The 72,089-nt window shown below is 34.4% G+C and overlaps 3 protein-coding genes and 1 non-coding gene across 7 annotated transcripts in view; 2 read left to right on the plus strand and 2 right to left on the minus strand.

Moving 5' to 3' along the window:
• The window catches only part of LOC115955744 (myosin-2), a 24,323-nt gene extending 14,794 nt beyond the window's left edge, over positions 1-9,529 (minus strand). Inside the window, exons 1-16 of one of the 4 annotated variants that reach the window (XM_031074053.1) lie at positions 9,468-9,529; positions 9,239-9,361; positions 8,173-8,764; positions 7,479-7,580; positions 7,153-7,296; positions 6,907-7,057; positions 6,764-6,791; positions 6,413-6,581; positions 6,143-6,206; positions 5,992-6,005; positions 5,823-5,907; positions 4,982-5,085; positions 4,742-4,880; positions 3,682-3,800; positions 3,373-3,525; positions 3,197-3,286 (exon numbers count right to left, since the gene is read on the minus strand). In XM_031074053.1, the coding sequence (XP_030929913.1) occupies positions 3,197-3,286; positions 3,373-3,525; positions 3,682-3,800; positions 4,742-4,880; positions 4,982-5,085; positions 5,823-5,907; positions 5,992-6,005; positions 6,143-6,206; positions 6,413-6,581; positions 6,764-6,791; positions 6,907-7,057; positions 7,153-7,296; positions 7,479-7,580; positions 8,173-8,646 (1,836 nt within the window). In that variant the 5' untranslated portion in view covers positions 8,647-8,764; positions 9,239-9,361; positions 9,468-9,529. Of the gene's footprint in view, positions 1-3,196; positions 3,287-3,372; positions 3,526-3,681; positions 3,801-4,741; positions 4,881-4,981; positions 5,086-5,822; positions 5,908-5,991; positions 6,006-6,142; positions 6,207-6,412; positions 6,582-6,763; positions 6,792-6,906; positions 7,058-7,152; positions 7,297-7,478; positions 7,581-8,172; positions 8,765-9,075; positions 9,176-9,238; positions 9,397-9,467 lie in introns of those variants that run through there. The other 3 variants (XM_031074055.1, XM_031074052.1, XM_031074054.1) reach the window with 3 other exon arrangements.
• Positions 3,011-3,119, minus strand: LOC115958706. Its single transcript, XR_004084629.1, has one exon. It is a non-coding gene; the product is annotated as a small nucleolar RNA snoR100 (small nucleolar RNA).
• Positions 9,530-14,554: 5,025 nt separating the features above from the next.
• LOC115956526 lies at positions 14,555-15,186 on the plus strand. Its single transcript, XM_031074875.1, has 2 exons — positions 14,555-14,845; positions 14,917-15,186. Exons 1-2 carry the CDS (start codon positions 14,555-14,557, stop codon positions 15,184-15,186), a joined length of 561 nt encoding a protein of 186 aa, XP_030930735.1.
• A 21,217-nt stretch (positions 15,187-36,403) lies between these two features.
• LOC115955026 lies at positions 36,404-39,657 on the plus strand. Its single transcript, XM_031073052.1, has 3 exons — positions 36,404-36,530; positions 36,642-36,696; positions 39,342-39,657. Exons 1-3 carry the CDS (start codon positions 36,446-36,448, stop codon positions 39,496-39,498), a joined length of 297 nt encoding a protein of 98 aa, XP_030928912.1. The 5' UTR covers positions 36,404-36,445; the 3' UTR covers positions 39,499-39,657.
• Positions 39,658-72,089: the final 32,432 nt, after the last annotated feature.

Genomic DNA, 72,089 nt, shown 5'->3' on the forward strand with positions numbered 1-72,089 from the left:
AAAATTTATTATTTCACCCTACTATATAATTTCTCCTTATTATTATTTATGCCTACACCATTGTTTTTTTTTTGGGTATGTATGAAGATATCATTGCAACATTATTGCAAGCTTGAGTTTGGACGAACTTATTTCATTGGCTTATTTTGTTTTTAAAATAAGTTGGGTAAAGTACAATTACCCCTAGGAAAAGTGAGGCTCTAAAACGCTGAGCTTAAGTTGGTAGTGAAAATAAGCTAGATTTTAAGCTAAAACAAATGGAAAGAAATTTTTCTTTATAAATAAATTATTAATTAATAATAATAAACAAACATATCTCATTGTACATATATTATAACAGTCCCTGATGAATTTGAGGCATGCTTTTTGAAATTCATTTATTGATGCAATCTACCTTCTTCTTTTTTTGATAAGTAAGATGCAATCTACTGTTGCTGTATTGCATCATTAATGTTATGGACAAAGCTTTCCTCTGAAATGGGTTGCAGGAATCCCCTCCAATCCATTATGTAGTAGTTCCAAAGACCATCCACAAGTATTATATAACATGATCATTTAAATAAGCCGCATACTCATTACGTAAGTCATGTGACTAAAAGTACATGATAATCTTTTGAGTTCCTACGTAATGGGTTGGAGGAACTTTCTTTGGAGGAAAATCCTGTCCAAATGTTATTGAAATAAACCTTCAAGAACTATAAAAATAATGGGAAAAAAAATTTTCTCATGTGATAAGGCATAACAATAACTTAATACAAATTACAATGCATTTCCCTTCCTTCCATTCTTCTTCTCAACCATACAAAGGAAATTTATTTTTATTTTCAATCTTTCAACTTTTCCATCCATTCTATCAACACGCATCATGGATAACTAATATTTCTCCATCCTTCCTACTTTTCTCTCCTCCCTACTTTTTCTATCCTCCTACTTTTATTTCCCACAGAACCTTCCATCTACAAAAAGGGGTTCAATATACTAAGTGCACAGCTGGATATTCTTCTAGGGAGTAATTATACCAAGAGAAAAACAGTGAGATTGTTAAATTTTGAGAAGTAAAAGTCACATCATAGTCTGATCGTGACGTTACATCAATGTCAACTTCATTTCAAATGTCTATATCGTGAAAACATCCTAATCCTAATGCACACATGGAATGTCAGAATTGCTGGGTGATTAAACAAAAAAATCTTCATTCGTGTTTTAGGGTGTGCAATAATTTATCGTGGACTTCTCTAGAGATCATATTTTTTTTAACCTTTATTAAAGGGGAGGGGAGGATAGGGATAATGGAATTCCTCCTTTTGAGGTGAATCTTAAAGGAAAGAAACGGGTAGAATGGAATGTTGGATTCCATCCCATGCTCACTTTTGTACTCCGCCCAAAAGTAGGTGGAATGCTTCACTTCCCTTATTACTTGGTATGAAATCCCACTTTTACCCCTCAACTAAAAAAAGACATTATATAGGAGAAGGGTATGGTAGTCAAATTACATATCTTCCCCCTTTCCCTTCCCTTATACTCATTGTCTCCTTTCCATCCTTGTCATTCACAAAGTCTAATTATGCGAGAGCCACTCAGAGAATGGACGCAAGACAAAACCAAAACGATGCAACAATAGAAAAAATAGAAACTGAAGGACAGAAAATAAAAGATGGATAACCTAGTAATCAACACCAAACAAGAGAAAACCACTAGGAGTCAGCGCCAAACCATTTGAAGAATTTCAAGAGAAATTTTATTCATCTTCAAAAAAATCCATCTTCATAGGAGTACAACACTACGCTTAAATACACTACTAAACTCTAATTCTAACTGGCATAGAAAACAGTGTTGTTAAAAGTGCGCTTAAGCTCAAAGCTCGAAGCCCTAAGGCTCCAGCGCTTTTTGCCTCAAAAGCTAGGCTCATTCAAAGAAGTGCGCTTTTTCAAAAAGCTCAAAGCTGAATTAAAACTATAGGATCTTGACATTATTGATATAAACCATTGATTTTGCATATTTTTAGTGTAACTTACTTATAAAAAAAAAAGAATATAACTTGTCCTAAAACCAACCCACAACCTCCCAGTTCTTCTCTATTTTTATTTTCTCTCCTTGAGACAGTAATCCACCTAGCTCCTTGGTACCAATTACCATGTTGCAATGTCCTCATATTCTTAGCTCATTCATGAAAAAAAAAAAAAAAAAAAAAAAAAAAAAAAAAAAAAACGTATGATATAATATATGTGGTAATTGTTTAGTTGCTTTAGTGGTTGATGTTGAACATAGCAGACTAATTCTTATAGAGTTAGTCATTAAGTGATTAAATTATTAACTAATATTACTAATTAGTCATAGGTCATTATGGATATAGGAGATTTAACAAAGGATATTAAATGGAAGTACTCATATCTAGCTTATCCAAAAAAAAAAAAAAATTTGTGTTAAAATTGCAAAAGTAGGGCATATCTAAATGTTATATGAATTATATATAAAAAAATTTATTTTAATTTATATGATCGTTTGATTGTTGCATTTCTCATTAATACTAATTTTTCAATTTTTTTAAATTATTTTTTTAAAATGTGCACTTCACTTCAATCAGGCGCGCGCTTGCGCTTTGCACCTAGGCTCCAAGAGGCCTTTGCGCTTAATTGTGCCCCTCGCTTTTACCAACACTGACGGGAAAACCCTAATTCTAATTAACTAGGGAAACTTAATTCTAAATGATGTCAGAACTGATCTGTTCCCACACATTGAATTACAAAAATAACCTTGACTCTAGGAAATATAATGCTAATAGCCTAATTAACTACAAAGACCTAAAATAAGTTTGCAAGTGAATTCCTAAATTAAATAAAACTAATTTAAAATAAATATCTCTTTGTGCTTCCAGATAGATCTGTAGTTAAGCAAACACCACTAAGAGAACAAGGTTGACTATATATGACAAGAAACATTTGTGATTCTTTAAGCATCATGTTATTAAAGAATAACTTTTTTTTTATAAGTTATTATTTATTTATTGAAAAGATGTGGGTCTTAAACCAGGCCCTCAAATCAAGAAAAAGCATCAGAGAGAGCAGACATGTTGACCCATGAATTCAATTTCCATGTACACTACCATGCTTCCTTCATTCTTTTGTATTAAAGAAGAATTCTTAAAATATGCATTGTTTTTTAATGAAAAATAGTCACAATAATTTGATATGCTCACCTCCTGCTCAAGTTTAAATAGATGCCTGTTGAAATGCTGTTGCAGCCTCTCATTTGCATAATTTATGCAAAATTGTTCAAAGCTATTCCTCTGAAAATGAGGAGATGATATCATCAATACAAATGGGAATATACTGCACTAAAAACATCAATTATAGATGAACATAAACCATATACCTTGAATGACTCAAACCCATATATATCAAGGATACTTATGGATCTCCCAGTACATTGTTTGCGCACTTCAAGTGACTTATTGATTTGTTCTACAAGCCACTCAAACATGCTTGCATATATAAGTTTTGCCAATGCATCTCTTGCATCAATCGCCTGAATTTGAGGTAATAAATGGGCACATGTCACACAACAGGTGATTTGTGTTATAATAATAGAATGGAGATAAAAAAAGAATGCAACCCCAAAAGAGTGCATTTCAGATCTGCTTGGAATAGAGGGATAGTCTTGTTAAGTGAGAGCTAAACAGACCTGCTGCAATGTCAATCTTTTAGCAATACTATCCTTGCCTGCTTGGATTTTACGGGTAGATAAAGCTACCATCAGTTCCTGGGAACTGCAACCCAACAACCCAGCAGCATTGGTTATAGCTGCCAAAAGGAAAAGTGAGTAAAAGTCACTTCAAAGTAAGTTTATATAAGAAATTCTTTAAAGAATTCATGTATAGTTTGCCAGCACACAGAAAAAGCAGACAGCTTAAACCAAGTTTTAGATCGAATAAAATGAAACTAAACAATGTCCATAGGTAAATACAAAAAATACAACAGGAGTTTCCAATTTAGAGGGGATAACATAGACTTTTGGACACAGATATCTCATATCTTAATAAAGAGGACACAAAGAAAGAAAGGGGAAGAAAAACACTACCATGCAGCATTACTTTTGCTCTATCAAAGTTTCTTCTAGCGCTTTCCAAAGTTTGAGTTCAACTCACACTATGACACATCTATCTCCAGAAAATTAAGGTCCAAGCCAAGGAATCTAAACAGTAATCATTCTGTTCATATTAACTGGCATAAGAACATAATTTTTTCTAAGCTTCCAATCATAATAGATATTCTCTTTTTTTTATAAGTTTTGGCTCCAGAGGGAGGGGAAGGAGAGATTCAAACTAGTAACCTCCACTTCATGAGACTTGGTCCCTAGCTGATTGAACCACCTCTTAGGGTTTCAACCACAGATTCTAGATCTCTCAACATTTCTAGCAGCCAACCAAAGAAATTTACATGTCTAGCAACAAACATACTCTGCTGAGGACTGATGAACTGCTATTGACACATTAATCTTATGCCCTCCATTTATATGTAATCTTATGCCCTCCATTTATATGTACCAAGCACCTTATCACGGCTCAAATATCACCATGTGATTCCTAAACCTCAAAAGGTCCAATTCAAAAATACCAGTTTAGGACTAAGAGAAATAATTTTTGATGGATACAACTAACATTACTATTGACACTGCCAATATAGAAACAGCGTTACATGCAAGACATTCATCAAGGTCACGAAGCCAAACACATAAATCTTACCTTCATCTGCCAACACCTCTACATGGTTTTCATTGTCAATCACTTGGAATGATATGTTCCCCAGCCACAATACTGCAGCAAGCATTCTAAATGTGTGCTCTTGATCTTCTTGGCTAATTTGAATAATGTCTAGGGCTTCCTGGAGAAATAAGAAAACAACAATAAGGATGCTAGGAGACAAAATGAAATGGAATAGGGAATGTGAACCAGAATGACGAAAACAACTACATGTAAACTTACCATGAGCATATGAAATTTCCGAGCATCATCAACACCATGAATTGCCAAGCAATCACTGTGATTAAGATACCTGTACTCACTAGCCATTCTTAGGTTCAGTTTCTCTGCAAAGAAAAACATAAATTAATTCCAAGTATGAGAGAAAAACTTCTCTACAAAGTCGTTCAAATGAATAATGAGCATATTAGAAAATTGAGGGAACACAATGGCTGGTTCTAGCTTTATTTTTTGATAATGCTTGTCATAAGACTTAATACATGAATATGAACAACATTTTAGGGTTAAAGCAGAGATTATTGCTAACCATCACTAAATTAACAGATGAGGCTAGTTGGGAGAAACAATTAGGAAAGCTGGGACACTATTCTCAATGTTTTTACTAAGCTGGCCCACTCACAACACACAAGGAGGGCACAATGAACATTTGAGAGGTCCCACAAAAAGGATCCATAGGTTGGAAGGTCTAGCTATTTAGAGAATTGGCCATTTTCTAAGTATAATCTGCAATATTTAGAAAATCTTTTGTATACAATACCAGGTAGGCAGTTCGAAATAGGCTGAATACCAACTGTCATATGGCAAGAGTACATGTAGAAGCAGACACAGGCTAAAGGCTATGATACGATGACTTCATAGAGACCTGAAACCCTAAATTTCCCATAAACAAACCAATACATAAAAGCAGGAAAAGGTTCGGGGCCTTTACCAGAACGATACAATGTATATAGCCATATTTGTCAGAGTGGATAAAAATTAGCACGCTGAAAGAATGTGAATCAGCCAAACTAGAAATTAAACTTTAAGAACCTTGAGTGGAATGATTAAAAATGAAAAGTCCTACCTTTAAGAACTGATGAAGCACCAGCACAAAGTTGGTAAAAGACATGGTATGACCTCTCGCCATTGACCAGTTGCACTACTCTTGACTGCTCAAAGGAGAGTGATAAGTTCAGAAGTGAAACATGAATATATATAAAAGTTCCAGGAACTCAGATGGAGCAACAGGTTACCTTTTCTAACAGAACTGTCCATAATTATTGTCGGTAAGTTGACATTTGTAAGCATGAGGTTATAACAGAAATTAAGTCAGTAAACTCGATTGATATGCATCACAAAAATAGCATAACATGACAACAATTATTCAATATCAAACATGCTTACAAGTTTGGATTTTAGCACCACATATCTTCCCCAGTGAACTAAAATGAATCTCAATCAACTTCCCCTGCACAAATCAGAACATAATCAACATATTTATACCATTAAACCAATTTGCATAGCTCTTCTCCTATTTAAAAATTGTGAAAACTGAGGGTAGTCATTAATTATCAATGCAAAACCTTAACAATCATCTCCCAACAGGAATTTTCAGCTATAAACCGTGATAAACCTGAGAGAACCTCCCGCAATGAAGAAAAGAAAGAAACTCACAAATCGGCTAGAGTTGTCATTTCTTGAAGTTTTTGCATTCCCAAATGCTTCCAGTATATAATTTGTCTGAAGTATTTCAGACTCTATCCCACAACTGCCACCCCCAAGAGCAGTCAAGTATTGCATTGCAATTTTAGCCGTCTCAGTTTTCCCAGCTCCACTTTCCCCACTGCAAGAAACACAATTAAAAGATTATTCTGTATGCTGACTACCAAATGAAATATTTGAAATGAGATCGAGACCAAAATAGATGAACAAAACATATAATTAAAAAAAAAACAAAAAACAGTAAGGAAGATGTCCATAACCAAGCCCCTAGTAAATAGAAAACTTAATTGAAGACATTCTAACCTTATGATTATGGATTGATTTACTTCATCTGCAAAATAAAATTATAACAAGAAGAAAAGGCTTCAGATAGAATTTACACATGCACAATTCAGAAACCATTTTTTTTTTGTACAAATTAAAGAAAAAAAGATGGATTCTTCCACCTCTCATCATCTCATTATAAGCAGAGTCTGCTATGGCGTAAACATGAGGGGCGTCTGTAAGTTTCTGTCGATAAGCTGTGACAAAATCGTTTCCATAAATTTGTACAACTTTGAAGGGATTAACTGCAATTAAAACTGGACCGGCTTTACTCTACAGAAAGAAAACCACAAAAACTGTCAAAGGAGAGTGAGAAAAGAGATGACTCTGACTGGCAAGCATGAGCAAAAGGACCATATCATACTTACATAAATCATATCCCGAGAATATCTGTATCGAAGATTGTATAGAACTGATGGCTCATTCAAATAACTAAGCTGTATAAGATCCTCTACACCATCCAATATATCTGGGTTTGCAGGTATGAGTTCTCCTGTGAGCACTTTTATCACCTATGGTAATAAGTAATGACACAGCATAAGTGCAATTACAACATAATGACTAAAGTACAGAAGATGGTTAAAACAGATTTCCAGAAACGGCAAAAATTTATGAAACTATTTTTTTTTTATCTGTAAGAGTTTAAGAAACTTACACTTCCATCATTCAATCAACCAATAAAAAAGAAACTTACATTTCCATTAAAGAGTGAAACAAGTGCTTCATCCCCTAAAGTTGATTGTATTGTTCCTGACTCCCATTGCCCACTTGGGAGCTGACACCAAACATGAAGTTTCTGCAAAGAAAATTTACTTTCAACATAAATGCACATATTCAGAAATCCTACAGATTAAACCACAACAAGAATTCAAGGATATCATTGCTAAATTTTCAACCTATTGAAGGAACAGACTCAACGCTGGTCCAGAATATCAAATGGGTTATACCCTTAGAAAGAAAGTGTCCTTTGCATAAGGTGCACTAACCAATCCATCAAAACAAAATGACAAAACGAAAATGTATTTTCCATCAAGGCCCAACCAACCCACCATAAATCACAACAAAACCCCACATTTTTTTCTGACTTTTACCATTAATAAAAGACCCAGTAACAAAAAGCAGCCTTATTCTTGAAATTAATTGTACAGCCAAAAAACTCTTAACCTCGTTTAGTACTAGATCAACTTCTTGATGAAATAACAAAATCCCACTAATCAAAAACCAAAAAAATAAATAAATAAATTAAATTAAATCACTTTTTATTGATCACTCCTACTCTTACCACTTCATTTACCACAGCTACCAAACTAAATTAACAGAACTAAAACATTTTACAATATCACCCCAAATCATTCTCACTTTTTTTTTTTTTTTCCATTGTCAATTACCTTTTTGATGAAATAACCAATGTTATCGTTCCAATCCAATTCCTTCGACTTCATCGTTGGCGGCGGCGAGACACACGTCACGGCGGAGCCACGATCCGAACCCGAAACCTCCTTTCGGGCATTCCTACCACCCTCTCCCTCCTCCGCCACGGTCTCCAAAGCGTACGGCGAATCCGCATTCTGATCTTTCTTCATCTTCTTGCTCCCAAAGCTCCCTCTCTTAGTCCCGAAATCGCTCTCTTTCCTCTTCCCTTCCTCCTTCACATTCAACGCCCTCGGCGAATACTCTCCCATGCCGCCGCCGCCGCCGCCGTCGCCGACCTTGAAGTTGTTCGGCAGAGAGCGGCGAGCCGACGGAAGCCGAGCTCTCGACAGCGGCCGAGACGGCAATGCCGGTGGCATGTCCTTCGGCTTATCGGACTCGTCTCTCCGCCGCAGCGAGTCCAGCATCTCCTCCAACGAGCTCCTCGCCATCTTCGTCGTCGCCGAATTCTCCAATTTTCACAAATTTTTTTTTTTCACGAATCCGAATTTCGCTCTCTCACAAGCTCAAATTCAACACCAATCCCTGCATTCGTCGGAGGAAAAAACCCTAATCCCAAACGATACGTTAGAAATTATAACCTGAGAGCTCGAATTTCAACGTAAAAATAAAAAAATAAAAATTGCTACGAAAAGCAAATTTTTAAAAACTGTTTTTCTTGTTTTCTGAAAACACTTCTTTAAAAAAAATTTCAGAAAACAAATAAAAAAAAGGCACCGCATTTGGCTAACAAAATCCAGAGGAGCGTAGTGAAAATGAAAAAATAAAAATAAAAATAAAAAGCGTGAGTTACGAGGTAAAGAGAGAGTGATTTTGAGAGGTTAAGGTTGTTTGCTGTTGAGAGAGAGAGAGAAACAAACCTTGTGAAGAGAGGAAAAGGAAAACAGAAATGAAAGCCAAACAAAGCTGTTGCGGTTGTTTTTGTAAACAACACCACAAACACAAACACAAAACACAAAGAAAGGCCACTGTTTTGTTTTTTATGTTTTTTGAAATCAATTTTTTTTTTTGTGGGGGACTTACTTTGAGGAGGGATTCGTTGCCGTTGCTCTGTTTTTGTTGTTGCGTGAAGAAATTCAAATTTTTTTTGTTTCAGGTAGGTGGGGTTGAACATGAGCATACGTTTCTTGAGAAAACCGTTTGGATCTGACAGGGGTTAGAATTTTATATATATATATATATATATATATAAATTGTAATAAAATAAAATAAAAATTTTAAAAAGTTGGAAGCAAGTAAGAGGAGTTTAGACCTGAGAGGCTGGGCTGGATGGAAGAAGTAACACAGAGACACTTGGGGGTTGGGACCTGAAAAGCTGAGAGTTGTTGCAAATTTGGAAATTGGGTCGTTTTGATTACCCATGGATTTTGCAGATATTTACTAATTTGGTATGTTCTTTACTAAATCTTGTCTAATTTCCCTTTGTACCCTTCTCTTCTTCTTTTTTTTGATAAACTACTCCTTTTCTTTTTTGGGCAATCAGTTTGTTTTTGTTATTAATACGTGTTTTGATGAGGTGTAGGATGAAATTAAAGATGTTTTTGTTCATCTTATAGCTTATGTATATTTTTAAAATGGCAAAACTTAAGTATAGGTACAATGTCTTAGGTTCTGAAATTTAAGAAACAACACTTAAAATACTGTGTTTTATCATTTTTAAATTATATAAAACTGTACTTTTGTTGAATTTCTTTTTTTTAAGGTTAATAACACAATCCATGACCATTAGTACTAAGCTATAAACCTATGAGATAAGGTGTTTGGTTTGTGTTTTTAAACAACAATTTTCAGTTTTTAAACAATATTACATGTATTTTCACACACTTTTTCACCCATACGTATTTCCACAAATGTTTTCAAATAACAACTTTCAATTTTTAAACACATGTACCAAACGAACTTCAGATTTTTACGGTTTCTTTTTTAAAATTCAAATTTTTCATTTGAACATTAAAATCGGACAAGCCAAATAGCAGTTACATCAAAAATGATCAAAAGCTACCTCTGGAGGATGGGTTGTATGAAACTATAAATAACAAAATCTTCTACCTGTTGCCTCTTTTGGCAAGTGCGTGAGCTGCTTTATTGCTTTGCATTATTCAAGAAAATAGTGTGATACATACAGCAGTTTTCTATTTTCCATAATTTCACATGTTAATAATATTTTACATAAATGTTTCATGTTTGAAGAAGCATTAAAATCGTTATGTTATTTCTTACCGCAAGAAAAGGATTAGAATAGGATAAATTAATTGAATAACTCGAAATTAAACTCTATATCTGTCTTTATTTTTCCTCTCAAGAAAAGTATTTATCTGTCTTGCAAAGTTGGAAATGTAGCATTAAACATCAATGCAGCAGTACTATATTAATCTTTGAAGAAAGGAATGAGAGCTTAAGGCAATGAAGGTAGCAAGGATATTATGAGAAATGAGGAGTATAAACTATTCTTGAAATTAGGTGATTAAATTAATTAATGTAATGATGACCTTTAGCTTAGTAGTTATTATGACATGTTGATTTTTGTGTTTATCACTTATTACCATTGCTTCACTACTCAAAAAGTTCATTTTCAATTTGTATTTTTGGAGATGGAATCAATTTATTCTTCTAACAAATTGAAGGATTAATGTAGTTTTATAATGAATAAGTTATTAACCATCACTTCAATTATATTATGGTTTTATTTTTTCTTATAACAAAATAGAAGAGGGGGAATTCAAACCCAAGTCCCCACATGAGAGAAATTTGAAAAATGTTATTGAACCATAAGTCTCTTAACAATTAGATTATGGTAATTATGAATCAAACCTACTCATTTACTATAAATTTAAAATGACGTTATGTTTCTTTTCCTTATTATAATTAGTGTGTAGCCTTGTACATATGTACGAATACAATTAAAAACAATCACAATTATACATAATATGAGCTTACTATGGAGATTTGATTAACGATATTTGACCCCATAGGTCGAAGGCTGGACATTTGGAGCCACCATTTATTTTAATTGAAAGAAATATAATAAGAAAACTATAATGTAAAAAATAAATCACATTATTAATTAAAAATATATATTTACATTTCATTGAATATAAAAAAAAATATAGAAGTAAAATATCATGGACTTGAACTTAGGTAAAATTTAAGAAAAATACATGGCTAAATATCCTTGTTGCATTATTAAAATAAATGAAAATTATATGATAAAGTCTAATCTAAGAACCATTGATCTAAGATTAAGGACTAATTTATGAAGTAGAAAGGTGTTAGCCACCTACTCCAACAAATGTAATCAACCTTCTAAAGTATGGTAACAATCACCGTGACATGCCACCCAATCGTCCAACATGTATTACTAATAATAACAAACAAATAATCAACGTGTCATTCATTAAACTTGGACTGACATCTAGGTTCTTGAAAAGAAAAAGAAAAAAAAAAAAAAAAGTGTTTTGAACATGTAAACGTTTGAAATTTAGAATTAGAATTTAGCATGCTTGATCCTAATTTAGTCCATATTATCAGAGACCAGCAAAATTTTAACCGTTTGGAAGCAAGAATAAAGATTAAACAACCAAAAGTTTGAAAAATTCTACCTATTGACTTAGGGTTAGATAGATGATTCTAACACTAAATGTTTGTGTTTAGGATAAATCCGGTAGTTATTTAGTATGATTTTAAGCCTTGGAGAGCGGGGAATTCAAGCAATTGAGGGTTCCTGAAAGATTTCTTTGGTTTTCCAATAATTTGTGTGCTTTGAACGGTAAACCCCCCCTATTTATAGAGGAGGAGGAAAGGTTTTGGTTGATGAGTTTGAGTGAGACTCAAAGTCCCCAATACTTAAATATATAGAATATCAAGTCAAAAAGCTTCACAAGATGAATTGAGAAAAAAAAATTCATAAAATGGCAAATTTGGAGTTTGAAGAATACAAATAAAATGATCTATTCCACTTTTTATGTTCGACTTTAGGGTATGTTTGGTTGGGATGAAAACAGGAAGAATGAAAAATAGGAAGAGGAAAATAGGGTGTAAAATGACATTTTTCACTGTTTGGTTGAGAGGAAGAGGGGGAGAGAAAAGTGGTGGGGCCCACAAGTTTTCTCTCCTCCACCTTCAAAATACAATCTCTCCAAATTGGAGAGAAAATTGGAGTGAAAAGTGGGAAAAATATTTGAACAAAACTGCCCCACCTTTTTTTATGTTTCTGGCTCTCTTTTTTTTCTTCCTTTTTTTCCTTTGACTTTTCCTTTGTAACGTTGGCTTTTCGTTTTTTCTTTTTTCTTTCTTTGGTTTTGTCAGGTGGTGGGTTCTTCTTCTTTTTTTTTTTTAATTTTTTTTTATTATTTTTTTAAGAAAACACTTTTGGATGATTTCTTATGCTATTTTTTGAAATGTCCACTTTCATCTATACAAAATTTTTTTAAAAAGTATAATGCATTATTTTTTGTTTTATTTAAGAGGAACATGATGGTAAATTTATACAAACTTTATTTTCAACCAAACCAAAAAATTTTCCATCCTTCCACTTTTCCACCCTCTCAACCAAACACAAATAAGGAAAACTAAAAATTTTTCTATTCTCCCACTTTTCCATCCTCCCTCTTTTTTCTATCCTCTCAATTTTCCATCCTCCCAACCAAACGGACCCTTATACTCCACCAATTATAACTTATCATGTATTTATTTGACTTTATTTATTAAAAAAAATTAAAATGAAAAAATAATAATAATAATAATAATAAACACATGGCATACTACGATTGGTGAAATATAAAATGGAACTTGTGGGGACTACGGCCCAAAATAACAGGTATTGTGGGGACTATGGCCCAAAATAACAGGTTGGGCCTTGGACCCGTCTGAGGACACCAACCCATCCGAGGAGTTAACGTGGCTTAAGCAACTCACGTTAAACATCACTGGAAACAAAGAAAACAGGTCCGAGGAGGAATTTCTCCTCGGACACTGAAAATCCGAGGCGAAAGGACATCCCAGGCACTAAAGCCCATCCCCTAAATACGTGAAAAGGAAGGAAACACAAAATATTTGAGCAAAAGCTGCCACCGCCACATTGAATGCACTACAGCTACTTTACTGAACAGTGCTACCTTGGCTACCGCAACTCACAAAAAATTGAAAGAGGTGTCTGATGGGACAGATGCTCAAGTGGAGGTTTAGATAATCGACAAGTGTAAAGCCTAAATGATAGGAAAATGCCTATATAATGTGTAAAATGCCCCATAAGAGGGGGACGGAAAAAGGAGGAGAGAGAACTGTAGCATGCAAAGGAACCCCACTGCATTGATTCGTATATACAAAATAAGTGTTTAGCTCTATCAGATGGTGTGGTCTTTCAATATAATGGCCTTTGTTCTTGTTCATGTGTTACTTTATTCCATGCAATACCCCGTTTAACTTACTAAAACCTAGTTCTTTGATCCATACTCTACAAAAAATTCATTGTGTTGGGCTTTTTGGACCAAGACTCACAAAATAGGGGTTTGGGCTCCAAAATCGTGTCCCTACATAACTCAAAAAATAATACAAAGGATTTGTATTCAAAGTTTAAGTGGCAAGTTTTGATTGGCACTCAAAGCCAGGAATAGCAGTTGGACCCTGAGTGCTAGTTTGACTCTTTGACTTTATTTTATTTGTGATTTTGACGGGTTTTATTTATTTATAGTTTTATCCAACTTTGGAACACAAAATATACCCTTTTTAGGTTCAAATGATGCTAGTGGATCTCTAATAAGTATCTAATCTTAATATATACTTATTTGTAAAAAAATTAATTAAAATACAAAAAACTTGATTATTAATCCATTAGAATCAAACAATTCCATGCTTATCAGGTGCACCCTTGTTCTAAGCCTAGATAAATGGATTAGGACACATTTTTAATCATAAGTAATCATTTAAATGGCCGATCACAATTAATTAATCACAATCACACTTGTCTAGTTCTAATCATAGGATGCATATACATCGATTTAACTATATCTTTTAATTTGGTGGTCTGATTTAAGCATATGATATATTATTTTGATTGTTATGACTTCTAAATTTATTTTCAATGAAATTTTTGAAAATCCATGATCAAAATTATGGGGTTTTCCCTTGGATAAAATTGCTAGGCCCTTACCCTTGATAATAAGGCCCCAAAATTTTGAGTTAAAAAAAATCCAATCTAATTGCAATCCTAACTTGCTTATTAAAACAAAATGTTGTAAGTGTCCCAAATCATGATTGATGATTAACTTCTGCCAATAGTTTAAGGCCTTGAATTTTGTAATTCACTCTCCCACACGATAAATTGTTAACATTTTAGAACGTATGGAGAGGATAAAACTCACGTCAGAGGAAGGGGAAGCAATCACTATCCGACCAGTCCATCGAGTTAGGACACTTGCAGAACATTCACTTAGTGTTATAGGAAAGTTTCTCACCCCTCGACCACTTAACCAAAGAGAAACAAAGGATTTGTTGCGGTCGGTGTGGAAAATGGGGAACGATTTGAAGATGGTGGACGTTGGAGATGGCTTAATCCAATTTAAGTTTACCATGGAAAGCCAATTGAGATGGGTTATGAATAATGGATCGTGGAGTTTTGACGATCAGCTTCTGGTGCTCAGAAGATGGGAAAAGGCATGACGGCGAGGTCAATGTCTTTTCTAGTCTTACCAATTTGGGTTCAGGTTTGGGGACTACCATTTGACCTCATAAATGAAGAAGTAGGCCAAGATATTGGGAGTGGTCTAGGCCATGTGGTGGAGGTGGATTGTAAGGCCATTGCATCCGACCAAGCACTTTTCTTAAGGATCCGTATTGAAATTTCATTGACCAAACCTATTCGTCATGGGGCTCCTATTATCAGTTTGGAGGGAGACGAAGTTAGGGTCGCCTTTAAATATGAGCGACTCGTAAGACTGTGCTACAACTGTGGCATGTTGGGCCACGAGGTATAGGACTGTTCAAAGGAGAAAATACATGAAGGGGGCAAGCTCCCTTACGTGGAATGGTTGTGAGCAAGACAGGAGGAAGCTTGATAGTTTAGGGAGGAAGCCACCCAGTCCACCCAACCGACGCGAAACCAAAACGGACAAAACACATGCTAGGGGTCCGCCACAGCCAGAACCAAACCAGGGAGTTATTTCAGAAGTTATTGCACAGCATGACAAGCCCGAAAATCAAGGAACTGAAATGGAAAGGCTTATTAATGTTGAAACGGTAGCTTTAAATCCCATTGATATGAAGAATAATAGCAACATCAATAAGTCCAAAATTCTTGGGATTGATCTAATTAGTGTCCCTATTGATTACATAATTGAAGCAATATCTGATAAGGAGTTAAAGACTAGCAAACGCACGTCTCTGTTAAGGGGTCACGTGAGACAACTAAGGAGTTTTATACACCATGTGACTCAGTAAAGTCGAGGAAGGGGAAAAAAATAACTCGCAGAACACGAACTGATATGGTACTGGACTCTCTGATTGGACTGAGTTTCGCAAGCAAGAAACGGGCACACAATGACAAACCTAAGGAGGATTCGGAGATGGAGGAGATTGACAGAAAAAGGCTTAGGATTTTGGCCGGCAACACAAAATCATCATACCCAACGGTGGAGGCTGCGATACAGCCCCACCGATCACAATGAATATCCTCAGTTGGAACTACTGGGGGCTTGGGAACCCTCGAGCAGTAAAAATTCTCTCGCATCTTGTGAGAGGTAAAGCGCCCAAGGTTCTGTTTCTCATGGAGACCAAAAAATTGGTGGAGGAGATGAGAAATATGAAAGAAAACCTACAGTATCAAGTAGTTTTTACAATTCTTAGTTTGGGGAGGAGCGGTGGATTGGCAATGTTTTGGAAGGAAGAAATCGACTTGCATGTTCAAACCTTTTCCCATAATCACATTGATGCCATTGTGTTCAGCCCCATGGGTCCCCCTTAGAGAATAATAGGTTTCTATGGCCAACCAGACTGATCTCATCATCATGAAACTTGGAGTTTGTTGTGGCATCTCCACTCTCGATACTCAATGCCATGGATATGTATCGGGGACTACAATGAGATTTTATCATCGGAGGAGAAACAAGGTAGATTACCTAAATCACATACCTTTATGCAAGCTTTCAAAACTGCTCTGCTCCATTGTAACTTGATTGACCTTAGGTATGTTGGAAACATCTTCACCTGGAATAATGGACGGCATGACGACGCATATGTCCAACAACAACTAGACTATGCTTGTGCAACAATTGAATGGAGGGATCTTTTCCCTCACTACCGAGTCACACACCTTCAGGTTTCTTACTCTGATCACGACCAAATATTCCTCACTACTCATGGCCCAAATAATTTTGTTCGTAGTAAAAAAATTCCCCATAAGTTTGAGGAAAAATGGGCAGCACACCCTGAGTGTGAATGGGTCATTTAAGAAGCCTGGAACCGGTCTAATCCTCATGGCAGTCCGATGTTTAGGCTATTTGAAAAAATTAAAAATTGCAAGACTTCATTGATGGGTTGGTCACAGTTTGCTTTTGGAAATACTAAAGCAAAAATTGAGGAGAAGCATAAGCAATTGGAGGACTTAACGCGTCAAAATCATGGAGATCAGGTGGAAAGGATCAAAATGGTTAGAGGAGAAATAAACAGGTTGTTACCAGGAGGAAGTAGCCTGGAGACAATGATCAAGGGCAATTTGGTTACCAGTAGGGGACAAAAATACAAAATTTTTCCACCAAATGGCAAGTCAACAAAGAAGAAAAAAAAATTAGATTATGGGGGTATTCAACGATGTAGGTAGCTGGTGTACTAAAGAAAATGAGATTGCAGCAGTGGCAGATAATTATTTCAAAACGCTATTTACAACGACACATACAGATAATGCAAATATGGAGGTTGTGCTCGACTCAATGGACAAACGGGTTACAGCTAATATGAACCATATTTTATTACAACCTTACATTGCTAGTGAGGTTAAACGAGCTCTCTTCCAGATGCATCCTTCAAAGTCACCAGGTCCTAATGGTATATCCCCTTTCTTCTTCCAAAAATATTGGCATATAGTTGGACTTGATGTTATTGAAGCTATTTTGTATGTACTAAATTCGGGTCACCTATTGCACAAAATGAATTACACCTATATTGTGTTGATCCAAAAAAAAAAAAATGATCCCCAATACCTCTTGGAGTTCCGTCCCATTAGTTTGGGCAATGTGATTTCACGTATATATTCCAAAGTTCTTGCTAACCAACTTAAAATTATTTTACCAAAAATGATATCTGATGTTCAGAGTGCTTTTGTGCCAGATAGACTGATCATAGATAATACAACTGTAGCTTTTGAGGTGTTGCATAGGATGCAGAATCGTAGGAGGGGAAAAATGGTCAGATGGCAATAAAGCTAGATATAAGTAAGGCGTATAATAGGGTGGAATGAGACTTCCTTGAAAAAATGATGCTATACTTGGGCTTGGATGAACAATGGGTATATTTGGCAATGGAAACTGTCACCACGGCTTCATACTTCGTGCTTATCAATGGAGAGCCTAGAGGCTTCATTAACCCATCTAGGGGAATTAAATAGGACGACCATTTATCACCTTATTTGTTTCTAATGTATGTAGAGGGTATGTCAGCCATGTTGTGAAGGGTGGAGGAGAGGAAGCAATTACAAGGTATCTTATCATGTAGGAATGGAGTCTAGATTTCTCACCTGCTATTTGCTGATGACAGCTTGCTATTTTGCCAAGCATCAATTGAGGAATGCCAGTAGCTAATAACCATCCTTGAGCAATATGAGAGGGCATCAGGTCAAGCAATAAACAGGGATAAAACATCTCTATTCTTCAGTAAAAATACAAGGGCAGAGGTTTGAGATACAATACAAGGTATATTAGGAGCTCAAGTCATGACTGATTGTGAAAAATATCTTGGGTTACTCATGGTGGTTGGCAAATCCAAGGTACATACCTTCAGGGGCTAAAGGAAAAAAATGACAAAGCGGGTGCTAAGGTGGAAGGAGAAGTATATCTCAAAAGCAGGACGGGAGATACTGATTAAAATAGTGGCTCAAGCAATTCCTACGTATACAATGGGCATTTTCAAAATCCCAATGACCTTGTGTGACGATATTAATTCAACCTTTGCAAAATATTGGTGGGGGCAGACAAAGGATGATAAAAAAATTCATTGGATCAATTGGAATAAACTTTGTAGCCCAAAAACAAATCTAGGAATGAGTTTTAGAGATATCCATGCTTTCAACTTAGCTATGCTAGCTAAACAAGCTTGGAGATTGATAAAACACACTCATTCACTATTTTATAAGGTGTACAAAGCTCGATACTTTCCGAATTTCTCTTTCATGGAGGCTGAACTTGGGAGTAATCCATCGTATGTGTGGCGAAGTTTACTCATGGCTAGAGAAATTATCCGGAAGGGCACTAGATGGTGGGTTGGGGATGGGCGCCACATTGAGGTGGCTGCCCATAAATGGTTAGCTTATGATCCTATCTTTCTGGGTTCTCCTCCAAATCGGCTCTTTGTTAGGGACCTCATTGATGAAGACACCAAACAGTGGGACCATGAAAAAATTCAACCCTTGTTTGCTCCATCAACTCGACAAGAGATCCTGGCAGTACCCTTGAACTATTTGAATTCCAGTGATGAATTAGTATGGAAGGAAAATAGCGCCCAAAACTTCACAATGAAGACAGCCTATAAAAGTGCTCTTGGACTCAAAAATCAAGCACAAGGTGAGCACTCACAAGCATGGCAATATGGCAGACTTTGGAAGAAGGTGTGGAAATTAAATGTGCCCCCTAAGGTCTGGACCCTTCTGTGGAGGGCTTGTTCAAACATCCTACCCACAAAAGACAACTTGCAGCTCCGTAAAGTGAAGGTCGAAACGCGATGCCAAATTTGCCACCAACACTTAGAGACCCCCTGTGTTGTGGGAGTGCCCTTTTGTTAGGAATGTCTGGTCCATGGCAAGTAGACTAATTCAGACGTGTTCGAACAATGTATCAGACTTCTTCAAATTGTTTTGGACTATGGTAACTAGACTGAACCAGCAAGACCATAAGACTTGGGCAGTTATCGTGTGGGCTCTATGGAATGCACAGAACAAATTCTACTTCGAAAGGACTCAACTTCAGCCAAGGCACATCTACGATGCTGCGTCAGGTCTCCTAACAGATTACCAGCACCTCATGGCAGCCCAAACAATTTGAGTATACTCTATTCTAGTGTGTCGTTTCACTGTTGTATGTTTTACTCGTGGCCTTTGTTTCATTGACCTGTGTTTTACTTGTCGGGGTCCACTGTGTATGCTATATAGTCCAGCTTGTAATATTTGCTATCTCAATAAAGCTTTCTATCTTTGATCTAAAAAAAAAAACATTTTAGCCATGAAATCTCTTACATGGCTAGACACCAAAGTCTCTCTCTCTCTCTCTCTCTCATGCAAACACACATGACACCCAATCAAAATTGAAAATTATAGTCCATTTGGATACAGCTGAAAACTGAAAACACTGTAGCAAAATAATTTTTAAATGTGTGAATAGTACCGTGGAACCCATTTTTATGAAAAAATTGCTAGAAAGTGAAGCTTGTGGGTCCTGTCACGAGAGAAAAGTCAACAATCACGGCTTTAAAAAAAAAAAAAAGGCAAAATGTGGACTTGGGAAGCGCAAAACATGCTTCCCAAATGCACACTTAGATTTAAAATTTTTTTCCACTAGCAAAGGAAAATCTTTTTTTTTTTAATAAAACAAATCTATTTTTTGTTAAATTTTACACCTAAATATATATATATATATATATATAAATCTTATGTGAAATTCATTTTGGTTTAGTTAGAATTGATTCATCAAGTTATATGTTGAATCCATCTTTGCTTAAGCATGTTAAGGTTATTGGGTGATTCTATTGTTAAGTGAAATTGCAATATTTTCCTTCACAAATTAGACTGCATTTTTCTATGGTTTAACTTTTGTTGCATTCCTATCCTATTATATATATATATTTTTTTTTTCTTTTTTTGTAAAAAGTGTTTCTTTTAATTGAAAATATTTTTGAATTATATATTTATTATATAAAAATAAATCTACATATGAAAAATTTAGAGAGAGAGAGAGAGAGATAATAATAATTAATTGAATATCAAACATAAATGCTTGATGATTTTGTTATTAGCAAGAAATATAGAAAATATAACATATTTTTTAGATAAAATTTTCACAAATGAACAAAAAAAAAAAATCATAAAAAAGATTTAGAAGACAATGAAATAATAGAAAATGACAATGAAAATGAAAATAATTACAATGACATTCAAACATGTAATATAACAATCCTTGATTATATAATTAAATTCTTTTCCATATGCATGTATCACTAACATAATTTGACTAACAATATTTGTACAATGTTTTTCAAAAGAAAATTTTCAAAATTTAAATTGATAAAATCATACTTGAAATTTTTTCTAAGTGACTATGTGAAATTAATTATATCACAAGAAGATTAAGTGAATTAATTATATTATCCATTAAAAAGTAAATGTTTTAATTAGTAATTGTGAATATTTAAAGAAAAAATGTTTTAAATAAAAAATATTAATACAAGAAGTTAAAAAGTATTTGATATATTTTGTTTTGCTTAAAAAATATCCATAATACTTAAAAAAAATCAATATCCTTATTACCTATGTAATATAAATTATAATTTCGTAAAAAAAAAAAATTAATATACTGCAATTTTTCATTTATATCTAAGCACAAGAAGATGAAAATCCAAGCACCACATATAGGAGGGCAATGTGGTCCCTCCCAGTAAATAAATACATAAATACATTGGATATAATAAGTTCTTAATTATGCCTTTTATACCTCAGTGGCACATATGTAAATATAGTATAGTCTAAGGGTAATATTTACTATTAATATTTTCGGATGTCGGACAAATAAAATAAAATAAATGGCACTAAGTCATAACTCATAACAGCCCTGTTTCAATCAACGTTCGAAGAATTAAAGGATAAGGAAAATGTGTTCTGTCACTGTGGGGCTATGCCTGAGCGCCTCTTCTTTTTAATTTTGTTTATGCGGACAAAAGTGCTTTGAAATTTTAATTTTTTTTTAATGAAAATGACCTTTAAGAATAAAGATTGTGACATATACAAAAAATTATACCAAAGTCAAAATTTGTTAAACGTGACATTGTAATATTGGAGGGAACTTTGAATTATTGGCAACCAATTGCAATAGCACCCTTTTTATTAAGGGAGTTTTGTATGAATAGGTAATGAAAAAAATTATTTGCATTATAGGGTGTTCTATAGATAAGATTGGAATCAGAATTCAATAATATTCTGTATGTCCTAAATTTTTGTTCTTTATTTTATTTTTGGAATGTCCCAAAATATAGTTATCTTTAAAAAGTTAATAAATAAAAATGAGTTTCAGTTAGCTCAATTAGTAAAATATTTTATTGAAACTATCTCTAAACCAAAAAAAGTTAGTAGATAAATTTGCTAGATTACTGTTGACTTTAGTTAAAAAGTCATAAAATTCTTTTATTAAATTTTCGGTTCTCTATGTTATTTTTGGAATGTTCCAAAATATATTTATCTTCAAAATTTTAATAGATAACTAGCCTCTGAGCACACGCTCATGCGCGTGCTCAGAGGCTCTTCTATTTTTTGGGTAAAAGTTAATTTAGAACATTTATTATAATTTGAAATTACTACATTTTTTAATCACAAAAAAATCTAGGAGTGTGATGAAAAATTATTTCATCACACATAATACTCATCAGTATTTATTTATGACAGTGATCAAGTTGAATTTAATCATAAAATGTAGTGATTTAATCCTAAAATTTAGTAATGTAGTACACATCCATAATAAAAAGTTAAAAAAGAAAAAGTACATGTTTAAAAATTTTGAATTAAACTATTTTTAAAAAAATCCCACATTCTATCCAGAAACACTACCCGACCACCCTTTTTTTTTTCAAATTCAAAGTTTAAAAATAATACACATTTGTGGATAACTACATGTACTGTTTTAATCCTAAAAGTTATCCACTTACTACACATCCATAACAAAAGTTAAAAAGAGTTTAAATTTCAAATATATTTCTTTTACGGTAAATGGATCAATTTTAATCCTAAAATGTAGTGTTTTAATCCTAATAGTTAGCCACTTACTGCACATCCATAACAAAAGTTAAAAATAGTTTAAATTTCAAAGATATCAGCTACCCTTAAAACTGAGAAAAGGTACGTAACATTTTTTATGAAGTAGTAAATTAATAATTACTATAAAAAAATGTAAATTGAATTTTACATAGAATTATACAAATGATAAATATAATTTATGTTACAAATAAATTTTTTACAAAAATTTCTTAGATAACAATCACTTCATGTGAGGCTTAAATTGAAGAGCAAGACTTAGGTACAGTACTTAGATACTGTTCCTTAGGTAACCTCACAGCAAGCTTTCAAAATAGAACCCCAAAAATCCTTCCTTTTTACATCTTCACTAACACAAAACAAAAAATCCCTCCTCTCCTTTACCAACCCGAAAATCCCAGGCACCATACAATTAAACGGATATAGATAAGCACTATGCTTATCTGATCCAATTCCAACACTAACACACTCAAAAGACTTCCTAATGTTAGGGATAATCATAAGTTAACCTCTTATTCAAAAGGGTAACAACTGAAAAGAAAAGATAAAGTGATCCACATCTAATATGAACTTTACAGGCCATAGAGTTTGTATGGCCGTGAGTAGAAGAAGCAGAATAGCAGCAAGGAGATTTTAAATAAAATTAAATTAAAAAAAACAACACCGAAAACAACATCCAAACAAAAACAAACGTGGATCTTGGATGCTTTTCATTTAACAAAAAAAAAAAAGAAGACAAAAAAAAAAAATTCCAAATTCACAAATAATATTATTTTACCATCAAGTAGGCATAACATTCAACATCAAACAACATTGTAAATAAGGCCAATTCATACAATAAGTAGTAACTTACCTTAGTAGCCCTGGTAATTCCCTACTTGATGTATCATCAAGCGTGTTCTGCATGGTTGCATCAAAAAACGTAGTAACAATTAGGACAACTATCAAACAATTCCAAACAATAGAATCATAGTTACACAGCCAACACCTCACCAATGAACTGAATGCGCAAATGAGATATATGTGTTAATAGGATAAGAGACCCACCACTGTTGAGAAATTTGACAAAATATAACATACTCTCGTCACGTTGATCTCTTGTTATGCAAAAATCCCAAAAACAGCAATGCCAATATACAATGTCTAAAAAATATGTAGAAAAAAATTGGATCAAAACACTCACCATCATTGTAGTGGCCATTAATCTAATGAAGAGGAAATAATAAGGACGGCCAACATGAGAGAGAATGAGGAAATTTTTGTCAAAAGTGAAGATCTATCTTCTTCTTCTTCTTCTTTTTTTTTAGAAGAAAATTGAAGAATTAGGAGAGTGCACTATTCATTGAATTTGTGTTTATGTCCGGGAGAGTGGGCTCCTTTTTTTTGGGCATTTTTGTTTGTGGGAGTTAAGATAGTAATTCACAATTATCTTAAATTCAACATGCTAAATAATTGGTAGTTTTCTTTTTGAAAAACTAAAATTTAGGACAATAGTTGGCAGTTTTTTTTTACATATTTATCCTCGTTGGTTTAAAACTTGTAAGGGAATAGGATGAGGGTACTTTGGACATCCAAAATGAGGAATCCAAATAGGGGAAACCCCTTAAATAATAGTATAAAAAATGAGTTCAAGTTAGCTCAACTGATAAAATCTCTTATCGAAACTATCTCTAAAAGAAAAGAAAAGAAATGTAAATGGATAAATTTTCTAAATTACTCCTGACCTTAGTTAAAAAAGTCATAACATTCTTTTATTATAGACTAAATTAATGAGAGTAGAATTCTTTAAAAAAAAAAAAGTTTTGAAATTTTTTATATTTTTAACTTGAAAAACCATTAAATAATGTTCCCTTAAAGAGTATAATTTCTTAAACAATACTAACAAAATGGGACAAGATGAGTGATTATTCTTTTTTATAAGAAGACATTAAGAAATTTTTCAATATTTTAAAAGCCATATAGGACTAGCCAGTTTCAGGGTTGATCAAAATCAGGAAAACCAACAAAAAAAACTAATCAGAATCGGGAACTGTTATCTTTTCCAGTTCTTTGACCGTTCCAATTTTTAAAACCGTGAGCTTTTTATTCATTTTGTATAATCAAGATTTAATTCTAAATATATTATTCAACAACTATAACCCACACATCAAAAAGTGTTTAAATATGGTACACACTCAAAAAGGACTTAACTCTTGAATATACAATTGGTTTAAATTATTTTTAATTTAGTAAATATTTAAGTTAAAAAAAAAAAAAAAAACTGGTTCAAAATTATACCAAATATATTCTCTTGAAAAATTCTAATAATTATGTGTGTGTATTTAACAATTAGTTTGTTTCTAAAAAAAAAAAAAAATTCCAATAAAAAAATTATATCGTATATAAGGTGATGGTGGTCCTCTTGGTAATTAAAAAATTAAAAGGAGTCATTAAGGTTTTAACTCCAGTATATGATTGTCCTCTGAGGCTGTGACTATGATGATGGACCTATAGAACAGTTATGAGTGTGGAATCATGTTCAATGGTTATGATAATCTAAGTGAATTCATTCCAATTATAATCAAATGAAAGGGGCTTTCTTAGGTATAAAATACAAGTACAAATTATATATATATATATATATATATTGTAAAGTATGCTATTAATTTAAATTATAAGAAGGTTTAGAATACTACTTAAGGATGTTTTCCCCTAAATATCGTACAAGTATGATGACTATATGATCAAAGAGGACATAATTCCCATAAATAAGTAAAAAAGAGAGGAGAGGCCTATAACAAAAAAAAAAAAAAAAAAAAAATTATATATATATATAACAAAAAAAAAAAAAAAAAAAAAATATATATATATATACACACACATAAAGAGAGAGAGAACATAATTTTTTTTTTTTAATAAAAAATTTGTTAAGGTGGCAACTGGCAAGTTTTGATCAGTAGAACACCATTTTCATCTAAATTTGTTGTTGATATTACTTTATTAATTATTAATCACAATATATCATCTTAACAATTGTAAAAAATATTTTTAATATTTTGTTTTTTTTTGTTTTCATAAATCAATAGTCGGGGGATTTGAAATTCAATGTTTTCAATGAATACACTAAGAAGTTCTAGTTAAGTTATCAAAATTTTGAAATTTTGTGTTACTTTACTTATTCATATGATAAAACATTAAAACTCATATTTAAATTTGTATTAAAAAAAGTTTGATAATTGAAGAATGAGAAATTTGAATTTTAGAGATAATACTAGACTCTTGACACCTGCTATTTAATATGGTTTATGTGACAACCTCAAGTTATGCAAATTTTATTCTATAAGGATGATATGTTCACATAATAGCTTTTTTTCTCCTTGATCTCTTTTAGTTCGTTATGAGAAATATTATATGTACAACATTTTCACAACATTTTGATAACAGATTTTAAGTGGCATGTTGTTACTAATAAGCAAAAAATTAATTTCAATGATACGTTCAAATTAAAACCAACAACTTAATTACCACTTAAAAGTTTTTATGAAAATATTGTCAATGTTACACTTTTTCATAGATTACATCCTGGGTGTTCACCAAACTGTATAAACCGCACAAACCGCACCAAAACTGCCCTCAAAATAGCATAACTGCACCGCACCGCAAGTAACAATACACCGCATCGCATGGTGTAACGCAATTTGCTGTTTTATAATAAGAAAAGCGCACAAACCACACCGCACCACACCCTCTCTATATATTAATATATTTATTTATTTTTAATATTAAATATATTATTAATAGTTTAATAACCCTAGTTTTAAAAAAAAAAAAGTTTGATAACCCTAACAAGTGTTGACTAGAAAAGCCAACCCAAAATAAAGAAAAATTAGCTAAATAATTTAAAACTTGGCCAAAACAAAAAATGGAAAATTTAGTTTTGGGATGGGTAGGAAATGCCCAAAATTTGAAAAATATACCAACTTCAAATCTCATCTTATATATAGCACTGCATATGTGACTGCAAAATGAGGTACAGTGCGATTATGATTTTGGTTAAACTCTAAACTGCACGTTTGCACCACACCGCACCGCACCGCATCACACATGTGACAGCAAAAATAAGATGCGGTGCAGTTATGATTTTAGCTAAACTGCACCGCAAAGTGCGGTGCTAAAAATGGCCTAAAACCGCACCGCACCACGAACACCCCTAGTTCATTACATTATTAGATTAGCGATAGCAAGACAAATGTTATAAACGACATCCATCCACTTGAGAGAAAATTATTAGGTACTCTCGAAGTACCATAAATATTGCGTAGTCCCCTTTCACATGAATGGTGAGTCCCATCATAAATTTAATTAGTGGGACCTAACATTCATATGAGAGGAGAGAGTATACATTTATGGTACTCTAGAAATACACAATAATTTCCCCTAATTGAGTTAATACTAGGTGTTTACGGTTGCATTTGTTTCGCTTGAAAACACTTTCAGGAAATTATTTTACACCCTTGTGTGTGTTTGGCAGCTACGAAAAATACGGTTAACGGAAAATCATTTCTGCTTTGGCTGTAAAATCACCCACTTTAGCCATAAAATCAATTACACCCTCATTTTACCTTCAAATGATTTCCAGGACTCATAAACACAGAGAGAGAGAGAGAGAGAGAGAGAGAGAGAGAGAGAGAGAGAGAGAGAGAGAGAGAGAGAGAGAGAGAGAGAGAGAGAGAGAGAGAGCACAGGGGTCCGAAACCCATCTCCCCTCAGCTCCACCCCACGCACCAACGAGAGAGACGTAGCTCCACCCCACACGTAGACGTTGGTCCAAGGTCCCCTACACTCCGACGAGCAGTGCCGCCGTACCCGATCCACTTAACCTCACCTCCGCCCACGTTGAGCTCTGCATGTACTTGATCCACCAAGGCAAAACTCTCCCTCACGTTGGTGAAGCCCATCTCACCTCTAACATCTCCGATCCGTCGCTCCCACGTCGCCACCAAAACAATTCTCTCAAACCCACCCTTTACAATACCCGATCCACCCAAGACCCATATCGATCTCGACCCACCCAAAACCGATCTCGTTGCCACCACTAAAGATCGTCGCCACCGCTGAAGACCAATCTCTCTTTCCCTCAATCTCTCAATCTTTCTCTCTTTGATCTCTGATTTTGTTGTTGTTGTTGTGGTGGTGTGGGCGGTGGTGTTTTGGTGGTTTTTGTGTTGTGTGGTGGTGGGTTTTGTGTGGATAGTGGTGGATTTTCTGTGGGTGGTGGTGTGTGGGTGGTGGTGGATTTTCTGATATAAAATTTGTTTGGAAGATGAGAAAATGGTTAAGAAAATGTGAAAAGTTTGTAAGAAAATAGCATTTTTAGAATGTTACCAAACACTGGAAATCGTTTTCCGGACTATTTTCCATTGCACACCCAAACACCTGGATTCTAATTTCCTTACAAGAATTCATTTTTAATGCAGTGTAGGCGTATAGAAGCAGAATTTAAAATACATAATTATTACAACTCTTCCACGAAACCTAAGTTTGACAAGAACACTAGGCTAGTAGGCAAAATAATAGAGAAAACATTTCTAACAAACTTTTATTAATCAACGCATAACATAATCAACCTCTCTTTAAAGAGTATTTATAGGAACATAATTTCTCCTACTCCTTTTAGGAAAAGAAATAATAAACCTACTTCTATTTGAGAAAGGAAAAACAATTTAACTAGGAAAAGAAAAACAATTAAAATCCTAATTCAACTAGGAAAAAAAATTTTAATTGAACTTATAAAAGCAAATAAATCCTAATTCCACTGGGAATAATAAAACAACATAAAATATTAAAATATTTTCTTCTCCCTTAACCGATCTGCATCAATTTTTTCTTGCATTCATTTTACACTCGAAATTCAATTTATATCGAACCAATCGCAGCCTATGTCTTAAATCCTGCATACGTGTCTTTAGTAGTATTAACTATTAATGCATTATTATTACATGACAAATAAACCGAGCGAACGTGACAACCTTCAGCCAAAACAAAAAAAAAAACCAAAGGAGCTAACGTAACGTGACAACCTCAAATTATCATTCCACTATCGTCTTGTGCTTTGAAATTTGAATAGATTCATTTTCAACAATCTTTTTTTGACTTTTTATTTTATTTTTATTTTTATTGCTGTTGTTGTTATTACTAATTATTATTATGGTTTTCTATTCTGTTTGTGCCCCCTCCCGCTTCGTAACTCTTTCTTCTTCTATTTTTTTTACGGAAATTTCTAAGTTTTTTGGTATTTAATAAAAAACAATAATAAAGTCAACGAAAATGAGGACCTTAACGGGCTTAATCAATAGAAAACTTTGCATTTTTAGTGGAAATTTTTGTTTCACTTTGCATGAGTAGAAAATGTTTTATGAAAGCTCAACAGTAAAAAAAAAAAAAATCACAAAACCTACATCTCGACAGCCTCCTCCCCTCAACACGGTCTCCATTGTTGCCTATCTTGACTCCTTTCATTGCCCGTAATATCGTCTCCCCCATTCTCCATTGTCCACGAGTCGAAGGAAGCCCATCCACAGAATTGCTATGTCGTTGTCTCATTCTTAAGCTTTGATCTCCTTTTCCTTCTTCACTCGCATTATCAAGTTTGGGTGCTGAGTTTGTGGCAATCGGGTTTGGATCAGAGCTTCTCGAGGTCCATGTAGGTCTAGAGACTAGAAGAGGTTCTCCTCGTCAAAGCTTGCCACAAAGAGCCCACTATCAAAGAACAAATTGAGGTCATTTGGAATTTGGAAATAGACCTCAAAGTAGGATTGTGTGCAGATCGGATTGAGTGGGTTGAGGGAGCAAATTTCAACCAAACAACCATTGGCGGTTGGAAAAATTCCAAACCATCGTTGACCTACAAAACTCCAAAAATGGTGTGTCAATTGAAAATTTTGGTTGTTTTGGCTTGGCGGATTAGACTAGTTTTAGTTATGTGTTGTACACTAAACTTTAAAAATTAACTGTTAAATTTAAATTGTATTTCATTTAAATCCTATAAATCATTTGAAGAAAAACATGGGAAGTAACCTACTATTTCATAAATCAACACAATTTTATTCATAACTATCTTACGTGAAAAATTGTGATTGACTGCATATCACTTTCAAATTGACTCAATACTCACAATCTGTCACATAAAACATATATAAATGTGTCAAAAATTGTATTTTTATTTTTATTTTAGTCATAGAATTTTTTATAACAATATGTATCAATCAAATGATAATTATTATTATTGATTCTCAAAAAAAAAAAAATGATAATTATTAGGGATGTTTATCTCACATTGGTTGTGTGTGTCTAGTGTCCGCTGTTTATAATCTCAGTCCACAATTACAAAGGTTAGACCCTTTTGTAGTTGTATTCTAGTTGTATAATGTATTATAAACCCGGTTTAAAATACTATTATTATTATTTTCGTGTGTGTTCTAATAAATATTACTGTTTACCCAAAAAAAGAAAAGAAAAGAAAATATGGATGCTTATCCCACATTAGTTGTGTGTGTCTAGTGTTTATAACCCCAGTTTACAACTACAAAAGTTATGCCATTTTGTAGTTGTACTTCTGATTATGTAATGTATTATAATCCGGTTTAAACCACTATTATTATTATTATTATTATTATTATTATTTTCATATGTGTTCTAATAAATACTACTGTTTACAAAAAAAAAAATTGATAATTACTACTCCACCACCACCACCAAGTCGATTTGACTTTATCACTAAACCACTCTTGACCTTACACAAGTCCTCCTCCACTCCTCCATTCGATGTAAACTACATATTAGACTGCTCATTTCACTGTTTGTTTTGGAAAACATTTGGTATTAAGTCAATGTCATCATATTTAAATTTCTGTGTGAGTTTGAAAAGTTTAAGTTTAGGAGTATTCTAAAGTCTAAGTTCAAGCTTTGTCTTTTACGATCCATTTGGATTGAGAGAGAGGGAGAGAGAGTAGAGTAAATTTAGTACAAAATTAGCTTTTTTTTAGCCAACACTACTCTACTCTTCCTCCTTCCCCTCTTCATCCAAACAGGCCATTAGTTTGATGAATATATCAGTTTGAATACTTGATTTAGTTAGCCACCTTTAAGCAAGAAGATGCTGGTTCCAACACACGTTGAACAAAAGGGCAGTAGTGGTTAATTATTTACACAACATTAATTAATTTGCTTCTATGGCAGCAATCATCGGCAGTCATCTATTTGGTGTGGTGTGCGTGTATAAAGCACTTTGTGAATATTATATATCTTCTAGACTTCAACATCAACTGCATTTTTTATAGGTGTTTGATACACACAAATATTTCACATTGTTACCTGCACCATAGGCTACAAATATTTTAATTTTTAATCATGGTCTTTTTTTTTTCCAATTTGTTTTTGACTTTTGCTCAACTTGTTAAGGTGATGAAAATATGATAAAAATAATATCATTTTTATATATGTTCATAATTGACACTACTTTTATTATGTAACAAGACCACAACAAGCCACTTAAGTAGTTGTGAAAAATTAAAATATAGATATATATTGAATAAAAAATACTTAAGAATAGCATTCTTTGGATGAAAAAGAAGGTAAAGAGAATACTAAATGAGGCCAGGTGGCCAACTATAACGAAAATTTCACTCGCACAACACTTTTCAAATGGAGAAATGATGACCAAGTTTGAATTATTAGTATGTTTTCAGGTAAGGATAATTCGGTAATTTGAATTACTTCAATCACAAATCAAGAATTTTAATAAATTAATTGAAGGAAAATTATCATAACGGTAATGTGGCCCCCCCATGATTAGGGTGGAAAAGGAGGGCGGCAGATGAATAAATCAAGAGCAATGTAATGACACAAAAAATTTCACAATTTTTGTTACAACTCGTCATGTGAGAGCTATGAATGGTTAAGGTGTAAACTCACCATTTGACCTCTACTATTCATAGCTTGCCGTATGATGAGTTGTGCCAATAATTGTGAGAATTTTTTTTGTTTCCTTAGCAAGTTGTAACAAATCAGAAGCAACAAGAAAAGCCACTTTTTTCTCTGGTTGGTCTGAATGAGCAAAACCCACCTAATCCCCGGGGGCATTGGAACTTAATGCTTGGTCTTTTTCTCTGTTTTTTTCCCAATTTCATTGCTAAAACACCTTTTGGTTGCTGTGATATTGTGACCCCATTATATTTTTTGTTCAGCAAAAAGAAGATATTGTGACCCCGCATGGTTTGGTTGCATACTTGCATAACAAATGCTTAGTATGATTGCATGGTTAGAATAATATTCTGGATAACAGTGACTAGTGCTATGGTCTCTGATAAGGATTAGGATTTAGAATGCGCGAGAACCTTCTCTCTTTTCCCTTTTCATCATTTAATAAAAGTTGTAGCAATGATCGTAATTCTATATACAATAAAGACTACATTTTTATTGTAAAGTCATAAGGTCAATTGGTCTTTAATCCAAAAAAAGAAGAGAAAAAAAGAGACAAGAATTCCACAAAAGATTACTTTTATTAATTTATTTTGTTTAGAAAGTATATCTTATTCTTATAAAGTTACAGTTGTACTTGTACTAGTATACCTAAGAAATTGAGATTTTTAAAAATTAAATGTATAATAAAATAGATAAAAAAATACATTAATTAAAATATAAATTGAATAAACAAAGTCATTGTCATATATTAGATTCCACCTCACCCTCATCCACAAATTTAATGAAGCGATACATTTTCAGAATAAAATTAAATGGTCTAAAGGATATCAAGAACCAATCCCATTGAAGGGCCGAGTTTGTTATAATATAATTTTAATTTCGGTTAATTATATCCGAGATATGTTATGTTTACAACATTTTCATAACAGATCTTATGTGACAGATTTTTACTTGCTTTTATTAGTGGATAAAAAAGTAATTTTAGTGGTAGATTTAAATTAAAAACTTGTAACAATCTGCCAACTGGGATTTGTTATGTAAGTATTATGAAAATGTTGTGAAAGTAACACTTTTGACTTCTCATTGTATTTAATTTTAATTGAAGTGCAAACAAATTAATCATAATACTGCTTGTAATGCCAGTATTAGAATTTGGTTTGGTATAATATGATTTAACCTACTATAAATGTAATGTAGAGCTTAATAGTAAAGATTTCATCAATAGCTTTCTGTGATTGATGTAAATCTCTGAGGCTAAGCAACATTGAATTTTTTTTTTTTTTTTTGGGAATTCTCTCTAATATTATTATTATTATTTTTATATACACTCCCGTGCACTTTATCTTGAAATCAAAGTTATGCATTGTCCTTTTCTAACACGTTATCATGGATATGTTTTATCTTTTCGAATGGTATAAATAATTTATAGAATGAAAATTCATCTTCACCTTTCCATGAATTGAACACTGTGCTATCTAACTTTAGGCATGGCTATCTAAAATTTTAGATAATACATGACTTTGCTTAGGCCACCAATTAAATGAAAATGTTGACGTAATTTATACCGTTCAAAGCTGTTCTGTTGGGTTTAGACATAATTTTACTGTTACACAAAAAGAAAAGAAAAGAAGTAGAACCCTTTAATTATAGGGAGTCGAATAGTTCAAACTGTAACCCATACTCCATACTCCATACTCCATTAGTAACAAAGTTACAAAAAACTAGAAATGAACTATACTTTAGCACACTGAATCTTTCTGATTTTTTTTTTTTTTTAACTGTATATAGCACACTGATCATTCGTATATGTAATTGAAGAATCATGTATGACCTTTACATAAACAATATTTCTCCTAACAGCGCTCATTGGTAATTTGCCTTTTCTGCAAAGTTTCTGCTCTGCCTATTAGAAAATCAATAATTAGGGGTATGAAATCTAAGAAAAATAATAAAAATGATGACTTTTTTTATTTTATAAAAACCTTTTTACTTAATCGATGAACTGTGTTAGTTCCAAAAACTGGATATTCTCGCCAAGTCTTGGGCATCAACCTCATGAATCAATCTAGCAGGTGATAAATCTAATCTAATAGTGCCATGCACGATAAAACCTCTGGATTAGCAACATTTTAGAGAAAAGTGACCAATTCATGAACATGTATTCCAAATGGACCCCATGGCAAATGGCAATGCACCAGAAGCTTTGTCTGGAATATCACAACCAGTTTACCAATATTCTCGGCAGTTACACAAAGCCTTAGAAAATATTACACCAAAAGTAATCATGCCCCTTCCAAAAGGGGTCCAATAATTACTTCATGTGAGAGTTTTTATTATTATTATTTAATTTCCCACCAATTGTTTGACTAAACGCCCTTTCATGCAATACCAATCACCCTAAATTCACATCAATTCAATTTGGTAAACAATCTGTGGTATTTAGGATTCATGCTTTAGTAAAAGTTATTACTTGCTAGATGCTAGTTAAGGTTTTTGATTGAACTAGAAATCCTAGCTAGCCACAAAAAGCAAGTGAAGACTAGGGACTATTTTCACACCAGGGCATGTGTAAATGCAATTAGATAATTTAGATTAACACTTCTTTTCCTTTGTCATGTGCCAAGATACCTTACAATCATTGAACATCATTAAGGAGGATGAAGTTTCTGACAATGTACTGGCTTTTCTGAGTATAATGGAATGATAGTGTCAGTTGGTCTTAAAAGTGATGAGTCTCTAAAGTTAGGCTTCTCAGTTCTCTTATCCTGCTTGAGTAAAAATCAAGTCAAGGATATGGCAGAAACAAGATAAAGAAAGAAAGATATAATAATAATAATAATAATAAGCTGGTAATTCAGTATTTATTTCTTTTCTGTTTTTGCTAAATGAAAAATAGGTTTCTTGTGTGTATTTATTGACTTCACACTACGTGATGGTAATAGATAATACTACGTGTATCACATGGGTCTTGTTAGAGTTGTGGCTCAAACCGCTCATCAAGTGAAGCGATCCTAAGACTTTTACTATCAAGCTACATCCCGCTGTGGTTAGTATTTACTATTTATTTCCATTATTTCTACTGATTGGAACATATTTGATGTGTGACATAACAGAAAGGTGCACTGTATACAAGGACAAGCAGGGCCCTCCAAAGAAAAGAGGGTATGAACGAGAACAAAGTTCAATCCCCATTTCCAAAGAAACCCAAAATGTAGTTCCTTTATGCAAATGGACCAATGGTCCACATATTATATTGCGCTCCCCTTTAAAACAAGCCTGCTCTATCAATCAGCAAAGTTACAACTCTCACAACTATTAAGGCCAATATGCTATAGTTGCTTGATAATGCTTCACACTTGGTCATGGAGCCCACTGTGAAACCACTTTAGATTACTGTATCCAACATTCTTCTTTGTGTAATAATCTCAATTAACTTTGTAGTCAACACATAATTGATCATAAATCATTTGAATTCGAAAAGACTGAGCCCAATTGAGATCAAAACTTTGCCAGAATGTGTGACACCTAACAAACTATGGGGGCCATGAAAAATACCTAGCCGGTTATTGCCAACAAGAAAAACCCCAATAAACGTTGGAAGTAGCCGCTGTTTTTGCATAGCAATAATTTCTATGATGATGGGACACACGATCTGGCCTGGCCATTAATAATGTTACTTGCTAAAAGCCTAAATCACATGCCGTTAAGGCATGCAAAATTAATTATCTTGAAACCATAAATAGTATTGGTGGATATATATATCATTTATGACACCCCAACAAGATTGTGTGATGGCTATGTTTCTAAGAGTGCCTATAAATAGCAAATGGCCCAGTTTTAATATCACTGGGATTTGGTCACAGTTGGAACCATTGCGAAGGACGTGTTAAGTTAATGCTTGCTTTGTACATGCCACGGCTCACTAGAGTCACTAGCAAGGACTGTGTTACATAAACTGTTTTATACAATTTTACATATAGCCTAAAAAACAATTGAAACAATAAGTCAATAATTTAAAAATACGATTTTCAAGCTGAAAATTGTAAATTTAAATCAAAGTTTTAGTTATTTTTTAGATTATGTGTAAAATTTTGTAAAACAGTTTGTGTACAACAAGTATTTCTTCACTAGTAATTATTAACCGTTGAACAAAAACCCCATGGTTGGATTTTCAATTTCATATATTTCTATTATATTGGATATTCAAAAAAAAAAAAAAAAACAAAACCAATTGAATCAATGTTTTCTTTTCTTCCCTTCATTTTTTTTAATGGAGAAATTGACCAAATTGAACCACCTACCTTAAAATTTACAATTTGTCACGGTGATTTGAACTTAGAGGGTAGACCTTAAATTTAAATAATATATATGTGTGTATATATATATTTATATATTTCAATGATAATTCTATTGTACCTACTTAATCTTAGTTGTTAATATAAGAAGATACTGTCTTATTTAATATTTATTTTATTATAACAAATGAAAGATTAAAACTGAGTAGGTATGGTACATTAAAAAAAAAGTGTGTTAGTAGAAATGTTGAATGACCATTTTTTCAATACCTTTTCATCAATTTTTTTTTTCTTCATATATTTACTACATTAAAAAAAATCAACACTTCAACAGTTCAATTGATGGCCTTAGTACCTTACACAGCTAATTGGTTGTACCAAAAACCGACCCTTCAATTCATGTTAGGTATATTTTTTGATAATTATCAGCCAAAATAAAGTTGTACATTGTCTTTCTCTCTCATTTTTTTTTTTTTTTTTGGTAAACAAAACACATTACGATCCCCAACATTTTTTACCTCTGCATTTCTCTCTTATTTTTCCTGGGTTTTCAAACTCTTAAGCCCAGCCCAAAATTAAAATTAAAATACATTTAGGTTTGGATTTATATGAAATATACAACGGGCCGGGCTCTAAATTAAGAACCCAGCAAGTACTAAGGTGGGCTCAGCCCATTGCGGACCTTTCATTAAGCTAGGGTTTTTGCCTAAACTTCATAACCCCCAAAAAAAAAAAAAACCCTCGACAGCTCTCTGAACAATGGCGAAGAACAGGAACAAGAAGAAGCGAAACGCTGCCGATTCAATGGACATCACCGAAGTTATCGTTTCAGACATCCCTCAAGGTACTCCCAGCATTGAAATTTTTTTTTTTTTTTTGAATTTTTAATTTATGTTATACTATTTTAGTTTTATTGCTGAAGTAAAATTTAAACTTTTTTTTTTTTTTTTTGCAGCAATGGACACGTCAGAATCTGTTGCTAAGATCTCAGCCTCTGCTGCTCACGTAAAGTAAGTATTGGAAAATGAAAATTTGTGAAATATCCTTTGTACTATGTTTATGTGTGTTTTATATTTGTGTATGTGTTGTGTTCTATTTATGTTGTCTGACAATTTTAGATGGTTTATTGTAATTTAGTCTTAAACCCTTTTTATATTTATAACTATGTTTTTTTTTTTTTTTTTGGATTATATTTATATGTACCATTCTACTAGCATCTTGAATTTTTGTTTCCCCAATTGTAGCAACTAGCAAGTAATTTAAGAGTGATGGGTTATGATAGAAACCTTGTTATGAGCTCTAGTTCAAATTGTTCTTCCTTCCCAGTAAGAATGAGATATTGGGCAGGTCATGAATTCGACGCTCATAATATGTGTGCAACTTATTGTTGAGAAAATAGAAAGCTTGTTATATATATAATGGAACTGTACCAATGAGCTCTAGTTCAATATGTTCTTCCTTCCTAGTAAGAATGAGATAAGGGGTTCAACAAGGAATTCCTACTAAGTGCGAGTCATCATCTTGCGTTGATTACGTCCCTGCCTTTTGTATACACACAAAAAATTTATCAAAAAAAAAAAGAGAATGGGATAAGGGGTAGGTCATGAATTCAGCACTCATTATATGTGTGTAACTTATTGTTGAGAACTCTATTTGAATCGTTATCAGCCTTGGGAAGTTTCTCTTTCTTGAACTTTTTTAGAGTTTCTTGATAATAATTGTACTCTTAAATCTTAGATGTGATATACATCTAATAGACATCTTGTGTACTAGTTGTTCCTTATTTTTCTAATAAAACTTATTACATATATATGTGTGTGTGTGTGTGTGTAACTTACCAATTGACCGATGAAAAACTGACACACACGGGTATGTATATATCAGTTAAAGCTTCTTATCTTTTCATGTAATCCTAGACTATTATTGAGTTCAATCTTAACTGCTCAGCTGATAGTTTCTAATTTTCGGTCAACAATACAAGGCAGAGGAGCTCTAACTAATTATATGGTGAAACATTAGATAATTTATTCTGGTTTTTCAATCAGAATTTGGGCAGAGAAAGATGGGACTTGGTTGACATTTCTGTCAGTCTATGTTTTTATGGTCCAGTAATAAGGAATGTACCACCATATCCAGGTCATAATGTCTTTACATGTTTGAGAGATATGCATGGAGTATGCTATAGTTATGTCTTTTCAGTTTGCTAACAAGCATTTGTTTATTATGCTTGAATGTTTTCATACTTTTGGATATGGAGGCGTCTGAGGTTTAAAAACTTGTTGTATAAAATATTTGTAAAAGGTGAAAGATTGGTGGTAATTTCTGGGTTGTCAAGAAAGTGTAGATCTGCAACAGACAATGAGTTTTAGATCAATGACACCTCTTCCTTTTGCAAGAGCAAGGTAGAGGCTGACTTAAAAAATAAAAAGGAGCAAGGTAGAGGGTAAGGTTATGGGTTCATGACCCATCGGATGCATGTAACTTTCTTTAATGAGAAAATAATTAATTAAAAAGCGCAAAGGGGTGCAAGTCATGTATATGGAAAGTATACATGAGACACACGGTACACCAATATTTCTTAATGAAAATTACAAAGATCAATCAACTTTAGTAAATTAGAGAGAGAGAGAGTGCCATCTTGAAGCTGATTTCCAGTCATATATGGATCCAAAGAAGCTAAATTCCAGCTTTAAAATTGATTTTTCATGTCCTTCAAAGCTCCAAGCATTCTTTCTCTCCAAATGCATCACATGAGGCACATAGAAATCACATTCTAGATGCCTATGCTGCAGTGTTGACCAAACCGACCTTGCTGATAAGCTAGCAAATTAGGCACACTCCCAAGGCGTAACCCTCTGAATCACTAATTCTGGAGATAAGAGGTGTGTAACCCACTGAATCACTTGGTAACTTGAACACTTAGTTTTGCTTCTTCAGATTTGTGAAGTTTGATGAGGATGAATCCTAATTGAAGAGGTTGATCTCTAGAGCCTTTCAAATTTTTCCATGTGAGAATAGGATAAAAAAATGTTTCTGTTAAGTTTTTATTCTTTGTCTAACAGCATATGGCGGCTTACTTCTTGGATTGGTTATGACTTGGACGACTTTTGATGCCCTGTGTATTGGGAGTTGGGACCATTTTTTAGAGTTCCAAACCAAAACCAGTTCTGGTGTAAGGGTTATTTTTGCTTCATTATATGGCACCTTTGAAGTTGGGGAGTAGGAATCCTGACTATTCTGGAGGTGTGCTTTCTTCTGTAGCAACTCTGTTGTTTTCTATCTCTGACCTTTGTGGGATCTTAATCTTACATTTTAAATGCATGGGTTACCTCTCCTTTATTCTGGCATGATATAGTTTATGAGCATTTAAATGGGTATGATTTTTTTCCCCTGAATTGTTAGACTTTTATTTATTTGTATGTTTGTGTGTGCTCTGTCTGATTACTATTTTTTTTAATGGATGTATGGATTCAAAATGTTTTCTTTTATTTATATAAGAAATAAAGGTAATATTAAAATCTGTTGACGACAAATTCATTCACCTACTTATTGACAAATGTTTCTAATTCTTTTCCTTGCTTGCCTTTGGTTTCATATGTGATTGCTATTTGAATCCTTTATTTCTCCTCTAATCATGGGACTCTTTTCTAAACAGAAAGGTGAAGGGAAGACCAATGAAGAGAGCAAAGAATGCTCGAAAGATGAAAGCCATTGCAAAAGCTATATCTAAAAATGAGAAGTGTGTTGAGAAAACTTTAAAGCATGAAGGAAAAAAGTTGAAAACACAATCTGCCAAAATGTTGTATGACTAAGGAACTGAGGCTTCCAATCTACATGACCATATCATAGAAATTTCATAGAATCATCAAATCCATTATGTAATCTCTGCATCAGTTTTGCTATTATTTCCTTTACAACAGGGTAATTAATATAGATTTTATTTTTGGCTCTTAGCTTTAGAGTCTATTACTTGATAGCTTTTGCTGGATTCTGGACTAACTGATTGAAATATCAATTTCAGTATAGTTAGTACATAAAGGAATAGTGAGACTTTTGAGAGGAAGATGCATGCTAAGAAATCATCTCTATTCGAATTGCCAGTTAAATCATACTACATCATGGTAGCTACACTAGCAGTGATTTTGACTTGTTGAATGACCAAACTGCTCTCATTTCACCAACATGTTTACAAGATTGCAGATTATACGTTTGTGCATGAAATGTTGTGGTGTCACTTGACCTTCACATGCATTCTATTGTGCTAGTAACTAGGTCAGTTTTACTCGACCCATGAGCTATGGAGCGCGCACATAGGCCATAGGCTATCAGAAATATGGGAGTTCTAGAGTTTGATTTTAATTTGGAGTTCATATTGATAGGGATTATCAAGGAAGTCTTACACCTTATCAATTAAGACTCCTAGCATATGTATGTCTATAACTTCTGTAGTAGTCAAACAAGAATAATGATGGAGAATTCGAGAATCAAAATATATACTTAGAATTTTCTGAGTGCTCCTTTCTCTCTTGCGCCATTTCTCAGTTCGCATGCTTTTTTAGTTTTCAACTTTGGGCTCCTGTCTGGAAGTCTTCTCGAACTTTGATTGACCGAATTCCACAAGAATTAGAAAAATACAGATGTTAGTTTCTTGATCATCTGAGCTTTTGAAAATCAAACCACGGACCAAAATGTTGTGGGCCTTAGAAGCGGACTGACGTGTTTGACACTATTTTGAGTATTTTTATGATATTTGAATCATTTTAACTCTGATTTTGACTTGTGAGTAGTTGTTTTAAAGGGAATTTTTATATTCTTTGCAATGGCCTTGGATTTATCTTGATCAGATGGTTGGATTAAAAGTCAATTCTTGATTGCCACCAAAAAGTCAACTTAGGTCAAATTTGGTCAAAGTTGACGAAAAGTCCAAAAAAACCTTGGATTTGATATGAGAACATAGGAAGTGTAATTTGGGTGAAGTTTTAACTAATTTGGACTTTTGGTCAACTCTTGGTGAATCGGGAGTATTTTGGTCATTTGACTTGAATTGGCACTTTGAATGCTCCAATATCCAAGCGAGATAAAACATGATGATTTAGATTTTCCCACGATTCCTAGTGAGAAAACGAATTTTTTGAAATTTCCGAAGTCCGGTATGCAAATGGCGGAGAAAATACAATGTTAATAGTTATCCCTTATTTATTTAATATCTTGATTGCAATAAGAGGTATTGGATAAAGAACGTGATTTCGCATTTTGTTATCCCAAATTTCAAGTAAAAATTGCACTACCCATGGCTCAAGACTGGTCTTACACCGATAAAAATTGGGTTGCTAGAGAAGACTTGGTTGTCTCTGAACAAGTCCATTGTGACTGGATCAAGTATCTTGGTTGAATTAGGAAGCCAAAGTAGGGGTGGCCATTCATGTTCATGGGGGTCAGGTTCGTATTGTGTCGAGCTATGAGTACTCGACTATATGGGTTGACCTAAATCCGACCTGTTTAGTAAACGTGTCAAGAATCCTCAATCCTAACCTAACCCGTTTATTAAACAAGTCGACCTAACAAGACATGTTTAACTCATTTAATTAACAAATCATGTAAAGGTCAATACAAATGACCTATTTAGTAACTTATTTGACTAATATGTCATACCTGATTTGAATAACCTACTATCAATTTCCATATATATATATCTAAAATTAAAATACAATTACAACTATAAATATAGTAATAAACATATAATTAGAACAAAAAATTAAGCAATAATAACAAATTTGAATATTTTATAAGCTAAACGATTCAAATGGGTCAGACTGGTTTACATGTTGAACACAAACACGACTCGTTTATTAAATGGGTCAACCGTATCAATCCAAATTTGATCCGAACTTGATTAGCCTCAACTTATGGCATATTTATAAACGGGTTAGTCGTATCGGGTTCATGGGTAGTGTCAAATTTTACCACCCCTAGCCAAAGTAGTTGTTCTTTTAAAAATTTAGCGCTACATGCACAATCTTCACCTATGTTCTGTTTGTTTTACTGAAAAACCTTCTATACAGATAGTTTTCCACATTTTCCAGTGTTTGGTAACATAAAAAAAAATGATCAACGGAAAACTATCTTTGGTCAACAGAAAACTCTTATAAAAATAAAGCTTATTTTCTATAGTTGTTTTCCAAAAAAAATATTGGAAAACAATCTCTCTCTCATGCAACGCATAATTCCTATAAATATTATCTTCTTTTGACTCAGGAAATAATATTTTATTTCACTCATTCAGCCTTTCTCACAACAAACTCTCTCATTTCTTCTCTTTCCTTTGTTTTTTTCTCTCTTTTCACACCCTCATTATCACCCCCTTTGGCCTCTTCTTTTTCCATAGATTTCTCTCTCTATCTGCCTCTCTTCTCTTTTTCCCCCCTATTTCTTCTCCCCTCTATAACACCATTCTATAATAAGGTGTTTTTTTTTTTTTTTCCTCCTCACAAATCTGTCAACAGTTCTATAGCAATTTTTGGTATTTACAAACTATTTGGTCTATGTGGCATTTTGAACTATTTAAAATGGAAATTATGGGTATAATGGTTATTTTGAATTATGAGAAGTACGGTTAATATATATATATATATATATTTTGCTCTTGATTTGTGCCACTATAGTACACTTCCAGTGTACTTGGTTGATTTTTTTCTATGTTCATATACATGAACAAGATGAGTATTTGAGATCATAAAAATTGGACAGCTAATTTTGATTCTGTCCGTTGTCAAAATTTTAGTTTGAAAACCAAATTCATTCTTGGTTTTTTTTATTATTTATTTATATTGATTACATTAGGTGGGTTTACACAATACACATATTATACATGTTTTAAATTATACAAAAAATGTTATAAAAATTGTGGATACCAAAAACCAGAAAATATTCTCAAGCCCATTTTCAAGGTTGTTACCAAACACCAGAAAATGAGATAGTTTTCCAGAAAATGCTCTCTAGAAAATGAACCATTTTCCAGAAAACGATAATACTGAAACAAACAGAGCGTAAAATATCCGGTCTTTTTTTTTTTGTGTGTGTGTGTGTGTGTGTGCAGTTTCGAGGCCTCTCTCTTTAAACTGGTGTATTTTTACACCAAATAAAATCTCCTTTCCGTTTTCTATATATATTAAAAAAAAAAAAAGTTTCACTTTGTGTGTGTGTGTGTGTATAGGGTTTTACCCATCAAATTGGTCAACCTTTGACCAAGTGAGACTTTGGTGCACACTAAAGCTCCGTTTGGATTGTGCGTTCCACGTTCACGTTTGCATCAGTCCTTTTTTTTTTTTCTTGACCAACACCTCTTGCACGGTTTATGGGATATGAATAGTGCAAGTAGGCAAAGTTATAGTGTTAAAAGAGTGAACAGTGTTGTAAAAATTAATATTTTTTTTTATTGTTTTTAGTTTTTAATTTTCAGCAAAATAAACAGTATTTAAAAGCACACTAAGTATGCGCCAAACCTCAAAATTCGCATTTCACCTTTAAAATGCATTTTCCACTTCATTTTGGCAATTATCTTCTCATTTTCTACATTTTCACTCAGAAAAATTCTTTTTTGACAATGATCTGGCTGATTAGATTAGTTTGAATTTTTCTGATGATGATTTGATTGCCTGTAGCATTTTTTCGACCAGTGGGGATTCAGTTTTTTGCTCCGGAGTGTAGTGTGTCTTCGATTAGTGGGGATTCAGCTTTCTGCTCCATAGTCTCATTCCACAATTTCGAGGTAGGAACTCGTTCCAAATTCCTTTTTATTACTTCGTATTTATCTGCATATATGTAAGTATAAACAAATATAGGAAAAGAGGTAGGAACTCGTTCCAAATTCCTTTTTATTACTTCGTGTTTATCTGCATATATGTAAGTATAAACAAATATAGGAAAAGATGCGTGAAAAACGCTGCTATTGTTTATGATTATTTTTGTTGTCATTTTTTTTTTTTTTTGAAAAAATATTATTCTAGTTCTTATGTTTTAGTGTTATAGTCAATTTTGTCTCTACATTTTGGTAACAGTCAATTTAGTCTTTATTATTTTTAACTTGCAGTCAATTTGGTTCTTACTATTAACCCACTAAGAGCATTCCCATCCGGGATTCCAAAAAAATTTTATTTTACAACTTCAAAACCTATTTTATTTATTTCACCATCTCATTTTACAATTCACCTAACATCCCAGTTTCTATTTTTATATACAACTCATTAAAATAATATAAATTACAACATCAAATAATATAAAAAATCATGTTTCTCTCTCTTCTCTTTCATTTCTTTTTCCTTTCTTCATATTTCTCAATTAAAATAATGGTATTTTTTTACATCTAAGTGAATAGTTGGTTCTATATATAAGAACCAACTGTTCACAAGTTCTAAAATTTTTTAAGAACCCATACCCAGATGGAGCAACAATTTTGAGGGTTTTGAATGTAAAATAGCAACTGGGGGTGTTGATACCCTCCAATGCTAGTGTTCTAACGAAAAATGTTCATGGCGTGGCACACTTGAAGCTTACGTGCCATATAAAGTAATATTAAAAAAAATGACATTTAATAAAATGCCATATCACCATCTAAATAAAAAAAAAAAATAAATAAGGAAAAACTCAAATTAAAAAAAGGCAAACCACCAGCACCAAAACGATTAATACATGAAAAACACAAAAAAAAGAAAAGAAAAAGAAGAAGCTTGAAATAGAGATCTGGGTTATTTTACATTTGATGAGTTGATACATGAACATAGCTCCCAAACCCACCACGTGCTCCCATCCCCTGTATCTATTAAAGTACAACAATTTCCATTAGAATTGGTTTTGTGGGTTTGTGTTTTGTTCGGAAATGAAAGGGAGGGAGAAACACAGCATCCCAATAGAGCTCCATGCCATTTCTCTCTCTGATCCTAATTTCTTCGGGTGCTCTCTCTGTTTGGGTTTTACAAAATTTAGGGCCCGTTTGGTAAAAGATTTCTAGTAACATTGTTTAAGTTTTGTGGAAATATGTATAAGTGAAAAAGTATGTAGAAATGCATATTATCGTGTTTAAACAACAGTTTTCGTTGTTTAAACACCGTTAGTCACTTGGACTCACCCATTCAGTCTCTTTTTCTTCGATCTGTGATGGGGTAAGGGTTTGGGTTGTTTAATGGTTCAAAATATGTCTGAGTTTGTGGTTGAAATATGATTTTCGGATTTGTTGGTGATGGATCTAGTTTCAGTAGTGTGGTGCTAATTCAGGTTTGGCGGTGATGGATTTGGGTTAGTGGTGGTGCTAATTGGGATCGGTGGTCGTAATTTGGGATCAACAGTGGTGGATCTACTCCCCTCCACTCCCCCTTCCTCTCCCTTCAATCCAAACGGGCCCTAAAATTTAGATAAGTTAAATTTAGACAAGTTAGCATTAGACATACACGATCAATTGCAAGTTAAAAATAACTGTTGGGTTCTAAGACTTTAGGTTTTTATGTATTTGTTAGGTTATAAGGATTAGGAACTAATGTATTAGAACTCTAATTTGTATTGTTGGCAAACCATGATCAAAGCAGGTTTTAGTCTTGTTTAGACTTGCTCAAAGTGTAAGCGTTTTATGTAAAGTTGGAATCGAGTTACTGTAGAATTTATTGTGCAATTCTGTATGGCTCGATCAATCGAGAATTAGACTCGATTGATAGAAACTCGGGCAGAATGTTTTTTTGCAGAATTTTCCAACTCAGCCTAAGCCCGTTTGATGTGTAAGGTTTTATGTTTTGTCTAAGTATAAAAGAAAAAACCTTAGCTATGTTTTGTGGTTGCTCCTTATGCTGTGTGTGTGAATCTTTTGTAAGATCAAGAGGTGGTTGCCTTCACACATATTTAGGGTTTCCAAGATTCAAGATTATGTCAAGAACTTGGTGATCGATTCAATTGCTGCAATAAAAGCTTAAAGATGTACAAGCGGGAGTGCTTGTGCTTGCTGGAGAATCCAAGAAAGAAGGAGTCTGTGGTCTCGGAACTTGCACGTGGTCATGTCTGTAAGTTTTCTACTGGTGGGTAGCAATAGGATGTTAGTGGTCTAAGTCACTATTGTAAAACTTTGATTCTTTCATAGTGGATTTAGGTTTACCTTGAGGATAGCTAGGTTAAATCCTCTCTAGGTTTTTACCAGTGTGGTTTCCTGGGTCATTATATCTTTGTGATTTTTATATTTAGTTATATTGATATGATTATATGATTGTGTTAACCTAGATCTGAAATTTGGACTAAATAATCACTTGGCTAATTTACTAAGTTAATCCGATTGTGTTTTTAAGGGGTCTAAAAACAAACAGTATTAGAACTTCAATTTGTAATATTGGCAAACCATGATCAAAACGGTTTGTCTTGTTTTAGACTTGTTTTAGACTTGCTCAAAGTATGTTCATGTGTAAAGTTGGAATCGAGTGTATTGCAGGATTTACCGTGTAAATTTTCCTGGCTCGATCGATCGAGAATTAGAGTCGATCGATTAAAGCTCGTGCAGATTGTTTTTCTGTTGAATTTTCCAACTTAGCCCAAGCCCATTTGACGTGTAGGGTTTTATTTTTTGCCTTAAGTATAAAAGGAAAAACCCTAACCACGTTTTGAGGTTACTCTTTATGCTGTGTATGTGGATCTTTTGTGAGATCTAGAAGTGTTTTCCTCCATACAAACTTAAGGTTTCCAATCTCAAGATTGATGTCGAGAGTTTGGTGATCAATTCAGTTGCTATTTCAAGAGCTTAAAGATACACAAGCGAGAGTGCTTGTACTTGCTGTGAATCCAAGAAAGAAGTAGTCTGTGGACTTGGAGTTGTCACATGGTCTTGGTAGTAAGTTTCCTACTTGAGATAGTAATAGGATGTTAGTGGTCTAAGTCGCTATTGTGTAAACTTCAATTCTTTCATAGTGGATTTGTTTTACCTTGAGGATAGTTAGGTTAAATCCTTCTCAAGTTTTTTACCGGTTTGGTTTTCCTAGATTATCATATCGTTGTGTTATTTATATTCCGCACTGTTTCAATGATATGATTTATCTGTGTTAACCTAAATCTACATAATTTACCTAAGTTAATCACTTGGCTAATTGACTAGGATAATTTGTCTATGTTTTAAGGGGTCTAAAAACGTACAAGTGGTATCAGAGCGGGTTAGCTCTAGTATTTAGATCCTTTGATCTAAGAGTAGATCCTTGACCCCTGTTGTCATGGATTCTTGGAAGATCTTATTACTAATATGCCATCTTGTCTACTTTTTGTTTTTGTCTCTTGTTGCTTTTGTTAAATCTTTCCTTGAGCATCTCGGTATAATAACATGTGATGAGAATTATTTGTGTTTTACTGCTTTAACCGCCTTAAAGGCACGTGATTCTTGTCTTTGGTATTTGGATAGTGGTTGTTCTAGGCATATGATAGGAAATAAAGCTCTATTCAAGACACTCTTTGAAGGAAAGATTGGGACAGTCATGTTTGGAGATGAAAGCAAATTTGTGATCAGAGGCATCAAAACTGTGGACATTCCAGGGTTGTCGGTTTTTGAAGATGTTTGGTATGTAGATGGGTTGAAAGCTGACTTACTCAGCATCAGTCAGATTTGTGATAATGGACTGAATGTTCTCTTCACTAAGTACGAATGTGAGATACTTGATGGAGGAGGTGACTGTATGTGTATTGGTGTAAGGACAGCTGACAACTGTTATGGTATAACACCGAGTATAAGCAACAAGTGTTTTAGTGCAAATATCAATCAAGTTGACTTATGGCATCAACGGTTGGGACATGTAAGTCACAAGCAATTAGAGAAAATTTCCAAGTGTGATGCAGTTATTGGTTTGCCCAAGTTTGAGAAGATAGAAAAGTGCATATGTGGACCATATCAGATGGGTAAACAAGTGAAGTCCAAGCATCTGTCTGTAACTGAAGTTCAAACTTCCAGATCTCTTGAGTTGTTGCACATTGATCTCATGGGTCTTGCCAGAGTTCAGAGTTTAGGTGGAAAGAAGTATATTCTAGTTGTTGTAGATGATTTTACTAGATATACATGGGTTGTGCTTTTGAGAGATAAAGCTGAGGCTCCTGAGAAGATGATATATTTGTGCAAGAAATTGCAAGTTGAGAAAGGTACTGTTATAGCCAGAATCAGAAGTGATCATGGAAGAGAATTTGAAAACACAAAGCTGGCTACCTTCTACAATGATCAAGGCACGCATCAAGAGTTCTCATCACCCAAGACACCACAACAGAATGGAATAGTGGAACAGAAGAATAGGGTTGTTCAAGAGATGACACGTGTCATGCTACACAATAAAAAGCATGGTTTTAAAAACCGGTACGGTGAAAGAACCGGAATAGGGAGTGTTAATCAATTTTATGGTCCGACCGGGGTTCGACCGGTGGTCGAACCGATGATGTCATAAATAATAAATAAATAATTATTAATTATAAAAATAAATAAATAATTTTATAACTAGTCATTTTAACTAAAAAAATTAATAATAGTAAAACATTAAATATTAACTTTCCAACTTTTGGACACCATTTAACAAAATTAAACCAAAAAAAAAAAAAAAAACACAACCATAAAAAAGGTAAAGTATAGCAATTACAAACAATTTTTAATTTGTCAAATAACCAAAAGAAAGTCAACAATAGGTAACAATATCATTGCCCTTGATACTTTTTTCCCACCTATCCTACACTTACACTTTTATATCACACACACCACACATTTATTCAAACTTTCAAACAACTCTCTGGACTTATTTCTTTCCCATCCACTTTTTGGTTTTGCTAGAGTTTCATTTCCGGATTTCCTTCTTTAATATTCTCTCCCTCTCTCTGTCTCTCCCATCAATATGGGTATGTGCAAGTGCAACTGTGCAAGAGCAGAAAACAAAGGTTGAAGCGGAGTGCAGACAGATAAAGTCATATAAAATTTGCTTCGTTTTTGGTCTCCTTCCTCAACACAAAGATAGGAGATCTGATGTTTTTGGAGTAACTGTTGGTGTCTTAGGCTTCACAACTTCAAGCTTGAAAAAATTTTCAAAATCAAAATCTCTACTCTCAAATCTGAAACAAAATCTCTCTTTCTCTCTCTCTCTCTCTCTTTTTTTTTTTTTTTAAACACAGCAAGTTTTAACGAAGACCTGCTAAAAACCGGTTTAACCGTACTGATTTCCGGTTTTCCTGTTTTAACGGTTTTTCTTCTATTTTCGGGTTTTAACAATAACCGGACCGAATTAGTGTCCGGTTCCCGGTTGAACAAGCCGGTCCGGTTTTTAAAACTATGATAAAAAGATGCCCAAATCTTTCTGAGGAGAAGTAGTTAACACTGCTTGCCATACACTCAATCGAGTGTATTTCAGACCTGATTCCAAGCAAACTCCTTATGAACTTTGGAGAGGAAAGAAGCCTGTTGTTAAATATTTTCAGATATATGGTAGTGACTGTTACATTCTACGTGATAAAAAGAACCTAGAAAAGTTTAATGCAAAGAGTGACAAGGAATACACTCTAGGATACTCCTCCACTAGTAGAGCATATAGAATGTACAATCTGAGAACCAAAACAGTTATGGAGTCTTCCAATGTTGTGATCAATGATGAATTAAGTTCTAAAAGTCATTCAAAAAACAATTCTCCAGTTCAAGAAAAGATTATGGAAGTTGATGATTCACTTCCCGATGATTATGTGGGGGAAGCATGGTGAGGAAGAGCTGCTGTTGTTGAATGATACAGTTTCAGTACTATCAAGTTCAAAACCATCCACACCAGTTCATGAAACTCAACAAGAACAGAGTGAGCTTAGTCCTCCATCAGAACAAAAAGGTACCTTCACATCTCTGGTCAAAGGTCCATCTTCTAAAGTTAAGTTGAATCACCCTGCCACAAATATATTGGGTAGTCTAAAAGATAACATGAGATTGAGATCCAAAGCCTTGAATGTAATTACTGACTCATGCTATCTATCCCAATTTGAACCGAAAAAGGTGGATGAAGCACTTCAAGATGTTGATTGGGTTAATTCCATGCGTAAAGAACTTCATCAATTTGTTCAGAATGATGTGTGGGAATTAGTTCCTAGACCAAAGGGAGTAAATGTGAATGGAACTAAGTGGATTTTTAAGAACAGGTCAAATGAATATGGTATAGTTATTAGAAATAAATCAAAACTTGTTGCTCAAGGGTATACAAAAGTGGAAGGGATTGAGTTTGATAAGACTTTTGCATCGGTAGCAAGATTGGAATCCATTAGGATACTTTTGGCCCAAGCAAGTCATCTGAATTTCAAGTTGTATCAAATGGATGTCAAGAGTGCTTTCTTGAATGGAATGTTGCAAGAAGAGGTATATGTTGAACAACTAAAGGGTTTTGTTGATCCTCACAAATCGGATGATGTCTACAAGTTGAAGAGAGCCCTTTATGGTTTGAAACAAGCTCCTAGGGCTTGGTATGATAGGTTGACTGCATATCTCACTAAGCATGGATTCAAAAGGGGATTTGTAGAAACTACTCTCTTTATACGAAAGGATAAGAATTATTTTGTTGTAGCTCAAATTTATGTTGATGATATTGTTTTTGGTGCTACTAATGATTCTCTTGCTCAATTTTTTGCAGATGAAATGAAGACAATGTTCGAAATAAGTATGGTTGGTGAACTAACTTATTTCTTGGGATTGCAAGTGAAGCAAACAGACTCAGGAATCTACATCAACCAAGCAAAGTATGCTAGAAATCTAGTCAAGAGATTTGGACTTGACAAGGCTGCACATGCTAGAACACCAATAGCTGCAAATGCAAAATTAACCAATGATCCATCGGGTGAGTCTGTTGATGTTACATTATGTAGATGCATGATTGGGTGTCTTTTGTATTTAACTGCTAGTCAGCCTGATATTGCTTTTAGTGTTGTTGTATGTTCTAGATTTCAATCTAATCCTAAGGTTTTAAATTTGAATGCTGTTAAAAGAATCATAAAATATGTTGGTAGAACTTGTGATTATAGATTGTTTTATAGCAAAAGAGTAAAATCTGTCTCTTGCTGGATTTTCTGATTCTGATTAGGTTGGCAATGCCGATGATAGAAAAAGTACAACTAGTGGGTGTTTTTATGTAGGAGCCAATCTTGTTGCTTGGATGAGTAAAAATTTTTTTTTTGTCTCTCTGTCTACTGCAGAAGCAGAATATATTGCTGCTGGAAGTTGTTGTTCACAGCTTCTTTGGATGAAAAAACTTTTGAGTGATTATGGGACAACACAAGACACCATGGTTGTTTATTGTGATAATTCTAGTGCTATTGATATCTCTAAGAACCCTATTCAACACTCTAAGACGAAACACATAGAGATTAGATATCATTTTATTAGGGATCTTGTTGAAAGAAAGATTGTGTCTCTTGAGTATATCCCTACTGAATGTCAGAATGCTGACATCTTCACCAAACCTCTTGATAGAAGTAAGTTTGAGACACTTCATCAAGTAATTGGTGTGATTCCGTGTTCCTGATCATCTTTGGCTTTCATGGTCTTTGTGCTTCATCGCTCTACTCTTTGTGACCATTCTTCTTTGTTGTTTTTGTTCTCTTTGTTTTTCTAGGATTTGCGTTGCATAACATTCATGCATTTCATTCTAGGTTGTTTTTGTTATTTCTTTTCAAAAAAATAAAAGGATTAGGGAAGCAAAATGTATTTTGCAGTATTTTTCTTGGTTTTGAAATCAAGGTTGGCCAATTATATCTTTGCATAACATGTTTATGTACCTTGTTTAGCTTTGATGAGCTTATTTATTACACTTTACTAGTTTGAGCTTTGTAGTGAATGTTGTGTGGGAAGATGTTTATAATTTTTGATCACTTTGTCTTGATCTTGAAGTCACATGCCTTTGATTGGCGGACTTGATCTTATTGAGAAAGACATAAATAACCATCTCACCACTGTTTAATAGCCAATCATGAACATCTTAGTGCAATGCTCGATAAAGTGTAGCACATGCACAAAAAGAACATAAGGTGTAGCCTCGGTTTAAATAATAAAATTGGTGTGTACATTATTGGACTATAATGAATTCAATCAAATAAAATTGGTGTGTATATTATCCTGGCTATTATTAATAAGTTTCTGATCAAATAAAATTGGTATGTATATTATGAGGCAAATCAAGAAACTTACATGATTGCAAGCTTGTTTTATAGGAGATGTTGGAGTTATATAATGTAACTTTTTAGGTGATAGTCTCTTTCAAATTTATGTGATGAATTTTGTAGAAATTGTGCTTGATTACTATTCACATATCACCTCACATGTATTTCAAGCTTTTGCTAGTTGCACACACTACATAAGTTACTCTTTGCTAAACTTTGTACATGATTATTGTGTGTGATTTTGTTTTGGCCATCCAAGATTGAAACTTCCTTGAGTTTAATGCAAAATGTGTTTGAAGTTTGAAGAATTTAAGGAAAATTGTTTGACATCTCATTTTTGGGAGATCTGGGTTCAATACAAGTGTTTTTGAAAAGCATTTCATCTTATACTCAAGCATTCTATCCATAAAATATTGTGGTTTTCAAAGTTTCTGCATTAAAATGCTTTATTTTTCAAAATTTTTTTTTCCAGATTTTAGATCGATCGAGGGTGTTTTTCGACCAATCGAAATTGCGATTAAAATATTGGTTTGAATCTGTCCGATTCGATCGGTAATCGATTGATGCTGGATCGATTGAATGTAATTTTCGATCAATCGAAAATCACATAGAGTTTTTTTTTTTTTTTTTTTTTTTTTTTTTTTTTTTAAATCTTGAGTTTTCACGTCATAAACACTATTCATACTTTTTCAAAAACTCTGTCTCTCTCTCTTCGATCGGTCAAGGATTCAAGCTCAATTTTTTTGCAAGGTTTTTGTCTTCTAAAGCCGATAAGACCCTTTTGCCCCTCCTTTTTCATTTATTTTCATTGTTCATGCATTTAAGGGAGATTTTCGAACCTAAGGAAATTTGGGCTTTTCGACGTTTTCAATAATCTCTTTGGAAATTGATCAATGGGTTTTTGTTGTGGGATGATATACAACTGGTCTTTGTGAATTAATTTGATCAATTTGTTAATTTGGGAAAAATTGAATTTTTCTAGGGCTTGAAACTACCCGATTTGGGGATTTTGTTCAATTAAGCTTAATTTGATGAAATTGGCTTGTTAGATTGATTAATTTGATCATTATTTTATGTTATCTATCTTGTGTAATGATCAATTGATCAATTTGTTGGGTTTTTTGAAAGTGGGTTTTCAAAATTTGGGTTTTTGATATAAACTCTATACTCAAGCCAATTTTGTGATTTCAAAGTAAAATTGAATTTATTCTCACTACATTAGAGCATGCATCATGTGTTGATATTGTTCATGCATCATATTGATTGTTATTTTCTATATTTCTATGCTAACTTGCAATCTGCCCTTTGTTTTTGTGTTTTATTTATTTATTTTTTTTTTCTCTTTGTCTCTTTTGTGTCTGTCCTTTTGATCCTTAGCATTATGTCTAGGAAGGCTAGAGCTAATAGGAAATCCTCTTCTTCTTCTGTCCCCACCTTTGATAGTGAGAGGTTTCTGAGTGAGAAAAATCAGGAAACTTATGAGAAGCTGAACATTCGTAGGAATGTATGGGCTGAGCGAAAGGTAGTGTTAGATGAGTTGGATGGTGAGATTCGGAGAAACTTTGAGCGTAGGGGCTAGCTTCCTTTGTTGGACATTTCACATCCTCCTCCGGCTACCTTGATTAGAGAGTTTTACTCGAACCTTTCTGTCCACTCCTATGATTCCAACACTTTGGTGAGAAGTTGGATACGGGGTGATGAGTACATCATTACTCCTTCAGTAGTGGCTGATGCTCTTGGGGTGCCACTGGTCCAGCATCCTGTTTATCCTTATGATGAGTCTCCTCCCTTAGATGACATTATATCATTTATTATTGGTACTTCTATCCAATGGGGTTCTGATCCTCGGATCATCTCTTACAAGTTGACTGAGATTCACTATCTTTTCTTTCGGATTTCTTGCCATTCGATTTGGCCTATCTCTTATCTGCACACCACTCCTTTGGAGAGATGTGCGTTTTTGTATGCGCTTCTCATGGATGGTCCTATGAGCTTTCCTCATCTTTTCATTCGTTCTTTGATTGAGGTTCATAGGAGTAGTTCTACTGCTCATGCTCTTTTCTTTCCGGTTTTTATTCATCAGATTCTTTTGCATTTGGATTTAGAGGAGTTTCTAGCATCTAAGCCTGTTCATATTATAGCTCCTATAGGTGCCACCTTTCTTAGGTAGAGGGTTGCTCAGATGCGAGCTAGATTTAAACGCCCTAGAGTAGATTCTTCCTCTTCTAGTGCACCTCCTCCTCCTCATCCTCCTTTTACTTCAAGTGATCCATCTGTAGATGCTTATGTTGATTCGACTACTGCTGCTGTTATTCCTCCACCTTCTATTTCGGATGATTTGAGCATTCGTCGTATGTTGGAGACTGTCATGACCGTTCAGGCGGCTCATGGTTTGCTTTTGGTGGACATGCTTGATGAGCTTCGGTCCTTGAGAGCAGATTTGGAGAGTTTTAGCTGATAACCTCCACCACCTCCTTTTGATGATGAGTGAGTGCTCTTTGGCAATTCGTCACAAAAAGGGGGAGTACATATGTAGAGGAGATTTTGTTGATAGGGGGAGATTTTTTTTTTTTGTTTTGTTTTGTTTTGGAGCTGTGGAGCTTTAGATTGTATCTAGGTGCTTCATCGTGTATTTTTTTTTTTTTTTATTTATTTTGGCTCATGATGTATTTTGTTTTATTTAAGTTGTTTATGATAGGGGGAGATACTGTGATGTGTTTATTTATGTTAATTATTTCACATTGTGCTTCATTGATTATTGATTTATATTTATGAGGTTATTCATGATATATGTCTTGTAGTTTATGCTTATGTGAAATCAAGAATTTATTTTATTTTACATGTATTTTCCACACATGCGTTTATGTGTTTGTTAAGTGTCATAGGAATATACAAGTTGATTCAGTCATGCTGCTGTTTACAATTGCAACTGACAGATAGTAGTTAGGTTGGATTTGTTTGATGGGCAATGTTATTGTAATGGGCTGTTTTTTGTAAACTTTGAGCATTTTGTTTAGTTTGTGTTTTGTTACGGATTGCCAGATGGGAAGTTTATTGAGTTCTAAGACTTTAGGTTTAAATGTATTAGAACTTCAATTTGTAATGTTGGCAAATCATGATCAAAACTTTAGTCTTGTTTTAGACTTGCTCAAAGTATGTTTATGTGTAAAATTGGAATCGAGTGTACTGCAGGATTTACTGTGTAAATTTGCCTGGCTCGATTGATCGAGAATTAGACTCGATCGATCGAAGCTCGTATAGATTGTTTTTCTACAGAATTTTCCAACTCAGCCCAAACCCGTTTGACGTGTAGGGTTTTATGTTTTGCCTTAAGTATAAAAGGAAAAACCCTAGCTACGTTTTGAGGTTGCTTTTTATGTTATGTGTGTGAATCTCTTGTGAGATCTAGAAATGTTTACCTTCATACACACCTAAGATTTCCAATCTCAAAATTGATGTCGAGAGCTTGGTGATTAATTCAGTTGCTGTTTCAAGAGCTTAAAGATACACAAGCATGAGTGCTTGTACTTGCTGTGAATCCAAGAATGAAGTAGTTCGTGGATTCGGAGCTGTCACGTGGTCGTGGTAGTAAGTTTCCTACTTGAGGTAGCAATAGGATGTTAGTGGTCTAAGTCGCTATTGTGTAAACTTCAATTCTTTCATAGTAGATTTGTTTTACCTTGAGGATAGTTAGGTTAAATCCTCCCCAGGTTTTTACTGGTTTGGTTTTCCTGGGTTATCATATCGTTGTGTTATTTAGGACCCGTTTGGTATCCTATTTTGAACAATCTTTTGAGCATTTCAAACACACTTACACACATTTCCACATACTTTTTCACCCACACATATATCAAAAATGCTCAAACAACATTACTCAAACTCCTCTACCAAACACCCCCTTATATTCAACACTGTTTCAATGATATGATTTATCTGTGTTAACCTAGATCTGCATAATTTACCTAAGTTAATCACTTGGCTAATTAAATAGGTTAATCTGATTGTGTTTTAAAGGGTCTAAAAACATACAATAACAATGACCAAAGTGACTGTTACCAAAATGTAAGGACTAGATTAATCTACCTCAAGACATAGAGACCAAAATAATATTTTTTTCCCTTGTTGTTGTTGTTTTATTATTATTATTTTTGCTTTATCTAAAATGATGTGGAAAATACTTTTGTACAGACACACATATATTATATACACTTTATTTCAAAGGGAAACATTTTAAGACGAAAGGGTTTAAAAAGAAAGAAGATTAAAAATAGTTGATGAGTAGGATTAAATGATCACGATGAAAATCAAATCTTGAGAGAAAAAAGATAGGATTAAACAGTCACAGTTGAATCAAAATCCTGGGAGACAACGAAAATATATTAAACAATCATGGTCGAATCATATCCTAAAAAAGAGATGGATAGGATTAAATGGTTATAGCTGAATCAAAATCTTGGGGGACAAAGGACAGGATTAAATGATCATGGTCAAATCAAATCCTAAAAAGGAGAGAGGTAGGATTAAAAACGGTTATAGCCGAATCAAATGCTAGAGATGAGAATTAGCAATCGTCATTAGATAATTCTCGGAGGTTAGATTAAACGAACATGATTGAATCAATTGGAAATAATTATGGACTGCAGTTAGATAATTCTTGAAAGGCGAGCATGACGATCAAATCCGCTACACACAAGTTAAACGATCATGTTCGAATCAAGCCCTAAAAGATGAGAATTATCGATCGTCATTGAGTAATCTCGAGAGTAGAACTAAATGATCAAGTTTTGATGGATTAAACGGTCATGGCTGAATCAAATCTTGGAGAAGGAGATAGTCTGGCATGACACTAATTGAATCTCATGAAGCTCAAAAGAGGTTTTCAAAAAAAAGATAATTTCAAATCAAAAAACAATCATGGTCGAATCAACTCTTAAGGAAAAGAATTAAACGATCACAATCAAATAACTCTTAGAAAATGTTTTAGCAAAAGATATGCTTGAGGCATATGAAGATGTATGATATGCACTTGTTGTAGTAAGATTTAACATACTTGCCTATTTTGCTTGCTTCTCCATTTAATCTGGACTTTGATGATTGATTCCAAATACTTGTTTGCAGGATATGGTTTGGACTAGGAGTAGCAGTGATTGCAGGAAGGCCCCAACAGTGAGACCTGATCCCTCTTGAGAGGGCTCCTCTCATGGTGACGAGGAGATTATTTTGGCTAGGGAGCGTAGGGGCGAGGTACAATTTCCTTTACATTATCAAATTGTGCATTCTTGCTCATAAGTTTACTAATAACAAATCTTTTTTTTTTTCTTTCAAATGTAGGATCCTCTGAGGAGGAACAGTGGCTTGGGCTCACGGCCTAAGTTTTGCGGTGAGCTAGGAGGACTAGATGTCTAGTCCATGCACGCTACCATGCCTTTCTAGTGGAGCTAGGCTTTGGCCCTTTTCTGAGTATCAAGACATGTGATATGAGACTTGGATTGTTCTGGGCTCCATTAGAGCGGTACCATGCAGAGACATGCACTTTTCATTTTAGTTGTGGAGAGTATGTTGTTCTTCCAATTGATTGGACTGCTATCTTGGGCATTCGGTTCGGGGGCAATCCTATTCCAGATGAGTGCGTGAGTGAGGCAGAGGCTTGCTACCTTTATGGTTTAGTTTATCCCCTTCCTGTTGAGTGGAAGAGACTTTTTTTAGAAACTGCTCAAGGCCTGAGGAGCCGAGTGGATGTCTTGGGGTCGACCATATAATGGGAGGTGGATCCTGATGATGCAGCCCCTAGAAGATTCTTCTTATACTTCATTGGATCTTGTTTCTTGGGCGATAACAAGTCTGAGATAAAGCTTAAGCTTATTGCGGCTGTTAGAGTAGTATCTTCCATTAGGGACTTTGATTGGGGGGCCTTGACATATGGCTCCTTCATTTATGGGATGCGGTGCTTTGCACGGGGGGAGTCTAATAGCTCCTTGGGTTTTTGGCAGATCTTGTCCTATAGGGCTTATGAGTACATCCCTTCTTTGAGGCCGCAATATCAATCTTTGTTAGTTGATGCCTTTCCTCGAGTGATGGTATGGTCTACTTGCATCATTACCAAGGCTACCTTGATTAAGCTAGGCTCCATTAGAGTTGCTTTAGATTGTGTTAGAGAGAGTGACATGCGCCATGAGCATTATGATAGAGTAATATATTGTTGACTTGACGTAATAGAGACCTATATCTCGGGTGCAACGTTGGTTTTGGTCTTTAGAAAGTTGGGAGTTTTTCTTGCCTGAGAGGACATACCACCAGGTTATGCATGTTTTCCAGGTGCCAGTGGATCCACCTCCCTCCTTAACAAGTTCTCAGGCTATACCTTTCGATCTAGCATATAAAACAGGAGATTTATCGAGCTATGTTAAGAATGATTTGGACTATGCTGCTTGGTTTAGGAGGACATTTACTAGACTTATCACTGATGAGTGCCCAGGTAGAGCGGGAGAGAAGGTGACTACCTTGAGATCATAGATTGTCGAGTTACAGGATCGTTTGGTCGCAGCTAAGGGGGATGCTACAGCTAGAGATAGGGCTATTCAAGAGGAGATTGTTGGAGCACTGGCTCGTGAAAGAGAGTACTGGTGAAGAAAGCGCGATGGAATTCAAGCTGCAATAGAGGAAGATAGACTTCGTTTCCTGGCACAATCAACCGTGCTTAGGACCTACATTACCTTTCTAGTTTGTGAGCTCAGAGTGCATGGGATTCCAATCCCTCTTGAGCCTGTTTTCCCGAGTTTTGACCCTCTGGCTCAGGGATAGATGCCAGACTATATTCCTATGCCACCAGGTCTTGTTCCAAGACGGGGATTGGTTCCAGTTTTAGGTTGGGTACGAGGTCTAGCTCTAGGATGGATGTTGGATTAGGTTCCCGAATGGCCCCTAGCTCCAAGGTGGACAACGGATCAGGCTTCTGTATGGGCCCCATATCCAGCGCCAAGATGGGTACCAAGCCCTTTAGTTGATCCATCAGTTCCTTCTTCCAGCCATGCTGCCGATGGAAACACAGATAATGCAAAAAGTTTCACCAATGACTTTGATTTTCCATAGTTGTGCATGGGCATTAGGTATTGTTATATGCTTTGAAGCACCGATGTGGCAAAATGGGTGCCGCACCCGCACCAGACTCGCGGCGACACGGTGATGCTTCTTTGGCATGCTGATTAGCCCTTTTTTTTTTGATTCACGCCGACACACACAGATTCAAGCCGACTCGCGTTGATTCCGGCCGATTTGGCTTTGATTCCAGCAGAATTTAGACGAAACCGGCCGATTCGGCACTAATTCTAGCCGAAACCGGCCGAAATTTATCGAAACCGGCTGATATCTTCCGAAATCTGTCAAAATTGGCTGAAATCATGGCCAAAATATATGTAAAAAAAATAATAAAAATAAACTTGTGGTTTGTATTTTGTATATCATCTCTTAAATTGGTATATATTTACAATTATATGAAAAAGTATGCTTAGTAATATATAGAAATTATAAATAAAAATATTTTTAATAATTTTTTAATCACTGCACCCGCATCTTACTTTTTCAAAAATTGCCGAGTTTCGCACCCACACCCGCACCCGCACCCGCACCCACACCCGAATCAGGAAACGCACCTGTGCTTCATAGGTTATATGTTCCAAGCATTGCCCCATAGTGGGCAAATATGTATTATATTCTAGACATTGTCTTTCCATGGGCCTGATACGTATGTATTTTATTGCCCTATCGTGAGCCACACTGTATATTTTGGACATCGCCTATTTATGGCCTCGGATGCATGTTTATCAGCTTGTGTAGCACTTCATGCGTATTATGGGTACGTTGCACCATTCATTCCCCATTCATAAACTGTTGCATCCCTGTGGCCATGATTGTCTATTAGTCTTGCATCTACTTGCATTTTGTATTAGACATTGCATAAAGGCGTCCAATACGCATTCTGGATCATACTGTACCTTTATAGATTTATCGATAGGTCTTGATAAAATCAATTGACTTTAAAATGAACTAGAGGAACCGCATAAAATAAAACTACCTCAGTATGGATTTTATGCAGTTTTGAGCATCGGAAAACCTCTTCATGATAACCCGACCCCATATTTGCCAAAACCATCTTAAGAAAATATCCCAACATGGATTCTAGCTTCGGCTAGTCAAACTTGCAATCACTGACCGAATCACGCGAAATAATATTGCTCTAGTATGGATTTTGCGCAATTCCATGGGTCAGAAACAGGCTTTTGACAATGAATAGGCTTGACATTAGACGAACAAGCCTTGAAATGAATTCCAAACTGTCCCGAAGAAACTTGAATCCACTGGCATCATCATTAACATCTTGAACGGAAAACACCTAAATAATCTTCGGCTGGTTTCCAAATGAACTCCAAAAAATGTCCTTGAGGAGTTTAACATCCACTGCAGTCATCGTAATAACTCAAGCATAATGTATCGAAAGAGACACTTTTAGCACGATTTCGGCATCATTTTGGACCGTTTGACTTTGGGCTGAGCTGAGCCATTGACTGGGTGAACCAAGAACAATGACCATTTGCCACAAATTCATCTCTTAACATGAGTTGGCAACCATGCATGTCATGGACGAAGTTTTAATGCCCAGTGACTCATTCTTCATGCATGTAAGGACAAGCAGGTGACTCTCATGCCAATTTTGAGTGCCAATTCAAACACAATTGACAATATATCTTAGATAAAATAGACTTAGCGTGGTTGAAGAATATCCCTAACCTAACCCACTTCGATCCATGGATACCCATGTAGTAAAATTTTATCTAGCAAAGGTTTGGTTGCATTTCTATGACATATCCTCTTAATTTTTCTAGTGATATTACTTGTGAGATCTAGATTTTGAATTATATTTACGTAAATAGGTTTTGAGACTTAAATTTATTTAGTAATATAGAGCCCGTTTGGTTTGTCAATTGAAAACACAGTGTTCAGTGTTTAAACACTGAACACTAGTGTCCAAAATTTGAAACAATATGTTTGGTGACAGAGTTTAAAATAGGGCTGTTTGGAAATGGTTGCTCAAAAACCCCTGTTTGAAATATATTTTTTGAAACATGCTCAGCTCACATTTTAAACAATGAACAGACGTTTCTGATGGCACAACAGTAATAAAAATTGAATTCAGTTTTCACAGTGCCCGGACCCACTGATCAGTTTTTTTCTAATGTTTGTCTCCTCTCCTCTCTACTCTCATCTCTTCAGTCTTCACGCCCTAAAGAATATCATCAGTCTTCACGCCATCAGTCTTCACGCCCCAAAGAATATCATCTCATCTCTCCTCTCCTCTCTACTTTCATCTCTACAAAGAATATCACAGTCCGAACTCCATTACTCCTCTCACCCACCTCCATTACTGCTCTGACCCAGCGGCATTCCACCTCACCCCTCATGGATCCGGCGCCATTACTCCTAACAATAGCTTCATCAACGCGTCAAAATCCCACACACACATCATTTGGAAGAAACCCCTATGAATCACAGTAATCCCTTTCTTCCAATTAATTCCTCACCAATGACGCTCTGTTGCTAAGGAAAAGGCAACTCACACAGTCTGAAGGGGTCGGTCAGGTAAGGTTTTTAATTTTGGTAATTACTTGTTTCAGCTTTTTTTCACATCCCAACAGATCATTTCACATTAATTCATGTTAGGGCTTCTTTTAATCCCATATATTCTTTCAGATGGACGCCTCACTCCCTCCCTCATCCACCTCTCTCATGCATTACAGAGCATCTGCTTCCTCCTCTGCTTCCTCTTCTGACCGTGTTCCCTTACTGGTACGTCTGTGTAATATATAGTGAATCATGCTTCTAAGTTCTGTTTTAATCTTGTACGTAGCTAATTGAAAAAATCTCTTCATTTTGTGGCTTGCTGATGTATGCTTGTTCTGTGTTATGGTTTAATGTTTTCGTTGAAGTAGAAAGGGAGTATGTATAAACAGTCGTGTGAGAGAGAGACTTCAACTATTATATAGGGTTCCCATCCCCTGCAAATGTCTCTAAACATTTTAAAATCCAGTACATGAAAATAACTTATACAATACACTGTTGGTCTATTTTAGTTGCCAAAAAGTGGAAGATTCCTAAAACTACCATTTTAATCCCAGATAGCTACAAGCTCCCTCAGGAAATAAATGAAGCATAAGTCAAATGTGGGTAATCACAAACTGTGAAAAAAACCTGCATATACAAAAAATTAAGTGAGAACTTTTTAAATGGTAGTTCTATTCTTAAATTAAGTTATTATCAAATTTTTCTTTTCTTGAAATTATAAGTGCATGAAAAAATGAATGTGGTAATTCACAACTAAGATTTCTGTTGGCCTGCTTGAACTTGGTGTTGCTAATGCTGTTAACCTCTTTGGAGGTTCTTGTTGTTTTGAGTGTACTATTATCCTGACTGTGTGTTGACTCTCTTGTTGTTTTGAGTCTGGCCTTTTGGCTGGACTGTGTGTTGTTGTTGATGGTAGTTCCAACTTCTCAGATTTACATACAATCTTTGAAGCTTCACTTCTGTGTATGATAATTGAAAAATAGTATTGTGCATTCCTTGAAAAGATTCAAAGTAGTATAATTGCTTCTTTATGTCATGAACCAAAAAGGCTTCAGCTTTGGTTTGATACATTAACCTTTCAACATATATTCCAACTATAAATTTATAATATGCTCCTATGCCTTCATAAATATACAATGCCACTACAAGTTGAGCTAAAACTGATTTGTATAGAATGTGTATCTTTGTATTATTCCTTTATATGGGGTGAATTTTCTCTTATATGCCTGCTGCTTAGGTCTAGTAGTAAGTTAAAGATTTTAAATCCATATCATAGAAGACCATTTTACGAGTCTATGTAAGTATACCAACATGTATTTAGATGGATGATGCCGAGGATAAGAAGTGGCTTGAAGCAGTTGAGAGACATTTTATTGATATCTTGTTAGAAGAGGATGCTAAAGGGAATATGCCCCAAGGCCAGTTCAAGTCTGGAACTTGGACAACAGTTGTTAATGAGTTTAACAAGCGTGCGTCTAAAAGTTACACCAAGTCACAACTTACACAAAAATATCAACGACTGAAACAGAGACACCGCACATTCTCCCAGCTCATCGCACGTACAGGATTGGGATGGGACCCCATTTCAAATACGGTGATGGCCAGTGACGATGCTTGGGCTGCTACATTTGCGGTAAGTCCTTAAATCTGACTTAAATATCAAAAATATCAAAAATATTAGGTTTATTGGCTTATGAATGTATTAATAATAGTGGCTTTAAATAGTTGTTTTGTAGCATTTTCCCATGATGATACTTTTAGGAATGGAATAAAATCTGACTTATATATGGGGTTTACTGTGGGTTTAATGGGGTTTAATGTGACTTATAAATTCTGACTTATATCTTTGACTTATATTATTTTATTTATATTATTCATCTGTGAAATTACTCAATGTCTACAATTTCCTAAAAAACCTTTTTGGCTTTCTGAAATTTGGAATAAAGAGTGCTGTTATACGGTTATTATAAATTAGCCATCTACTTTGTATTGGGTTTTATATCAATAAAACATCTAACCCAATATATATGGTTGTTAATAGGTCAATCATAGATTCAAGGAGTTCAAGAGAAAAGGGATGAGACACTATGAGCTGTTGGGCACTCTTTTCAATTCAAACACAACCACGGGTTTCCTCCAAATGTCATCTGCCCAACCAGCTCCCAATAGTGATGAAGAGAGAGAACTTGATGCAGCCTTTCTATCTGAGGGGGTACATGTCAATGTCAGCATCGATGGTTTGGATGACGTGAAGGAGCTGCCCACACCGAGTGAAGCCCAAAGCCGGAGGCAAGCTGAAAAGCGACCAGCTGAATCGTCTCATTCAAGTGGAAAAAGGAAGAAAGGGCACTCCCTTGAATCCATGACTGAGGCAATATTGGGTTTTACTGACATGAGGAACCGTCGGGGGAAAAAGTCCATCGACACTGGAGACTCTGCTGTGGGGGCTGCCAATGAGTCAATTACAGCAGCTGTAACTCTTCTGAACCAGCACACTGATGTCGATCATGTCACGTATTGCAAGGTCGTGTAGGAGCTTCATAACGCCAAGAGTAGAGCCGCTTTTTTTGCCATGACCGTTGATAGAAGAAGGGCCTGGATTGAGTTTATTGGGGGTGGATTGCAGTAGTGGTGGTTGTGGTTGACAGTCTAGGAAGTTAATTGATGATGTGTGCCGTGTAGACAGCCTAGGAAGTTAATTAGTACTCTTAGTTTGGTTTAATGTGAATACGCAAAGTTTGTATTATGTTAATACTATGAACAATGTTTGCATTATGCCTTGTTAACCTCCTTGGGACATGTATGGTATTTATGTAAGAAATATGTTTTGTGGTTGTCATGTCTTCTATGAATTTCTAACTTTGGTGACATATATATATATATATATATATTTAAAAAGTAAGCTACTGCATTCCATTTTGTAAATTTCTTTTTTGTGTCACATATCTGCTTCAGACGTTGTTAGCTATTTTAAGAATGTAGTATTTTATTGAGCATACAAGTGACATTGGCTGGAATGAGTATTTGGCTTATCCTTTCTCTTTTGTTAGTTATTTGTAGTTTTGGTGGAATTAGTTTGAAAGCAGCACATGAATTGTCTGCAAATTTTGTATACAACTTTGGCTAATAAAAGGATTGTAATTTCTATGAAATCTGCAGGTATGAGAGAGCCACGTCTGTTATAATTGATCCAGGTCTATATAGCTTGCATAAATCAGGTGCATTTTGGGTCTCAGAGCAAAGGAGTGTACCATCTGCATATACGGTATTTACAGGTGAGGATTTTTGTTTATTGCCTCTCATTACTAAATCTTCATGCCTCCACAACCAGCTTTAGCTTTCAGGTATTCCTTTTTATAAATCTTTGTTTCATTCTTTGTTAATTATGATTTGATTTTGCTGGAAGTATCAGTTTCTTCATTGAAAAATTTTAGATTAAGTCTCGCTTTTTCTGCTTTATGTAAGCTTTATTAATTTTGTTTCTTGCTGCTGGTTTTTTGTTTGTGTTGCAAAAATATCAACTTCTTAATTAGAGGTTACAGTGTGTTCTTTCTCTTCTTCACTAACAATAATGGAACTACTATGGAAGTGGGGTTGGGTTTGGATCCTTCCAGCCTGTCCTTATTGATCTTATAAAACCAAGAAAAGATAGATGCATTTGCTTGCATTCACTTCTATTATTTTGTGAACATTGTAACAAGTAAAAAATTGAGCTAACATTGTCTCTAGGTGTGTATTTGAGCTTTGACCTACTTTTGTAGGCTTTGAAAGGCTCTGTCTTTTTTTTTTTAATTAATTTTTTTTCCTGTTTGGGTTTAGATCAAATGTCTTTTCTTAGAATATTTAAACACGTTAAATAGTATATCTGATGTACTTTTACTCCAATAATAATTGAACAGGAACAAGTAGAGTATATAATTGCAGTTTTTCCTTCTCTTAACTAGAGCTTTTGAACTCATTTTGGAGGGCTTTTTTTTCCTCAGAAATCAAAAACTGCATAATTTGTGGAAATCTACAAGGAGAGGTACTATATGTAGCCTTAGCTCTTGTTTACTGCTCTAGGGCACTTCAATTCATAGGAAATGATTTATTTTCTAGTAATAAGAAGGATGTACTGAAGTTTGCTTTCAGACCACTGTTCACAGATGTTCACTAATTTCTTATTCTTTTCCTTTCTTCCGCTTTGCATACATTTCTGGGTGAATAAAGTATATCAACCTTACTGTCATACGTTCTAGGAATTTGTTTTGTTAATGAGTTTGCTGTCAGGATTGGGATACTCACTACTGTACTTATATATATTCTCATTTTTTTAGGTACAATTTGATCAGCCTTTGACAAATAATCCGGAGAACAGTCAAGTGCCCAGAAGCCACAATTGTTGCCTCTAAGAAGAAAAAAAGTAAATAAACTTTCAGCACTTTACATTACTTCAATGAAATTACTACATTTATATCTTGAAGTCAAAAGTTTAACATTGGGCAACCTCTCAAGATTTAAAGAATGGATATATTATCATAGATTCACCTTCTCTTCTTTGATTGCCTGAATTGAGTATTATTAACAAGTATGTGTGTAGGTGATGCTTGAATGTAAACATGCATGAATATAATCATGATTGTATCATTTTATATGTGTGTATAACACACGCTTATGATAGGAAATAAGTTAATATTGATGCCAAGAATATGGGAAACAGGTCAAAGTAAGTTGATATTGAATTATTGATGCCAATAATAAGCTAGTGTTTTAATTTTTTTGCTTACATCCATGATCCATCCCTTACTTCTGATAGGAAATAAACTCTGTTATACTATATATTAAACAGCTTTAGAATGGGTATTTTTGGTCTCGTGTCTGAATTAGTTGGATGTGCGTCGGAGGGCATGCAGTTTATCTTTTGCCTCTATTTTTGGGTGTTTTTTACATCAAAATTATGCCTTTGTGTATTTGCAGCTTTCCCACGGCATTACTTTAAACACAGGGTTGAGTTTAATTGTTGTTGTTGTTTTTAAATTATCAGGAAGGACCTCTAGTCAAATCTAACTTACCATGGTCAACTAGAAGGGGAAATCTCTCTGAATACGATTGTGTCTTGAAAATAGCAGCAGATAGGTAATATATTAAAATATCATAATTGTGATGCTTCTGCAAGATTTATGATTCTTGCCTCATGTGCTGTTTAGTGCTCGGATTTTCGTTTGTTATATGAAGTTATGAATAGATCATTAGTTAACATGGATTGTTGACTCTGAGCTTTGTTAGCCTATTATTAAGTTTTAACAATCCAAATCTTGAAATTTTAAGACGCTATCAGAAAACTGCTCTATGTTCCTGAGACTAAAAACATTCTTTTGTAACAAGGTAAATGCGTAAATTGAAATGATTAGTGAATACTTGTAATGCTTGTTCTGCACAGACGTTTTTAAATTGCAAAATTGTTGTGAAAAACAGGGGGGGAAAGAAGGAAAAGGCAACAAACAGAAGGTTCAAAGCTAATTTCCTCACTAAACAAAATTACGTCTTCCAACTCTCGCACACATAATAAAGGCAATAGCTTCCATTTGATTTGAATCTGTTTTTAATTTTTTGTAGTTATTTCAATTTCTTCTTTTTGTTCTTCCTTTTTCTATTTGATAAATTTTTCTGGTTAGTTTCTCATCAACAAAATAATAATAATACTAATTGTGGTCTGTCATAATGTCATTCTGAGGAATTAATCAGAGTTATAAAATTATGAACTCTAATATGTCTATTATCTTGTGAGTATATTTGTCATGCCTTACCCATGAGGTTGTTGGTCTTGTTTAAAACTGACCACTGCATGCCAGTTCACTTCACGGAAGCTTTACTCCATCACAGTCCAATGATTCTACACAAAAACCACTTGTCATAATCAATAGCATCCCACCCAACCTCTCCCAACTGTCTCAACAGCAGAGACCAGACCAGGAATAGGATCCAGTTAGCCTTTTGACAATGAAAGGTTGATTTTTGCACAAATCCTAGCCATGCTTTGCTTCGTAAGATGAAAGGTCTATTACAACATTTCCTTACTCGGAAAGAAATGCTAGAAGGCCTGTAATAAAATCCACACAGATAGTATTTATGGTATTTTCAATATTTATGGTATTTTCAATATTTATGGTATTTTAAAACTTATTTAAGAAGAAAAAAGATCCATGTATATTGTAGTCAACCATTTATGTTGTAATCACTAATGAGGTAGTGACAATATATATACATCATGTCCATCTCCCATGTAGTACATTGATTTCAACATTAATTTTTTGCAACTTAGTAGATTCATCATTTGGTTCCATCAGATTAGCAATTCGGCCTACTTGGTCCATTTCGGTCCATTTGGTACATTTCAGTTCACTTCAGTCTATTCAGTCCACTGGTTACACTTCGGTCTATTACGGTCCATTTCAGTCTATTCAGTCCATTAGGCATAATTCAGTCCAATGGGTATGTTTCAGTCCATTTTCAATACCACGAAGCTACATGCTCTAAAAGCAGTTTAATGATATTTTCCACGCACTCTCACAATCGGCTTTTCTTCTTGAGTTTTTGAAAAGGAATTAATGAATGTGAGTCAAATTATGAGCAATAATGAAGATACGTAATTATTTTTTGGAATATGAAAGTTAGTAATGAATGAGAATTGAATTGATGGCATAGGACAGGGTAAATGCCAACATCGTGGGTAAAAGCTAGTGAACATACCATAGGACAGGGTACCTTACTTGGCTGCATGTGCATGATTGGTCCGAAAACTTCAAAATGTACATTAATGACCACTTGGCAAATAAAACCCTACAAATAAAAAAGAGAGTGGCTGCAATTCAATATGAGTGAAAGTCATAGCTAAATATTAGATTGGTATATTTTCAGCTCATATTGATCCATTCAATATTTCACTTTGACATTCTTTCACCCATGTAAAACGCAAGGGCAATGCAGTAGCTGATAAATTAACTAAATTAGCAAAGATCTTTCTCGAACCTTCAATTTTGGTTAGAAGACATCCATTGTGATGCTGCCAATCTTGTAATGTTTGATAGAAGTTTCTATTAATTCAATAAAGGACTAGTCTTATTTCTCAACAAAAAAAAAAATCCATTTAGAGATTTTTTTTTTTTTTTGGAAAAAAAAATTATTACAAAAAATCATTACATTTTATGCTTTTTAATAGGTTAAGGAGGAAGTCAGGTGAACTCATACTTAATCTTGTCTATAGTAACTTGTCAATTGTATCCATAGAGTATTCCATGTATAGTAGTCAATTACTGCGGAGGCTCCTTCAACTAATTAAGCCATAACAAACTAATGGAATCCATTTACTTTTTTGAAAAGGTAATACTATTTTGTTCATATGTTGTATTTGAGTATAAGCCAATAATAATAATAATAATAATAATATCATTTTGAAGAAAATATATTAAATGAAATCATTTTAAATTTTCGAAATTTAAAAAAAACTAAACCAAAGATAATATGTAAAATTATCAATGTCATAATAATCTCTTACAAATATTTCTTTGCTATTCCTTAAATTAGGTCTTCTTGTGTTTGACACACCATATTTGTCTTGAAGTCGTAAAGGTTTAATATTGTTTGGATTATATGGTGAGATGAATTTATCAAACACTTGCCTCCAAGGTTGGCCACATATCCACTTGATGGACTTACATATTTTTGCCATTAGAAAGGGGTTAACTCACAATTTTTATTTTATTAAAATATTAACATCATTAAAAGAAAAGGAAAAAAAAAAAAAAATCATAGTGTACTCTACGAAGTAAAGCAATTTGTTCAATGTTTAGTAAGTCCAGAATGTAGAATTAGCGAAGGCGCCTACATTTTTTTAGGCTGCAAGGTTCATGTGATTGTAGGATCTATCATAAAAAATCCCTTGAGAAGCAGGTTTCTATACATAGAGCAATATAGATATATATACATAAAGCGATATATATATATATATGTACTTCTTTATAATGGCTGATGTGAACTTAATGGCTGGCCACAGGTGTGATTCAGTTATGGTCGACATCGATTCAGATCGTGATTCAGGCATGGCTGAGTTCGATTCAGATCGTGATTCAGGCATGGCTGAGTCCGATTCAGATGAGTACGATAGTGAGGTGGAGCTCGAGATTGCCACAGCCTACGTTCAGCTGTGTATAGAGTACGTGCAAAAGTACTACATGAAGCGACCTATGTGCACTAGTATCCTGAGTGGGAGGTCATATGTGATTGAAGTACTAGAAGGAAATCCGCAAGTGTGTTATGACATATTCCGCATGGAGAAGACCATTTTTAGACACTTGTGTAATGAGTTGAAGCGGTTGCACCTATTAGAGGAGGACACTGGTTGGGTTTCAGTTGAGGAGTCCGTTGGGACAGTTCTATTTATTGTCGGACACAACGCTGACTACCGGGTAGCTGCCAACCGCTTCCAACATTCTCTGAGACCATTCAAAGGTGGTTCCGACGTACCTTGCGTGCTATCATGCTTTGGGATGTATCATCATCCGACCCGACGTTGATGCAGCTGAGCTCCCTCAATCACTTCGAGGGAATGGGAAATATTATCCATGGTTTGAGGTATGCTTTGATTTTTCTTTTTTTGGTGCTATCCATGCTTACTTATTCACACTATATTGCACATAAGTGTAATTTATTAATTACAGCTACCTATTTTTTTTACAGAAATGTGTGGGGGCTATCGATGGGACGCACATAAGTGCTTCTGCCCCATTCGGTAGGAACACCGCATTTAGAGATAGACGGAGTGATATCACCCAAAATGTGATGTGTGCATGCAACTTTGACATGCGGTTTACGTATGTGCATTTGGGATGGGAAGGGAGTGCAAATGATTCACGAGTCATGCAGGACGCACTTGGACATGCCGAGTATGAGTTCCCTTGGCCGCCTAGAGGTAAAAAAAAAAAAAAAAATTACTGCATTTGGTTTTCGATTTGGTCATTATTGCATCTGACTTCGCATTTCCAAAGTATTTTGTAGCATATTACAGATGTGAAAAACTATTCAAAATGGGATTATGGAGTAGCAGGATGAAATTCTTGTCTATGATAATTCTCAAAAAAGGTGTGAATTTTTGTGGGTTGTGTGGTTTATATGTCATATTTTTTTAAATCTCATGTCACATATTTTATTCATGAATGTCTTTTAATGGGTTTGTTTAAATTTGGATATTTACGTTAGATCACTTAGAAATCCAAACTGAGGTCAATGAGTTTGTAACTACTTTATATTTTGTCCTTTCTGTAAAAAAACAAAAAAAAAAAAAGCTTCTATACACTGCACTTGATTGGTAGCTAGGTAATTTCATTATATCTAAACTAATTCTCTCAATACATGAACTGTGTGATTAATATTTAGCACTCTATATCATGGATAAAAGGCCGTGTAAAAGTTTGTCATCTCACTAGGGAAAGTTGCTTTCATGGAGTAGTAAGTTAAAGTCAGTCACTGCATGGTCACTCATTTTTTAAGCTGACATCAAAAAACTGTAGTGCATGCTTCGTATACATACATGTATAGATACACTTTGGTAGTAAGGAACTAGCAAGAATAGTTGTGTTGGGTAACATTAATTGGCAATGGTTATCACTCGTATTGCAGGATCGTACTACCTCGTTGACTCGGGGTACGCAATAGGTAGTGCATTCCTCCCCCCACACAAGTCCACACGCTACTATGCCCAAGAGTTTCGGGGTGCAAACCGGCAGCCTAGTACCCCACAAGAGTTGTTCAATTATAGGCATTCCTCATTGCGGATGGTGATTGAACAATGCTTTGGCGTCTTGAAGGCGAGGTTCCCGATCTTGACTGGAATGCACTCCTTCTCTATCTCTAGACAACGGGTGATTGTGACTGCTTGCTGTGCATTGCACAACTTTATTCGCATGTATAACCGGGCGGATGAAGTGTTCCATGTGTGGGAAGGATCATTTGTGCATAACAGCGACACAAACCTAGCAGGAGCTGCACGAGTAGGCAGTGGGGGCACTGAAGAAGCTTTTAATTCTCGGGCACAACGAGCAATGTCGGAGTATCGTGATGTGATAATTGTTGCTATGTGGGCAGATTACATTGTTCAATGATTGATCTTTTTGGGCATTATTTTATTAAAATGTGGATGACATGGAACTTTGTATAAGTCTAGATGAAGATTACTGTGTTTTGTTGTTGTTATAGGTTTGTATAACGGGGTAGTGAGCCTCTTTAATTTGGACTACAGCGGCTCTTACTGTTGTTTTTGGTGAACTTAATGGCTGCCCATGAAGTTGGATTGTCAACATATATTAGTCACTTTTTGAATGGCTTTCATACAATTACACTACTCTCCCTCTTTTTGAAAAGCTAGATTCTATTTTCCCAAATACATATATCCTTTATAGGATTTTAGTGATAATACTTGTTACATTTGTTTATGTTCAAAGAAAATTTACAAAAAAAAAAAAAATCCTACTTAATTATGATCAATATTTTTGTCACAAAAACATTGAGTACATTATTATCAATTAAAAAAATTGTTTGCAAAAAATTAATTAGTTGTTTTGCATCATCACCAAAAGTAAGAAGACTGATTTTC

Source organism: Quercus lobata, chromosome 8 (assembly GCF_001633185.2).
Source record: "Quercus lobata isolate SW786 chromosome 8, ValleyOak3.0 Primary Assembly, whole genome shotgun sequence".
Classification (NCBI taxonomy): domain Eukaryota; kingdom Viridiplantae; phylum Streptophyta; class Magnoliopsida; order Fagales; family Fagaceae; genus Quercus; species Quercus lobata.

Excerpts from the sequence above, each read along its gene's own strand:
- LOC115956526 (XM_031074875.1), top strand. The coding sequence starts at position 14,555 with ATGGAGAGGATAAAACTCACGTCAGAGGAAGGGGAAGCAATCACTATC. Across the intron at positions 14,846-14,916 it reads GTTTTGACGATCAGCTTCTG|GTTTGGGGACTACCATTTGA; the intron begins GTGCTCAGAAGA and ends ATTTGGGTTCAG.
- LOC115955026 (XM_031073052.1), top strand. The coding sequence starts at position 36,446 with ATGGCGAAGAACAGGAACAAGAAGAAGCGAAACGCTGCCGATTCAATG. Across the intron at positions 36,531-36,641 it reads CGTTTCAGACATCCCTCAAG|CAATGGACACGTCAGAATCT; the intron begins GTACTCCCAGCA and ends TTTTTTTTGCAG. Across the intron at positions 36,697-39,341 it reads GCCTCTGCTGCTCACGTAAA|AAAGGTGAAGGGAAGACCAA; the intron begins GTAAGTATTGGA and ends TTTTCTAAACAG.